Source organism: Lygodium microphyllum, chromosome 28, assembly GCF_053477565.2.
Source record: "Lygodium microphyllum isolate KBCC chromosome 28, Lygodium_microphyllum_v1.1.10, whole genome shotgun sequence".
NCBI classification, from domain to species: domain Eukaryota; kingdom Viridiplantae; phylum Streptophyta; class Polypodiopsida; order Schizaeales; family Lygodiaceae; genus Lygodium; species Lygodium microphyllum.
Window position 1 is genome coordinate 96,468,372 of NC_141162.1, and position 72,089 is coordinate 96,540,460.

The following is a 72,089-nucleotide window of genomic DNA, read 5'->3' on the forward strand; positions in this document are numbered from 1 at the left end:
TATTTCCTTGCCTCATTGTCTTCAAGAAGTGATAGATAGACACGAGTAGTGATATCGAGCTCGAACTGCAGAAAACACGCAAAAAACGCAAGAAAGCACAGGTTTGAAAAGAAAGCCACAACTTTTTTTAAATTTTTTCTATACTTGCATGGCGCGTCTGTCAGTGCGTGTAATTGCACGTGTATATGCGCAGATAATTCCTGTTACACGTGCTTACAGACGCGTAGGAACAATTTATGGAATCAATGCATGCATTTAGGGAATCAATTGACCTATGCGGTGACATATATAACAAAGCTTGAGGATAAGAGATAACACATTGGCAAGTCAATTGGCACATATGTAGTGACTTACTAGACCATCCCACTTACAATTGCATGCAAGCATCAATAGTGGATAAAGCACGAATGGTTTTTAGCTAGAGAGAGATAATGCAATGAAGGTGTATACGAAAGAGATAGAGAAAGGCATATTATCCATCAATCAATCAAAGATATGTACATGAAGTGACTTGATATAATAATTAAAGTATCGTCATTTTTAGGATGCTCCATTGACTTCTGCAAGTTCCTATAACCTTGAAGTAGAATATAGCGAACCACACTGTCCATGGAAAGAAAACTTGGCCTCATCAAATTAACCAAGTTAATTTACTTATACATTTTATAGATAAGAGATTTGTAGTTGGCTTGTTGGTATTAGTCACCAACAAGTGGACACATTGGCTAAAGATGATGAAAAGAGGACATGTGCACATTGGTTACATGTGGTCTACCTTATCTAAAATTATATGTGAGCTATAAGTGCACCTTGACATGATTGGAATAGCTTGCATATGCACAAGCCAACCGATTTACATCAATCTACTCATGCTATGAATTAGCATGCATGGCTAGGTTAAGTGCACAACATTAAATGAGACATGTGAGTGTATTGATCTGTTCTCTCTCTCTCTCTCTCTCTCTCTCTATATATATATATATATATATATATATATATATATATATATATATATATATATATATATATATATATATATATATATATATATATATATATATATATATATATATATATATATTGCAAATACACAAGTCAACCTTTGATTTATATATACATCCAATCACATTTGTATAGGGCATGATTGGATGTATATAGACGCATGAAATCACATATATGTAATTAGCTTTGAATGATTGGATGTATATTTGTAATACTCAGAAAGAAGTAAAGTTGGTAATGTATATCATGTCCTATGCATGTATATGCCCTATACATGTATATCATGTCCGTATGATCCTATACATGTATATCATATCCTAGCATATGATCCAGGTGTAATTATGTCGTATATACATTCAATCATGCCCTATTCAAAAAAATACTAGCTGTTAAGAGGTTTGGCCATATTCAGGGACTTTATAAGAAATGAAAAATATGTGCGTGTATTTTCACATCTATAAGTGCGTTTATCAGCGCGGATATATAGACGTGTTTTTTATACTAGCGTGAATAGACGCGCTGATACACGCGCTTATAAACGTGCCCGCTTTTTCACGTGTACAGTGCACGTCTATAGGGCCTTTCTCTTGTAGTGAGGGAGTCGACACCGTCTTTCACTGGCGGTGGTGGGCAGACGTCTACTGCTCCCACTTCTTCACGCACCCCACCGATCACTCCTAGGGCCGACAAGAAGTACACGAAACCCACTCCTCTAGGTATGTATTTTGGCATCCTTTTTTGCAGTAGCACTTATCAATTCAAGTTGTGTTTGACACATTTGTATTAATGTCATGAAAGTATGTGTTTGCAAAATCTTGCAGGTTACTCGTATCTCATAGATAAGACCACTGGCCATTTATACAGGAATGATGAGGGAAAAGCTATCATCTCTAGGATGCATGAGTTGTGCCAACAAGTATTTCGGCACAACATTACAGACAAGTGGAAGTAGATCCCAGATACCAGCAAGGAGTACATAATCGATATATTGTATCGAGAGTTTCCTCAGCCCTCTAGTAATGATAGATTTTTGAGAGGGTGGACGATGACGCGTATGTATGACTATCAGTCACATAGGCGGTCTGATGCACGTGAAGCAGTCAAGCAGGGCAAATCGAAGCCAGAGTGGCTGGATACAGAGGATTGGAGTAATCTCCAGGATGAGGCGACATCCACTCCAGATAAGTGGAAGCAGCAGAAGGACGCAGCAAAGGCGCGCCTGGACGCATGATCGATGCATCACCTTGATAGCAGCGGCCACACAAAATTCCTGGCAGATTTCGTAAGTATTAATAGGGTAGAGTACTCTAATTTAATGATATCCATGTTGATGTATATATTTCAAACATAAATCTCAAGTACGTTGTTTTTCAATGTTTGTGTGCCACAGCAAGGTTTTACGAATCACGACCCGATTGCACTAGAGGTAACATACGGGGAGAAGCATGGCTTGAGTACCCTGATCAAGAAGCTCTATGCTCGCGGAGGATTGGTAAGGAGTAATAAATATCATTCCTAATTTGAGAAATCTGTCATTATATGTCAGTTTGTATTTGGTACTCACAATTATATATGTATTTGCTGTTGCAGGCTCTCTTCGATATGCCACTACAGCGAGAGAAGTTGTCTGATGCGGATGAGTCGTAGAGAGCAGATTAGGCTACATAGGATTACTCCCCATCTTGTATTATGTAAGGCCTTATGGCCTCTATCCTCCATATGTAATAGCTAAGTGTATATGATTCAGACTTCTATGTTGTAGCATGACTCCATATACACATCTCCATGTTATTCACCACATATTGATGTACAGGTGTATACATATTTGCTTTGTCGTAGTAGCACTTCTCAATTTAAGTTCTGTTATTTTCTTTATCAATACAGTGTACATTTGTGTTAATTAATGTCATGAAAGTACTTGTTTGCAAAGTCTTGTCCTTATTTGGGATGGATTGTCTAACTTCTTTAACAGCAGGAATTGTCTCTTAGCCCTGTGTGGCTTGCCACAATTTTTTTTTCTTTGCAACCGTCGGTATTAGCGTCGCAAAATAATTCTGCAATCATCGGTATTAGTGTCGAAATTCCTCTGTTAACCGTCGCTAATTTCGTCGGTATTAGCGTCACTAAATACCGACGAAATTAGCGACGAAAATAGCGAGGCAAATAGCGACGGTTTTGTAGCGATGCTAATAGCGACGACGGGGATATTTTTCATATATAAAGAAAATGTCATTATAGCATGTATATGTTGTAGTGATATTGCTATCCCTAAGTCCTAAGTTCAAGCACAAAGCAAGTAAAGACAACCAGTAGTCGATATGCTTTCACGAGCGAGGTATGATGATATGGATTTTTCTTGCATCGATGATGCTGATGATGGGGCTGATCTTTCAGCCATGCATATTGATCATATTTCTCATATGTCTACTTTGGAAAGCTTTGATGAGACTTTGTATACAGTAGATTATTTGCAAATTGGTCATTATTTGAGTACTATGTCTAGACATGATAGATGGACTGATGTAAACGTCAAGAAGATTAGAAGAAAAGCTTATGGTTTCTTCTTGCGAAGTGGGCTACTTTGGAAGCATCCACGAAAGCGAGGAGGAGAGCCATTCACTGTTATTTGTGATAGAGTTTCACAGGTGCAGATCATGAAAGTCTTTGGGCTGGGCATCGAGCTGTTTGGGAAACCTATGAGAAGATCAAAGAGCGATACTGGTGGAGAGGCATGTATAGAGATATCTCACAATTTGTTGAGACCTGCCCTGATTGTCACTTGTTTTGAAGAGATGAGCTTCATCCTACCTACCCACTATGTATTCATTACAAGTGAGTTCTTGATTTGATTACTATGCCTATTGGTTTATGGCAGATGTGCTACATTGTTTTGGCATGAAAAGATCTCACAAATCAAGTGGAAAGAAGAGCATTACGAACAAAGTCTACTTCAGTTCCATTGGAGGATGTTATTTGCAGGTATGGATAAATTGGAAAAGTTACTACAGATAGAGATGAGTTGAATGTTGATGAGGCTAGAGAGCTTTTCTCCCACCTTGACATTAAACTTTCTTTGACTTCAGTGTGTAATCTAGAAGGCAACCGAAAGAGTGATAGACGTCATCCATCGATTGTGAAAGCCTTGGCCAAAGCATGTAGTGGATGGATTCGAGAGTGGCCTAGGTTGTTGCCTTATGCCTTATGGGCCAATCGCACTACTCATAGTGTGACTATCGGATATATGCCAGCTAAGTTGATGTATGGATAGAAGCCAGTCATACCTACAGAGACTTGCACATTTACTTGGAGTGCTTTACCATGGCAACAAGAAGAGATGTCTAGAGAATATCTTTTAGCTCTTTGTATTCGTCATTTGGAGAGAAGACATGAAGATATTGAGAGAGAAATTTAAAAGCTCAAAGAGGCCAGGATTCGCAACAAAGACCACTCTGATAGTAGAGCTATTCGCAACAAAGACCACTTTGATTAAAGAGGGAGATTGGGTATTGGTCTATGAGAGCAGTCTAGACAACCAATATATAGAGCTATTTGCAAGGTTTCCAGAAGATGGTTTGGGCATTATTTGGTGCAGCATGTCCATGACAATGGTACATATTCCTTAGCAAAACTTGATGGGACGGCCTTGCAGATTCCAATTGCAGAGAAGAGAATAAAACTATTGAAGAGAAGATATAATACATCCTATGCATTTGAGGATTTGGAAGATGTGATTTACGATGGACTTGAGCTTGGAGAGGATGAAGATAAAGATGTGAGCATTGAAGATGCTCTTGCAGAAGATGAAGAGATTGCATTAACCGTCGAGCTTGGGAGTGATGAGGATGGGTAGCTATGGCCCATACAGAGGATGTGCAGGTTTGGAGGGGGCGGATGTCGTGATGTTGCACGTCCACCTCTGCAAATCTAAGGGTGGAATTTTCTGCTAGTATTTTGAAGTCAATGTCATTATGAGTTTATTTTTCATTTTGTGTATCTTTTGTGTTTGCATTTGCATGATGCACGAGCACATGTAGTTAGGCTAGTCAAAAACTCTTCATTATATTCATAATTTTTTGTGTAAGAACATTGCTTAATTGATTGCATATCATGGATAGAAAATTTTGTATTTCCTTAAACCATGAGTGATTGGACATGAAGTTCTTTTTCAAAGCATGATCATTGATAGGGCACATTGCATGGAAAAACAAATTCATATGAAGAAATCCGTTTTGAAAACTCAGGCGGGTCATGTATGTCAAGTGTTCAAGCCTACAAGAAGCACATGAACAGTTTCAGATCATTGGATTGGTTATATGTACACTGACTTGGCCACAATTTATGAGTATGCAGGAAGAATCCAAGGAAGAAAATGATCCATTATACAAATTCCCATCTTGACTATGCCAAACGATGATACTACTCATCCAGTTCCTAATTTAACTGGATATAATACTGAATGTCAAATTTTGATTGATCAACAATAGATTTGACCTTCAACCAATGATTTTCTATTTCTTTTACGATTAATGAAGAGTGTTATTAGGAAGGGATCACAAGAAAGGATCATACGAATGTTTCAAGTCAATTCTATGCTAACTATGCAATTCGAAAGAGCATGCAAGTTAAAGCATGAGAACTGAAGATTATAACTTTTGGAAAGGAAGCAGAAGTGCATGGAGTGTTTCTTTTGGCAAACTTGAGTGGATAATGTGGTTGGCCTGCATCAAAGCACAAAGATAGAATCTCTGACATACATCAGAGATGAATTTATGAATGTTTTTTTAAAAGCTTTCGATTGGTGCCTTAAGGAAAAGAAGTCAAATGATATTTTGGCTGAAGTTGTTTCTTAGCTTTCGTGAGTCGCAACTTTTGTGGATCGCGAGAGAATGATGAGAACGGGGAATGGCACTGATTATATAAGAGAGGAGAAGTAGAAGTTGTAGACAACGGCGAAGGAGCTCGGAATGAAGATGAAGACGAGAACGATGCTGCAAGACGAATAGTGATGACGTTGCTAGGGAGCGTCGGTGATGACTACAACAAAGGGATCGAATGGAGCTCGTGACGAAGATAAGGACGAGGCTCGAGTGAAGAGGACAAAAAGAAGAATAAGAGGAAGAAGGTGACAGGGTGCTAAAAAAAGGGGCGAGACGAAGCTGATAGCAACAGAAGAGACAAGCCTTTCTGAAGTTGAAGGACGACGATGGCATTAGTGGTGGACGAGATATGGAGGATGAAGGCGAATACCTGTTGACCAAGATGGCGATTAATGGATGGTGGACGAAGGATGCGGAAGCTACTGTGACAGGGGGAGCTCGGAGAACACAAATGGTGAGAGACGAGAGAGGTAGCGGATCTACATGCGGGCATGGCATCGCTGGAATACCTTGACGACAACGGGGAGGAGAAGGCAGCTGTACTCTTCTATGCACAACTGCGATTCCTCCTACGCAGCTCATCACGACGTGGCCGATGGATGTGGCCAACAGCTTCCATCCTTGAAAGGCGAGCTTCAGCGTCTATTCGAAGCTGGTCCATCCTGACCTTTTCCAGAACCAATCAGTGGAGCAGGCCACTAACCAACACTCCTTTCAACTTCTCCAAGAGCATTTGAATGTTGTCAGAGAAGGTCTACACTCTCGGCACGATCCATTCCAATTTACATTCTATATAAGACACAAGGCAGATGCGGAAAACCTAAAGAAAGTAGAGGTTTCACTGCCACCTCCTCAAGTCCAACATGCCAATCAAGAGGGAAGAAGAGTGAGAATCGTACGCTCGATCGATATGCTAGAAACGGATGGCGGGCTCTTGGCAAGCTACAGGAGGACGAGGACGCTGTTGCGACAAAGGTGATGGAGGGACTTCCGCGAGCTCCGAGAAGATGAAGGAGTTTGGAAGAATTCTTACAAACGACAAAGTGAGAAGAAGGGGAAGGGCACGAACTTGGAGACCGTCATCTTCCAATTTTGATATTACCAAGAAAATTTGGCTGTGGCTAGAGAATCTAGCCATGAGAAGACTAATTTGAAGCAATCCTTCTTAAACATATCAAATTTCTAGTTTCACATCAACACTACCCTCTCTCAAGTTCATGCTTGAAGAAATATGACTTTTTGACAACATATGCTTTGAAGGAAACATATATGACTTCATCTTCTTATTCAAACAAAATTTTTCCTAGCTCATGAACTTTTTAGAGTTCTTATTGCATCTAAACTTCTTTTTCTCTGCAAATTTGACATGAGTTAAGAAGTCTTTATCATTTTTCCTCCCATCTCAAAGCATCCTTGTGACATGCAACATTCACGACCTCCCCCCCGGGCGCAAATTCCATGCGACAATGATTTGTTGTGCAGCACTTTCATCTCGTCATTTTGTACATGGTGTGCAGATTTAGTGATGTTATATTGTACGTATTCTCTTAGCCAGTTATGTCAAATTCAATAATGCTCAACGGATTTCCTTCTCAACAACATTCCATTCCTCACTTTCAAGGACAAGGATTCCTTGGGCAAAAAGTAAAAATGTTGCTAATTCTTGAAGTTGATGCCTTGCATGATATTATTCTTGGTAATTATTAATGTCCGCCTCAATCAATTGATCATGCTCATGATAATACCCTTGTAACTGAAAGACCTATCTTTGAAGAATGGCAAACTCTTTATAATGAGTGGGTCAGAAGCGACAAAGCAGCTCGTTGTTATATTCTTTCTACTCTTCAAGAATCTCTTATGCTTGATGCATGTAATCTTTTAGCCTCACAAGCTATATGGGAGTATTTGATAGCAAATTTTGAGAAGAAATATATTACAAAAATACTTTGTCTTCGTAGTCAACTCACTAAGTTACAATACATCGAAACTTCTATGACAACACATATCAAATCATTCAAGAACACTATCAAACAGCTTGCTGCTAGTGATGTTATTCCACGAAAGCAATTGTTAACACAACTTCTTGATACAATAAAGGATCCTGCTTCTGATAATGTTATTACCATATTATCTAACAAAGATGGTATCAATTTTGATCAAGCTTGTATACTTTGATTGAATATTCACAATGACATGAACATCAACATGCAAATGAAGAAATTGTTATAATCTCGCAAGAGGATACATAATCAGAATAAATCGACAAGCTTTACTTGCTCGAAGGCATCCCTTTCCACACTGTACATATAGGAGTCTTCATAGTGGTAACTTCTCTCGTCTCAAGCTTCCTAATAGACATTGTTCTTATTCCAATAGAAATGGTCAAACTACAGATGATTGCTGGGCAAAACAATATGATGAAGAACATGGTATTACAAATAAACAACAACGTTTATATAGAGATTATTCTCCTTGTGACTATTGGAAAAAGAGTGATCATCCAACCCATCTATGTTTCAAGAGGCGTTTTGATCCAGATCATAATAGAGCATATGCTGCTACACATGACAACACTACTGAAGAAGAAAATTGTTTGAGTTATTTTATCTCTCAAGAAAAGATACTTCATGTTCATGATGGATCTTATTTTATTATTGATTCTGGTGCTACGAGAAACGTGACATATCAATCCCAATGGTTACATAATTATCATTCTATTCCTGTCAAGAAATTGGTTTATCTTGTTGATGACACAACCTGCCATGTCAAAGCTATAGGTGATTTATATCTCGGTACTCTTTCTTCAACAAGAATTCTATGTGGAGTCTTACATGTCCTAGATCTACAAATGAATCTTCTTTCAGTTTTGCAAAACTTGTGGATCTTGGTCTCTTTGTCAGTTTTGACCATACCAAATGTTGCATTGAGAACGACCAACCATAGTTAATGCTCCTCGAAATGGTAATCTTTTTGAGTTATCTTAAAAAAAAGATATTGCAAATGTTGTTACAGCTCTCCTGGTGATCTTAACAGCAAAATATGGCATCATCGCTTTGTTCACTCTGATTTTTCAAAGCTTGTCAATCTTTATCGACGTGACCTTCTTCAAGGTATGGAATTCAAAGCTCGTCCTCATATGGCTATTTGTCATATTGTGCACTTGGAAAGCATTTTTGCAAACCATTTTCCATTTCCACCACAACTCATTCTAGAGTTTTGCTTGATCTTATTCACATTGATATTTGTGGACCTTTTCCTCCATCAAAATCTCAATATCAGTATTTCATGACTTTTATTGACGACTTCTCAAGATACACCATTGTTTTTCTCTTGTGACACAAATTAGAAGCTTTATTATCTTTTAAGCAATATTAGAAAGCTTCAGAACTTCATACTAGTCATAACATCAAGAAACTTCGCAGTGATAATGGTGGAGAATACATTTCAAATGATTTTGATGATTATTATAATAATCGGGGTATTCATCACATGAATATATGGTTCCCTACTCTCCTCAACAGAATGGTATTGCTAAACATAAAACTAGGACTATTCTCAATGTCATGCAATATATGCTCATTCATTCTGGCTTATCTCCATGTCGATCGTAACAGTAGTATTTGTGCAAAATCATCATCCTATCGATCGTCTCGATCGCTCTATCAGAACAAGGAGCTTAGCAATGCTTCTAGCCATGCGTGCACGTGAGCGTGGTACCTTGGATTCCAGATGAACCTCCTTCATGGGGTAATATTGACTACTCGAATCAAGATTTACAATCTACACCTATTATTGTTGATGATGACCTTGGCATTGATCTTTATGTTGATCTTCCATTTGGTAATGAGCATGGTACTTGTAATGTTTATGATGCTAATATTCTTAATAATGCTCTCAATATTTGTGAAGACCCTGTCTCTTATAGTGATGCCATGTCATCCCCACAAAAGGAACAATGGCAGGAGGCCATGGAAGCTGAGTATGAATCTCTTCTCTCTAAAGGCACAGGGGTTCTAACTAGGTTATCACCTGTACTACTATTCAATGCAAGTGGGTTTATAAGACTAAAACAAAATCAAATGGACCATTTGACAAATTCAAAGCAAGGTTAGTTGCCAAAGGTTTCTCACAAATTGCAGGAGTCAACTATCAAGAAACTTTCTCACCTGTTGTTCGTATTACTAGTATTCGGGTCTTGTTAGTTTTTACTGTTGAGTTTGATTTGGAGGTTCACCAAATGGATGTGAGAACTGATTTTCTTAATGGTGATTTAAAAAAAGATATATACATGGAGCAACTAGAGGGATTTGTAGTCAAACATAAGAAAAATCTTGCTTGCACACTTCATCAAGCACTCTATGGTCTCAAACAATCTTTAGGAGCTTGGTATCAAAAGATTGATCTCTTCCTTACAAAACAAGGTTTTATCTCTTGTTCTTCAGATGCTAACTTATATGTCAAGCGTTGCAATGATAGTTTTGTTATTCTTGCTCTATATGTGGATGATTCCATACTTGTTTCTAACAATCTCAACTTCCTTAAACAATAAAGAACATTTTATCTTTTGCATTTGACATGGTCAATCTTGGAGACATACACTCATGTCTTGGTATTCAAATTAAATGCTATTGAGAAACTGATGTTTTATTACTATGTCAAACAACATTCATTGAAGATATTCTTCAAAAGTTTGGTTTGGGTTCTACACATCCTGCTAGTTCTCTCTTTCTTGTGAGCTCTACCAAAAACTCTCACTTTCTGCAGAATGATGGACAATTAGCATTACATCAATCTTATGTTAATCTTGTTGGATATTTCAATTTTTTGGCTTAAATTCTCGCCCTGACATTATTTTTTTTGTAAATTTTATTGAATAACATCTTAGTTCTCCATGCCTTAAACATTGGATTGTAGCTAAATGAGTTTTGAAGTATTTGAAAGGCACTAAAGATTTTTGGTTGGTTTATCAACGCCAACAAAACAATTCTCTACATTCACTTCAACTTTTGGGTTATATAGATGTAGATTGGGCAAGCTCTCACTTATCTATGCGTTCTACAAGTGGAAATTGTTTCTTTATCAATGGTTGTCTTGTTTCTTGGACTAGCAACAAACAACATTGTGTAATTGTTTTCACTACAAAGACTGAACTTGTAGCTGCATCTTTAGCACGTCGAGAGTTAGTATGGCTTCCACCAATTATATTAGATATTGGACTAGCAACAAGTGAAAATTGTTTCTTTATCAATGGTTGTCTTGTTTCTTGGACTAGCAACAAACAACATTGTGTTGTTGTTTTCACTACAAAGGCTGAATATGTAGCTGCATCTTTAGCAGCTCGAGAGTTAGTATGGCTTCGACCAGTTATATTAGATATTGGAAATCCTCCTCTCTCCAACACATCACTTTGATGTGATAGTCAAAGTGCTATTAGTCTCGCTAAAAACTATGTCCAATATAACAAGTCTAAACAAATTGTAGTGCATTATCATTATGTTCGATATGAAATAAACAAAGGCACGATCATGATTGAACATTGTCCAAGTGATTAGATGATTGTAGAGATATTCACTAAAGGACTCAATGAAGTACGCTTCACTTTGATGTGCTCGAAAATTGGAGTTGTCTCAACTTTAATATTTGAGAATTAATCTACTATGACATTGTAGTGCCATTGTACATAATCCTTGTAGGCACCATACACTTCACATATACACATACACCTCAGACCTCTTGGTCATCTTTGTACATACATATTGAGTTTCACTTCACATGTTTTTCCCTTTTGCTCCAAAAGGGTCTTTTCATCCGCAACTAGAGACCTTTGTTTGAGTGGGGGTGTTAAAGCTATATATATCTCACGCTATCTAGACTAGGTCTCACCTATATATATGTAGATTGTGATCAATATGATATAGTCTTTGGGAGTATATATGGTGTGTCACTTCCCTCCCTATCATGTCTCTACATATCTTATCTCTCTACATCTCAACATTTACCTCATCTATCCCCAGTTAGGACTCTAGCTATATCTCGAGCTATACTAAGCCTCTTACTCATGATTCTTTATCTCATCTTCATTATGCATCATTGATTTCTCCCTTTTAGACATTCTCTTGAGCTCCTAATCCTTTACCTCATCTCTTTCCTATCGATCTTAGATCACATAAGTCTTCTCATTGTCTTTCCCAAGCTCCCCCTTCACTAGGAGGCTTTGGTTGGCCTTGTCTTGCTAGTGGAATGCCTCCTATGTGACATGATTCTTTTGGTCGTTGGGAAAGATAATGCATATCTTTTTCTATGTCCTTTCCTCTATATGAAGGAGCATAATTCAAACCATTATTTTCTTATACTTACGTAGATAGAGAAAATCATATATTTTTTAAGTGGTGTACTAAATAATAAACTAAGAATATCAATAGTTTTCGATTGTGCAAAATACTTCTATTGTTGATTTGTCAAATACCTTTGGGCATGAAAGGTTATAATGAGAAGAGACACTAAAGAGTATATTCTACATGCGTGATTATTTTCCAAACACACGAGGATGTGTTTCTTTTATATAGACACCACAATCTATTGGACCTTTGAGTCATAAATCTCACTACCTTAAAAAGAAAGAAGCAATAGTTGGTAAAATATTTTCTCATGATCTTTTCTTGTGATCCCTTCCTAATAACACTCTTCATTAATCGTGAAAGAAATAAAAAATCATTGGTTGAAGGAAAAATTTATTGTTGATCAATATAAATTTGACTCTCGCGATTATATCCAATCAAATTAGAAACTAGATGAGTAGTATCATCGTTTGCAATAGTCAAGATGGGAATTTGTATAATGGATCATTTTCTTCCTTGGATTCTTCCTACATACTCATAAATTGTGGCCAAGTCATTGTACATATAACCAATCCAATGATCTCAAACTATTCATGTGCTTCTTGTAGGCTTGAACACTTGACATACATGACCCTTCTGAGTTTTCAAAACGGATTTCTTCATCTAAACTTGTTTTTCCATGCAATCTGCCCCATCAATGATCATGCTTTGGAAAAGAACTTCGTGCCCAATCACTCATGCTTTAAGGAAATACAAAAATTTCGATCCATGATATGCAATCAATCGAGCGATGTTCCCACACAAAAAAATATGAAAGCAATGAATAATTTGTGCCTAGCCTAACTACATGTACTCATGCATCATGTGAATGCAAACACAAAAGATACACACAACGGAAAATGAGCTCATAATGATGCTGACCAAAGAGTTCAAAATCCTAGCAAAAAATTCCGCCCTTAGATTTGCAGAGGTGGACGTGCAGCACCACGACATCGTACACAGAAGCTATGCTGTAAGGAAAGACACTACAACAGAAACGAGGCATAGACGTGCATGTTAGACATGCAAAGTCGGGCGCGTCTATCATCGCGTCTGTATGTGCGTGTAAAAGAGCGTGTGAATAGACACGAATTTTACGTCTATATATCCGCGCAAATAGATGCGAATATAGACGCGTTTTCAAACGCGTCACTACAATAAGCAGCAGTTATAGACACGTGCACAGACGTGCACTAAAATTTTAAATTTTTTAAAAAAATATAGACACAATTGTGCGTCTATATTTGCGTTTAATTTGTAGGTGAAATGGCATCTATGTGTGCATGTATATGCGCATGTATTTGCGCATGTATATACGCATGTATAAGCGCATGTATAAGTGCGTGTATATGCGCATCTATATGTGTTTAACTGTGCATACATAAGCACGTCTATAAGCAATTCCTGAAGGAGAGGGAGGAGAAGGAGTTTGTAGCCCTGTCGCTGCCCATCACAACACCGATTCAAGGTGAGTCCTTCTTCTTGTCTCTCTCACTCACTCACTCACTCACTCTCTCTCTCTTTCTCTCTCTCTCCCTCTCCCTCCCTCCCTCCCTCTCTCCCTCTCTCTCTCTTTCTCTCTCTATCTTTGCTTTGAGTTGTATTTTTCTACCTTCTTAGATTTTGGTATGTTTGTTGCAACAAGGAGAACAGCCAAAGAGCAAGGAGATGGAGGAGAAGAAGGAGTTTGTAGTTGTGCCGCTGCCCATCACAAAAAATATTCAAGGTGAGTCCTTCTTCTCTTCTCTCTCTTTCTCTCTCTCTCTCTCTCCCCCTCTCTCTCTCTCTCTCTCTCTCTGTGGTTACTTTGAGTTGTATTTTGGTTCCTTCTTAGCTTTGGGTACGTTAGTCGTTGCTTGCTTTTCCTAGTTTTATTTTGTGCTTCACTGCTAATTCGCGCCTACAAGCACTTCTGATATACAGAGTAGATGCTCTCGTAGACGCGCAAGTGTTGAAGATCCATAAAACCTCCTAGGTTTTTTTGAGTTTTGTGGACCTGGTGCATGTAAGAGTGCGTCTGATCCACAGAGTAGACGCGCCTGTAGATGTGCTCACATTAAACAACCACATCTCCTTTGAGGTTTTTTTTTCATACACTATTTTCCGTGTCTATAATCGCATCTATGTGTGCATGTATATGCGTATGTATGTGCGCATGTATATGTGTGTGTATATGCGCATGTATGTGCGCATGCGCATGTATGTGCGCATGCGCATGTATGTGCGCATGCGCATGTATGTGCGCATGTATATGCGCATCTATAAGTGTGTCTATCTTCGGGTGTATATGCGCGTCTATATGCGCGTGTAGTTTTCACTATAAGTACTCTTGTAGACGCGAAATTGTAGACGCGCTAGTAGATGCGGTAATAAACACGCCCGACATTTTTAAACAAAATTCAAATATTGCGTATACAAGCTCGTCTTACTGAATTGGTGTCACCTCCTCCATCCTTTTGGATCAAATATAATCAGCATAGGTTTGCCCTGTACATCTCCTTAAGCAATGTGGATTCGGAACCTCTAGAGGATGGGTGGTCAAATCTTTGGTCTGCGGGTCTCTTGAGAGCAGTTTTTGACAGATTTGTGGATGAGTTGGTTTCCCATGAGGTTCAGTTATTATCTTTCATGTATCTTGTCGGACATCTGTAAATTCTTGATGAAGAGGACTTGAATGTTTATGTGGGGGATGTGATCTTACAGGCAGTCATGTATGTGCACTCAGTTGAGCTCCTGTTAGCAGAAAGTTTGAAGTATCATAATGAGTAGACGTCTTGGTGTAAGGGACATGCTTGGCATCCACCTTTGGAGGTTGTTGCTTTGGAACCTCGTCGTCTTTGGAGTGTTTTCCATAAATCTGATATCCAGCCATTACAATCTCAGTTGTTGAACTTTATTGCTGATCATCCGTTATTTACTGATTCCTTTTTTCAGGACCTTAATTTTCATTGTTCTATCTATCCTTTGGATCCTGGTGATCTCCTTTCTTATTCTTTATGGCATATCGTTTCCCTTTTTATATTTCCCTTCTTTCCTCAAGTCCTGATACCATTCCGCTTTTATCTTTTACTCCTTCTGGATTTCCTCATATCCCTGTTTTTACTACATGTCCTTTTATTCCTGATCCTACATCATCACCTACCCATTCTGACCCTCCACCTTCTGTTCCTCCTATTCCTTTTGTTTTCTTAGTGGATTCCCTTCGTACCTTTTTGTTGAATTCTCCATCTTTGCCATCTTCCTTATCCCTTCATTTGCCTTCCTTTTATGATTTATCTTATCCTCCTTTATAATGTTCTCCTCTCATTCCATTGCCCCCTTCATCTAATTATATCAATCTTCCTCCCTAGTCAGTCCTGGATACTCCAAGATATGACAGTGACATACTCCGTCGAAGACAATGGACGCTACATGATTGTGTGACAGGACCGGTATTTAACTGTGGCCTTTCATTCCAGGATCTTGGGATACATCTGCAGCATGTTCGAACTCTTACCTTCATTTTGCCAAAGTGCATGCTACTTTTGAGGATACCACTATTCGCCTTGCAGCTCATTTTTGTTGGTATCTTGCTTTCATGCATCAGCAGTCAAAGCTGAATACTCGAAAGAGTATCCCTCAGTTGCTCATCAATCCAAATGTAGATGTGACTGTTGCTCAGATGGATGTTCTATACTATTTTGCACAGGCCTTCCCTACCAGGTTCCTCATCTTACTGGAAAGGATGTGTTGCTTACAGTTCCTCCAGAATGTGCCTCAGCATTTTGTTGATGAGAGTAAAGCTTTGGAGTGTTTAAAGCTTAGTATGCAGTTTAAGAAGAAATACCTTCATCCTACTTAGCAATGGAGATTTTTTCCTCATTGTATCATTCCTCCTTTATTAATGGAAATTTTCTTTTTGCTCTCCAATTTTTGGGGATCCATGCCATTCAGACTATATTTGTCTATAGGTATTTTTTTGTATTGGGTGATGTTTTTTTTCCATTGTGTGGAGCTGATGAAAAAGATTGATGCAGTTGGTTATCATGTGGTTGCAGTTGCAGATGTGGATGCAGAACTCTTATATCCTTTAATAAGTTTGAGTTATTTTGGTTTTTATAATATTCGAATGGTTTTTTTTGTGTTATTGGTTTTCCTTTCATATGTGTTTCAGATCTAGGTTATGACGCTGATATGTTGGGGTTGTGATCAAAGTGGGTGATTTATGCTGAATTGAAGATTCTTTTTAGCAGATCATAGAGCTTTTATTCTTCCATTTTCATGAGGTCGCGAGGACGCTTCCTTATTAAGTGTGGGGATATGTTGAGTGTGGAAATGATTGGTTTTTGGGCAGATTTTTTGTTGTTTTTGTTACTGAATGGTTATTTTTGGTGGTTGATTGTTTGAGTTTGAAGATGTTTTGAAGTGTTTGAAGTGGTTTGAGTATGTTTGAAAGGGTTTATGTTGGTTTTTGATGAAATATGTTGTTCTGAGGAGTTTTGTAATTCTCTCTGTATGGTTCTGTAAGGCCTGATTTTCTTCTATTTTGGTTCTGTTTTGGTAGTTGAGATGGTTGAATAGACGTTTTGATCAAGTTTGTTAGAGATAAATCCATGGGAGATCTACATGATCAAGTTTGTTAGAGATAAATCCATGGGAGATCTACATGATGCTGCATGAAGATTTGTTGTGCTTGGTGTTCTTTTCTTCATTGTGATAATATAAAACCTAATAAAAAAGCTTGTTGATGTTACAAGATAGATTTTCTTGCAAGAGAATTCCCTTTTCCTTGGTGTTCCTCTTGGGGTTCCAAATTGCAGGCTTTAATATGTCATGCAACCTTTTCTAGATGCAACTTCGATAAATGAAGTTCGTGCATGATGAATATCATAAGACTATTGTTGACTTAATCCATTCTACAAGCATCTTCGCATACAACATGCAAGTCCATAGTTTCATTTTCATGCCATGCAATTCTTTGGACAACATCTAACGGATGTTAACGATTTTCTCATGTGAAACACAACAAGGAAGTTATTGCCTAAATGCAATATACACTTGTCTTTTCTGCTGCAAATCAAAGATGCATTTAAACAAATTCATATTTTAAACCTAAGCAATGCGTGCTTAGGATTTGCAACTTGGAAATGCAAGCAACCCAATTTGCATGACATGCACTAACTCTTGTAAATCTTTCAAGGAGACAATTTTCCAAATGTATTTTAACTAGGCTACGTGAATTAGAAACATGCGTAAATGCATTCTTCCCATGAAATTTAACGTGCCTAATGCATTGCTTAAATGCAAAATCATTCGTTTAAGAACGTGGGCTTGAGGGCTCGTAGGGATGTCCATGCGTATGCTCGGGTTGGAGACTTCCGCGCGTGCGCCTTGCATCTTTTGTTCTGGAGCCATTGTTGATGTTGTGGAATTTGGACTCCGCGGTTTGTCCTTGCCTCTATGCGATTTCTAAACTTCCTCCAAGCTTTGGCAAAACAGCCTCAAAATCTGCCTACTTTCCCCTCATGCAGGAATCCCCTTTACAGATGTGGGTTTTTAAAAGACCGGGGAAAAGGCTACGTGCACAAGGCTTATGGAAGCTTATCTTAAGAAGCTTCTGCTTCTTATAGAATGACATGGAGGGGGGGTAATGATTGGAGGAGAGGAAATTGACGACGAACAGGAGGGTGATGATGGCAATGGGGAGAGATGGCAACGGTGTGGCGTAGCAGGCATTTCAACGATGGCAGGTCTTGGTGTGGCGGCGATCTGGCGGCTGCAGCACGGTGTCAACAACACGGCGCTCTCCTCTTCTCTCTCATCCTACCTCCCCCCAAGCTCTAAGGGGGAGGTTATACAGTGTGTAAGGGGAGGGGCAAATCCACACATGTGGAGGGCTTCCATGCCTTCCCTCCCTCATGCATCCCCACACCACACTCCTCCCTCTCTCCACTTAACTCACTCCTCCACACACTCCCTCTCCCCCTGCCATGCATCGGCTGAGGGGAGGGGTAATTAATAAAAAAATTTGCACTAATTTAATCATTTATCCATTTTCCTTTATGTAAGGGGTGTTTCTTGTGCAGCTTGCGGTCTTCAAGCCCCGACCTTATTTGCACAAGGCAGATGGGGATTATTATCGCGCGTGCAGGGTAAGAGTTTAACTGCCAACATTTACAATGTGGGAGATCACTTTGGGGTGCCTTATTGCGCGAGGTTTAAGGTCATTTTAATATTTCGAGTGGGAATATTACATGATTGGACAAAAAACCAACCGTATGATAAAAATAGTATTTTTTTTTGTTAGTATTATTAGTCCTCCATTAGAACTACACATTTTTTTGGGTTTGGTAGTGTGAGGTTAGGGTTTAAATAACCCTAGTGCCCCCATAGGCTACGAACACAACTTGGCATGTGGAGGGAGTGGGTTCTCACTCCCCCCACTAGTGTTGCGTGCAACCTAGATCTTATCACCAAATGGGATTGGTTGGAGGAAGGAGAGAAAGAGAGGTAGAAAGAATCCTAGAGGTTGGGGTCTCACTCCCCCCCCTAATGTTGGGTGCAACCTAGATCTTATCACCAAATGGGATTAGGTCGGGGAAAAGAGAGAAAGAGAGGTAGAGAGAATCCTAGAGGTTGGGCCCTAGCTAACATGCAAGAGAGAAAAAAAAATTTGAAAACTTTAAAAATTCTGTATTAAAAAAGGAAAAAGATAATTAGATAGATTTGCATAGTTTTGAAGGGAATATCCTTGTTATGCCCTGAAAGGTTATAGAGGTTCACTTATTGAGATTTGAGCATAAGTAACTCTCTTGTAGAAGGCACTAGTGTATTGTATACATTGAAGAATACAAAAGGGTAGCATGAATGTTCAAATTGAGCACTAATATCACATGCATCCTTAGGGTTTTAAGTATCTATATGCTTCATGTTTGAATTAAAGGACTATTTAAAAACTCTATATGGATTTCTTATTGTATGTATATTTTTGTGAGCTACATTAAAATATTTTATCAACTATTACTTCATTATTTTTAAGATAGTGAGATTTATGACTCAAAGGTCCAATAGATTGTGGTCTCTATAGAAAAGTAACACATCCTCATGTGGTTGGGAAACAATCACGCATGTAGAATATACTCATTTGTGTCTCTTCTCATTGTAGCCTTTCATGTCCTGGGTATTGGACAAATCAACAATAGAAGTATTTTGCACAATTGAAAACTCTTGATATTATTATTTAGTTCACCACTTAGCAAATATACGATTGCCTCTATCTACACAAGTATAAGAAAATAATGGTTTCAATTATTCTCCTTCATATAGAGGAAAGGATAGAGAAAAGGATATGCAATATCTTTCCCAATGACCAAAAAAATCATGTGGGAAAGACAATGAGAAGAATTATGTGATCTAAGATTTGTAGGTTAGAGATGAGGTAAAGGATTAGGATCCCAAGAGAATGTCTACAAGGGAGAAAGTAATGGTGCATAATGAAGATGAGCTAAAGAATCATGAGTAAGAGGCTCAATATAGTTTGAGATATAGCTAGAGCCCCAACTGGGGATAGATGAGGTAAATATGTTTGTTAGTCCACCTTTGCCAAGTCTGTGGATCACGACCTCCATGTTGCGAAGCTATATATATATATAAACTACTAATGAAACAAGAAGTAACATCAGTCATCAAGTGTGAGCAACACTCCTAGCAACACCATACCTATAAGAAAGTATAAGATAAAGTTCAAGCAATAATAATAATTGTTACTACTCTTTAAGTAACAATTGACCTCACTAAGTGCTAGCAACACTCTTAACAACACCATACCTATGAGAAAGTATAAGATAGAGTTCAATAAAAACTAATAATTGTTATTATTATTTGTGTTGTCATCATTCTTCTTCTTCTTCTTCGTCTTCTCTTCTTGTTAATTTTGTTGCTATTGGTGGAAGCACCATTTTTGTTGTTGTTGGTGGTGGTGGTGTTGCTGGTCTGACTTGGAGATTTTTCATGATACACAAGAAAGAGATGGACTACTAGAATAAGGTCGGTGATAAGGATTATTTCAAAACAAGATCCTAAGAGGAAAAATTGCATGCGTTTATGAGTTTTTTCTAGTTGAAAAAGCACTAGGAAGATAGCTTGAAAGATGTTTCCAACTATTAGTGAAATATGCTTGTTAAATTGACTAGTTTGATGCTGAGTACATGTAGCTGGATTATCTACTTTCTTCAAAGGAGAAGGAACAATTTTGATCTGAGGACGAGAGTGATTGAGAATTGCATTAGTCTACTTTTTGCCCCCTACAATCAACTCTTTTGGTCAATAGCTATTAGGAATAGTTACGCAATGCTCACAAAAAAATCATCTTTAATGTATTCTTTTCAAGGCTAAAATTGAAAAACCCCAAACAAATTTTGCAGCAAACTTGAAGAAATGATTTTTATGTATTCTAGTGTGACCAAAACCAAAGGTTAATAGACTATATTGCAAATTTTTCCTTTTTCCATTAGTTGGAAAAAACATTTTTTGAAATCCTTGGCCCCTTGGATAATATCTTGTTTTGGATATGGGCAAAGCCCCTCTTGATGTAAATATTATCTTTTCATAGTATGAATCACAATACAACAAAAAAAATTAATTCATTTCAAAAAAGAAAAAGAAAAAAGAAACATGACACACTTTTGAGTCTTATTCTAATAGAACCATTCAGTATAGCGTCATCATTACTTTTTTTAATGCTACTTTGTTCACATGCTTATAGTTACATCATGAAAGTTATGCCCCTTGGCCTAAGCCAAAACACAGAGTTTCTTACAAATTAGTTTAAAGATCTAGTGTGAATCCTTGAGTTTCTTCAAAACTAGTAAAATCTCATCCTTTAGTGAACCTATAGCATCCTCAATGCTCTTGATAGTGCAAGATCTAAACACACATGTATTCCTCCATGACTAAATAAACTTCGAGGTGATGGCAGACAGGAGAATGATCAGCCTCCAAGTAGTATCATCTTCCACTGAGCCTTGATCACTAGATAGAACCACTCAAAAGCATAGCCCATCATTCAAATTAGCGTGTCTAATCCACTGTTTCACTTTCCTCCAAACAGGCCTCACTTGTACACAATCCTAAAAGAGATGTTTATCAGCCTCCACTACTCTCTTTCTCAAAGGACATAGAGGGGATATTTGTATTTTGTCAGCCAGACGACACTTGAGAGGGAGATTCTTAAGCAATAGAGGCCACCGAAATACATTCAGTCTAAGACACGTTGTAGCCTCCCAGTGTCTTTTTAGTCTATTCCTCCAAGTTCTAAAGCTAGCCACATAGGGGACTCATTTTTCCACTTACATTGCATAGAGAGGAATATGGCATTGGAGGGCATTGGTACATTGCATAGAGATTTGCAGTCAACCAACGATTTGCCCACAGGGCTAACAAGGTCCTTCAAAATTAGTCATCTTTTTTGAATAGTGAGGTCGGCCATGCTGACTTCAAATGATTCAAAATAGATCATAAGTCAAACTCCTTATTATTCAAATCATATGTGATCTATATCAAACCGGTTTGCATCCAAGAACCTTCAGTATTGTCCCACAAATTGTCCTAGATTCTACTTCCTTTATCGTGCAGTGCTTTTTCTATCATGTTTTTTCTATGTATCGGGGCAAAATCTGGATCATAAGCAAAAGGAGATAGCCACACACTTCTAGAAAGTGAACAATCACCATGCATAGCTCCCCTGGAAGACCAAGAGGAGTCGGTTATTTGCTGCCACTTAGCAACCAAGGCTGCTAGGGAATCGATACCCTGAGGTGAGGACAAGAAATCATATCTTGCCATTATATATTTAACCACACACTACTTTGAATCTTAACGCTCTCAATCCAAAACTTTAGTAGGATAGTCCAGGGTTGAGATGCATCCATCCTCTTGAGAAGAGCCAAAGATAGGCTAATGGATATATTCGCCAAACTCTCCAACCCAGTCCCCCCATTCTTCTTAGCTTTTGTGATTAGGTCCTAGCAAATTTGAGATTTAGATCCCTTCCCATTTCTAAACCATAAGAGATCCTACATCAACTTCTCAATTCTATCCCAAGCAATGTTGCTGAAAGCCATCAGTGAAGCAATGTATGCCACTACAGATGAGAGAAAGGTCTTAGTCACTTTGATTCTACCCACAAAGGAGATAGAGTTTGCCATCCAATTTTTTACCCTTTGCCTAAAATTTCATCAAAAACCATATGAATCTCTAGGTAAAAGATATGCCTACTCCTATGCCGGCACCTAAATACCTAACAATCTCACCTGGCTTGACTATTTCAAAGCTCACCTGCATCACCCAAGTCTTGGGGTCAGTCCAAGAAAGCCAAAAGAACTCAGACCTAGAAGAGTTGATTTTAGAGGCAGATAGCTCATAGAACTCCTTATAGATATTCATCAAGTTTTTAAAACAAACAATTGGTTAGCTTGCACAATTGATGCATTATCATCAGCAAAAACTGAAGTGCATTCATTGATCCATTCGGCACAGCGGTAAGGCTTGAATATCCCCTCTTTGAATAGCCTTATCAATTTTCCTGGGCAACATATCTGTGATGAGGGAAAAGAGGAAATGAGTCAAAGAACAGCCTTGTCCGATGGATCTCTCCAGCTGAAAAGGAGATTTGAAGGGGCCATTGATGTTAATGATTGTTGAGGCATTGCTAAAAAGAGATGCAACCATTCTCGAAAAAACAAAACCGAATTTCATTGCCAAAAGAACATGCAATACAAATGACTAGCTAACTTTGTCATAAGCCTTGTCCTAGTTCATGTTAATTAGTACAAAGTTAGTCTACAGGGAAGGAGAGTAATCCATTGAGAGAATCAAATGTAACGGGTTCGCCTACACAAAGGATTAAGGTATATAAATACCATTACAAACAATAAATTAGAGTTATCTATACTTTTCATGTAAAAAATAAAACATACCTCTTCTGGTGGTGGAATCCTCATGGCACGATTATATTTCTCCTCCGTGATGAGTCCCTCCTCGTAGAAATGCTGCCAAGTGGACGCCCGGTTATGACCTCGATGGTAGCCTACCTCTCTAGGAATAGGCATCCTACCAACGATATGATACTACAAAACAATTTGAACATACAACGTATTAAAACACACTACATAATGAAGTGAAACAAATTACAAAATTTAATTTAAAAAAAGAAATCAAATAATACTTACAAACTCAGCCTCCCATGACTCCCTGCCACCCGATCCATAATGCGACGATCCCATGGTTGCCATCTGGATACGTCGCGCCTCTACATGTTGGCGACTTGACATTTTCTCCGCTACTCTCTTCTTGGCCTCTTTCCACTCCTTACGGTGGCAATTGGGTGGTTGGCCATATCCAGGGCGCCCCTGCTCTTGTCTCCGCAATGACTCCTTGGCACGCGTCATAAGGTGAGAGCTCTTGTTTTGAAGCGCGTCTCTCACCTTTGACCGTCCCCAATCATCTGAGAATCGTGAATTGTCGGGATTAGGGTACCTTTTATGTACTGCCCGCAGCACCTCTTGCCACAAACCATTTTTTTGGTGCTTGAAGGGAATCATGCAATCTTTGTATGTGGCATGTGCGATACTCCTCAAGTAGGCTATTACTTCCCTCCCCTCAAAGTCATGCAAGATACCACCAACATCAGTGATAGAGTAGTACATTTGTGGAGGCTCACCTCTCTCATGTTCCGGTGAGGGTGATCGAGAGCCACCACCTAGGCAACCCCTACAAAGCCCTCGACCTCCTTGTCCTCCTGCACCACTCTCCCTCCTCCCTCGATGTGCACTACCCTCTACTTCACTCGATACACATGCTTCTGCAGATGCACGTGCTTCGGTCGATCCATGTACCTTAGCTAATCCCTATGTAGGCAAAGATGTGATAGGTGTCCCAGACATCACACTGAAAACCTCCTCTGTAGTAGGAGGGCGACCAAGATAATTGGTCATCCCCCCCATGAATTTCTCCTTGTTGAATGGGGTACTGGAGGATCCACGATTCCACATCTACACAAGAAAAATCATATTACCCCGTGCATATAAAACATATTACATACAACGTCTATACATGTGTCTCTGTGCGTGTCTACACCTGCATCTCTGTGAGCGTCTGTTAGCACATCTCTGTGGGCATCTGTCAGCGCGTCTATTTTCGCGTATATAGCTGCGTCTACACTGTCATTTGGACGCATTGACAGACGCGCATAGTCGCACCATTTCTTCTCAAACTTGCTTAAAAAACAAAGCTTAAAAAGCTCCATAGATGACAAGATCCAGCATGTGAAGAGAGAGAAGAGAGAGACAAACAAACAGAGAAAGCAAACAAGATTGAGAGAGAGAAGAAGAACTCACCTTCTTTGCTTGTTCCAACGGGTGGTGGCGGCTAGGTTGCAAGCTCCTTATCCTCCTTCTCCCTTCCCTTGGTAAGTTGCTTCAATCTTATTCTCTTCTTGCTGTTTGGCTCTTATTCTTTACTCTTTGGCTCTTCTTTCCTCCTATCCTCTTTTTACTCTTATTTCCTTGCCTCATTGTCTTCATGAAGTGATAGATAGACACGAGTAGTGATGTCGAGCTTGAACTGCAGAAAACGCGCAAAAAACGCAGGAAAGCACAGGTTTGAAAAGAAAGCCATAACATTTTTAAATTTTTTCTATACTTGCATGGCGTGCCTGTCAACGCGTGTATATGCGCAGATAATTCTTGTTACACGCGCTTACAGATGCGCAGGAACAATTTAAGGAATCAATGCATGCATTTAGGGAATCAATTGACCTATGTGGTGACATATTGCAAATGCACAAGTCAACCTTTGATTTATATATACATCCAATCATCATGCCCTATCCAATCACATTTATATAGGGCATGATTGGATGTATATAGGGCATGAAATCACATATATGTAATTAGCTTTGAATAACTGGATGTATATTTGTAATAGTCAGAAAGAAGTAAAGTTGGTAATGTATATCATGTCCTATGCATGTATATGCCCTATACATGTATATCATGTCGTATATACATGTATATAATGTCCATATGATCCTATACATGTATATCATGTCCTAGCATATGATCCAGGTGTAATTATGTCGTATATACATCCAATCATGCCCTATCCAATCATGCCTTATTCAAAAAAATACTAGCTGTTAAGAGGTTTGGTCATATTCAGGTAACCTCTTGCTTGCATGATATGTTTTAAACTACTCAAAATCTTGGGAAATTTAAAGAAAAGATAGGATTCTTTGCCACCCAAGCCTACCCTGATTACTCTATTGTTGCCCGAGAGATTGTTGTAGGGGCTTCCCCCAATGATGAGGTCAATCTTTCCCACTGCATACACAATCTTAGCCAACTTATCATCAGTAAGATCTCTAACATCATCCTCCATTTGAAATCGGCCTGTTTGTAAGGTTTTGTTCCACTAGCTGGCTATTATGTTTTTACATTTATCATTGATCTCCACAATAACAATAGCCTTCAAAATTATACCCAATTTGTGCAATGCCACTTCTTTTCCACCAAGGCTCGAGAATAAGGACAGAACTGTTAAACCTTGCGGATATAATTCTTTCAGTGGTGAAAGACTGTACACAATAGTATTGACCTGAAATGAGTTGCCCAATGCATCATACCGATCTGAAAGGGTAGAGCAGCCTCAAGTGTGGTCACGATCATATCCAAGCACCAACTCAATCTCAGGGGGTTCAAGTGGGGTAGCTTGGCCTGGGCTGACCCAAACCAAGTTCCATATTTTGCATGCCAGGACAATCTCATGTTGAAGATAAGAAGGTATCTTGCTTTCTTTTTGGGAAGAAAATATTTTTCTGATCAATCCACATATAGTGCTAGGGGCACCCCGTGTGTTTATGCAATTCAGCTTCTCTCTCGGATCCCATGGGGGCCAATACTTCTTTGTTTTTGAAAGCACCTCAAAGATTGTCATGGGAGCAGGGGGAAGAATCAACCTTCTTCCATCTACTGGAAGGTTATAAACATAACCACCTCAACCTAAAGCATGCTGAAAAATATCTAGAGTCTGTGAACTCTGGATCTATGCCATTAAAATGCCGTTTAATGGTCTCCCACTCTGAATTGGGAACGTTCTCACAAACTATTCAATGGTTTTGGCTTGCCTTTAAAAAAGCCAGGAATTCCAAACCCCATGCCCTTTTTGAACTTGAAGGGTGGGATAGAACCTAGATGTGGACGTGATGTTTTTCCATTCTTAGATTGAGTCTCGAGCCATACAACACTCGAGTCTTCACTGGCACTTTTATCCAAGTCTAGAGTAGGAGTAATGCTGATCTTTATTTTAAGGCCCAAGTAAGTGTACCATAGCTTAAGGGCTCTTTCATCTACCCAGTATATTTTGCTATAGACACCTCATGAGGGTCCAGCATGTCTAGTTATTTGAACACCTCATGAGGGTCCAACATGTCTAGTTTGATCTTTTATCTTTTACTACTAGTGCACATTATTCAATGCACTTTGGTGTGAGGGTAAACATCTTCGAACTCAATGTATAGATGAAAAGAGAAATACCCAAGATTGTGGTGTCCTTGCTCACTTCGAGGATGCCAATGGTACCATGGAAGGTTATTGTGGCTTGATCCAAGATATTCTAAAGCTTGACTTCACACGATTCTTTATATATGTACTGGATGTGAAGTGGTTTAAAGAAGTGGTAACAAATGGTGAGCATTGCACAATCAGACGTCATACAAGTGGTTTTGTAATCATTGACACTACAAAATTTCACCAAAACAAGAATGACACATTAGTACTACCTCAACAATGAGAGCAGGTATATATGCAAAGGCTAATTTTTTTATATGTATACATGTGATACATATACACAATATAATAAGTACGTAAGTTTTTTGCTTTTTTTTTTTCAAATACAGGTTGTGTATCATCCAATGGTAAACAATAACCGATGGTGGTATTTCATCCCTATATCTAATCGTTCAAAACCAATATATGGTAATATTATCGACATGGAGATAGCAGATGACAATCCAACAATTAATGATGATGTGCATGATGACACCATAATGGATGATATGTATGATATAGTACAAGATGAACCTCGCGAGGATGTTCAAGGAAATGTAGAAGAAGACAATAATGTGATTGTCGATGATATTGATGAAGTTATTGAGCAATATAGCAACACATTTGATAGTGGGATAGACTTATTTGTTTCGTTACCTCTTGGTAACATAGACCTAGAAGTAGATAGTTTAGCAAGGGCTGATCTCATTGAAGATGAGATGGATCATTCACTGTAACATACTTAATTTGCTTATTGATTCAATGTGTTTTCCTAATTCTATGGTTTTTATCATGCGCACACGTGCATACTCAAGAATCAATTTCAAGTGGTTAAATAATTATTAACTTTGGTTTTTTAATTATGTGAATTTTAATTTTAGGTGGTTAAATAATTGTGCGTCTGCTGGTGTGTTTATATTAGCGTCTATTTGCACGGATATATAGACGCACAATTCACGTCTATTTACACGCATGTTTACATGCACTTATAGACGCTATGATAGATACGCTCGACTTTGCGCATCTAACATGCGCGTCTATGCCTCGTTTCTATTGTAGTGTACCTCCGTCTCTGTGAGCGTCTCTGTGGGCGTCTGTCAGCGCATCTATTTCCGCATCTATAGCTGCGTCTACACGGTCATCTGGACGCGCTGACAGACGTGCACAGTCACACCATTTCTTCTCAAACTTGCTTTAAAAACAAAGCTAAAAAACCTCCATAGATGACAAGATCTAGCATGTGAAGAGAAAGAAGAGAGAGACAAACAAATAGAGAAAGCAAACAAGATTGAGAGAGAGAAGAAGAACTCACCTTCTTTACTTGTTCCAACGGGTGGCGGCTAGGTTGCAAGCTCCTTGTCCTCCTTCTCCCTTACCTTGGTAAGTTTCTTGAATCTTGTTCTCTTCCTTGCTGTTTGGCTCTTGTTCTTTACTCTTTGGCTCTTCTTTCCTCCTGTCCTCTTTTTACTCTTATTTCCTTGCCTCATTGTCTTCAAGAAGTGATAGATAGACACGAGTAGTGATATCGAGCTCGAACTGCAGAAAACACGCAAAAAACGCAAGAAAGCACAGGTTTGAAAAGAAAGCCACAACTTTTTTTAAAATTTTTCTATACTTGCATGGCGCGTCTGTGAGTGCGTGTAATTGCACGTGTATATGCACAGATAATTCCTGTTACACGTGCTTACAGACGTGTAGGAACAATTTATGGAATCAATGCATGCATTTAGGGAATCAATTGACCTATGTGGTGACATATATAACAAAGCTTGAGGATAAGAGATAACACATTGGCAAGTCAATTGGCACATATGTAGTGACTTACTAGACCATCCCACTTACAATTGCATGCAAGTATCAATAGTGGATAAAGCACGAATGGTTTTTAGCTAGAGAGAGATAATGCAATGAAGGTGTATACGAAAGAGATAGAGAAAGGCATATTATCCATCAATCAATCAAAGATATGTACATGAAGTGACTTGATATAATAATTAAAGTATCGTCATTTTTAGGATGCTCTATTGACTTCTGCAAGTTCCTATAACCTTGAAGTAGAATATAGCCAACCACACTGTCCATGGAAAGAAAACTTGGCCTCATCAAATTAACCAAGTTAATTTACTTATACATTTTATAGATAAGAGATTTGTAGTTGGCTTGTTGGTATTAGTCACCAACAAGTGGACACACAGGCTAAAGATGATGAAAAGAGGACATGTGCACATTGGTTACATGTGGTCTACCTTATCTAAAATTATATGTGAGCTATAAGTGCACCTTGACATGATTGGAATAGCTTGCATATGCACAAGCCAACCGATTTACATCAATCTACTCATGCTATGAATTAGCATGCATGGCTAGGTTAAGTGCACAACATTAAATGAGACATGTGAGTGTATTGATCTGTTCTCTCTCTCTCTCTATATATATATATATATATATATATATATATATATATATATATATATATATATATATATATTGCAAATACACAAGTCAACCTTTGATTTATATATACATCCAATCACATTTGTATAGGGCATGATTGGATGTATATAGACGCATGAAATCACATATATGTAATTAGCTTTGAATGATTGGATGTATATTTGTAATACTCAGAAAGAAGTAAAGTTGGTAATGTATATCATGTCCTATGCGTGTATATGCCCTATACATGTATATCATGTCCGTATGATCCTCTACATGTATATCATATCCTAGCGTATGATCCAGGTGTAATTATGTCGTATATACATCCAATCGTGCCCTATTCAAAAAAATACTAGCTGTTAAGAGGTTTGGCCATATTCAGGGACTTTATAAGAAATGAAAAATATGTGCGTGTATTTTCACATCTATAAGTGCGTTTATGAGTGCGGATATGTAGACGTGTTTTTTATACTAGCGTGAATAAACGCGCTGATACACGCGCTTATAAACGTGCTCGCTTTTTCACGTGTACAGTGCACGTCTATAGGGCCTTTCTCTTGTAGTGAGGGAGTCGACACCGTCTTTCACTGGCGGTGGTGGGCAGACGTCTACTGCTCCCACTTCTTCACGCACCCCACCGATCACTCCTAGGGCCGACAAGAAGTACACAAAACCCACTCCTCTAGGTATGTATTTTGGCATCCTTTTTCGCAGTAGCACTTATCAATTCAAGTTGTGTTTGACACATTTGTATTAATGTCATGAAAGTATGTGTTTGCAAAATCTTGCAGGTTACTCGTATCTCATAGATAAGACCACTGGCCATTTATACAGGAATGATGAGGGAAAAGCTATCATCTCTAGGATGCATGAGTTGTGCCAACAAGTATTTCGGCACAACATTACAGACAAGTGGAAGTAGATCCCAGATACCAACAAGGAGTACATAATCGATATATTGTATCGAGAGTTTCCTCAGTCCTCTAGTAATGATAGATTTTTGAGAGGGTGGATGATGATGCGTATGTATGACTATCAGTCACATAGGCGGTCTGATGCACGCGAAGCAGTCAAGCAGGGCAAATCGAAGCCAGAGTGGCTGGATACAGAGGATTGGAGTAATCTCCAGGATGAGGCGACATCCACTCCAGATAAGTGGAAGCAGCAGAAGGACGCAGCAAAGGCGCGCCTGGACGCAGGATCGATGCATCACCTTGATAGCAGCGGCCACACAAAATTCCTGGCAGATTTCGTAAGTATTAATAGGGTAGAGTACTCTAATTTAATGATATCCATGTTGATATATATATTTCAAACATAAATCTCAAGTACGTTGTTTTTCAATGTTTGTGTGCCACAGCAAGGTTTTACGAATCACGACCCGACTGCACTAGAGGTAACATACGGGGAGAAGCATGGCTTGAGTACCCTGATCAAGAAGCTCTATGCTCGCGGAGGACTGGTAAGGAGTAATAAATATCATTCCTAATTTGAGAAATCTGTCATTATATGTCAGTTTGTATTTGGTACTCACAATTATATATGTATTTGCTGTTGCAGGCTCTCTTCGATATGCCACTACAGCGAGAGAAGTTGTCTGATGCAGATGAGTCGTAGAGAGCAGATTAGGATACATAGGATTACTCCCCATCCTGTATTATGTAAGGCCTTATGGCCTCTATCCTCCATATGTAATAGCTAAGTGTATATGATTCAGACTTCTATGTTGTAGCATGACTCCATATACACATCTCCATGTTATTCACCACATATTGATGTACAGGTGTATACATATTTGCTTTGTCGTAGTAGCACTTCTCAATTTAAGTTCTGTTATTTTCTTTATCAATACAGTGTACATTTGTGTTAATTAATGTCATGAAAGTACTTGTTTGCAAAGTCTTGTCCTTATTTGGGATGGATTGTCTAACTTCTTTAACAGCAGGAATTGTCTCTTAGCCCTGTGTGGCTTGCCACAATTTTTTTTCTTTGCAACCGTCGGTATTAGCGTCGCAAAATAATTCTGCAATCGTCGGTATTAGTGTCGAAAATTCCTCTGTTAACCGTCGCTAATTTCGTCGGTATTAGCGTCACTAAATACCGACGAAATTAGCGACGAAAATAGCGAGGCAAATAGCGACGGTTTTGTAGCGATGCTAATAGCGACGACGGGGATATTTTTCATATATAAAGAAAATGTCGTTATAGCATGTATATGTTGTAGTGATATTGCTATCCCTAAGTCCTAAGTTCAAGCACAAAGCAAGTAAAGACAACCAGTAGTCGATATGCTTTCACGAGCGAGGTATGATGATATGGATTTTTCTTGCATTGATGATGCTGATGATGGGGCTAATCTTTCAGCCATGCATATTGATCATATTTCTCATATGTCTACTTTGGAAAGCTTTGATGAGACTTTGTATACAGTAGATTATTTGCAAATTGGTCATTATTTGAGTACTATGTCTAGACATGATAGATGGACTGATGTAAACGTCAAGAAGATTAGAAGAAAAGCTTATGGTTTCTTCTTGCGAAGTGGGCTACTTTGGAAGCATCCACGAAAGCGAGGAGGAGAGCCATTCACTGTTATTTGTGATAGAGTTTCACACGTGCAGATCATGAAAGTCTTTGGGCTGGGCATCGAGCTGTTTGGGAAACCTATGAGAAGATCAAAGAGCGGTACTGGTGGAGAGGCATGTATAGAGATATCTCACAATTTGTTGAGACCTGCCCTGATTGTCACTTGTTTTGAAGAGATGAGCTTCATCCTACCTACCCACTATGTATTCATTACAAGTGAGTTCTTGATTTGATTACTATGCCTATTGGTTTATGGCAGATGTGCTACATTGTTTTGGCATGAAAAGATCTCACAAATCAAGTGGAAAGAAGAGCATTACGAACAAAGTCTACTTCAGTTCCATTGGAGGATATTATTTGCAGGTATGGATAAATTGGAAAAGTTATTACAGATAGAGATGAGTTGAATGTTGATGAGGCTAGAGAGCTTTTCTCCCACCTTGACATTAAACTTTCTTTGACTTCAGTGTGTAATCTAGAAGGCAACCGAAAGAGTGATAGACGTCATCCATCGATTGTGAAAGCCTTGGCCAAAGCATGTAGTGGATGGATTCGAGAGTGGCCTAGGTTGTTGCCTTATGCCTTATGGGCCAATCGCACTACTCATAGTGTGACTATCGGATATATGCCAGCTAAGTTGATGTATGGATAGAAGCCAGTCATGCCTACAAAGACTTGCACATTTACTTGGAGTGCTTTACCATGGCAACAAGAAGAGATGTCTAGAGAAGATCTTTTAGCTCTTCGTATTCGTCATTTGGAGAGAAGACATGAAGATATTGAGAGAGAAATTTAAAAGCTCAAAGAGGCCAGGATTCGCAACAAAGACCACTCTGATAGTAGAGCTATTCGCAACAAAGACCACTTTGATTAAAGAGGGAGATTGGGTATTGGTCTATGAGAGCAGTCTAGACAACCAATATATAGAGCTATTTGCAAGGTTTCCAGACGATGGTTTGGGCATTATTTGGTGCAGCATGTCCATGACAATGGTACATATTCCTTAGCAAAACTTGATGGGACGGCCTTGCAGATTCCAATTGCAGAGAAGAGAATAAAACTATTGAAGAGAAGATATAATACATCCTATGCATTTGAGGATTTGGAAGATGTGATTTACGATGGACTTGAGCTTGGAGAGGATGAAGATAAAGATGCGAGCATTGAAGATGCTCTTGCAGAAGATGAAGAGATTGCATTAACCGTCGAGCTTGGGAGTGATGAGGATGGGTAGCTATGGCCCATACAGAGGATGTGCAGGTTTGGAGGGGGCGGATGTCGTGATGTTGCACGTCCACCTCTGCAAATCTAAGGGTGGAATTTTCTGCTAGTATTTTGAAGTCAATGTCATTATGAGTTTATTTTTCATTTTGTGTATCTTTTGTGTTTGCATTTGCATGATGCACGAGCACATGTAGTTAGGCTAGTCAAAAACTCTTCATTATATTCATAATTTTTTGTGTAAGAACATCGCTTAATTGATTGCATATCATGGATAGAAAATTTTGTATTTCCTTAAACCATGAGTGATTGGACGTGAAGTTCTTTTTCAAAGCATGATCATTGATAGGGCACATTGCATGGAAAAACAAATTCATATGAAGAAATCCGTTTTGAAAACTCAGGCGGGTCATGTATGTCAAGTGTTCAAGCCTACAAGAAGCACATGAACAGTTTCAGATCATTGGATTGGTTATATGTACACTGACTTGGCCACAATTTATGAGTATGCAGGAAGAATCCAAGGAAGAAAATGATCCATTATACAAATTCCCATCTTGACTATGCCAAACGATGATACTACTCATCCAGTTCCTAATTTAACTGGATATAATACTGAATGTCAAATTTTGATTGATCAACAATAGATTTGACCTTCAACCAATGATTTTCTATTTCTTTTACGATTAATGAAGAGTGTTATTAGGAAGGGATCACAAGAAAGGATCATACGAATGTTTCAAGTCAATTCTATGCTAACTATGCAATTCGAAAGAGCATGCAAGTTAAAGCATGAGAACTGAAGATTATAACTTTTGGAAAGGAAGCAGAAGTGCATGGAGTGTTTCTTTTGGCAAACTTGAGTGGATAATGTGGTTGGCCTGCATCAAAGCACAAAGATAGAATCTCTGACATACATCAGAGATGAATTTATGAATGTTTTTTTAAAAGCTTTCGATTGGTGCCTTAAGGAAAAGAAGTCAAATGATATTTTGGCTGAAGTTGTTTCTTAGCTTTCGTGAGTCGCAACTTTTGTGGATCGCGAGAGAATGATGAGAACGGGGAATGGCACTGATTATATAAGAGAGGAGAAGTAGAAGTTGTAGACAACGGCGAAGGAGCTCGGAATGAAGATGAAGACGAGAACGATGCTGCAAGACGAATAGTGATGACGTTGCTAGGGAGCGTCGGTGATGACTACAACAAAGGGATCGAATGGAGCTCGTGACGAAGATAAGGACGAGGCTCGAGTGAAGAGGACAAAAAGAAGAATAAGAGGAAGAAGGTGACAGGGTGCTAAAAAAAGGGGCGAGACGAAGCTGATAGCAACAGAAGAGACAAGCCTTTCTGAAGTTGAAGGACGACGATGGCATTAGTGGTGGACGAGATATGGAGGATGAAGGCGAATACCTGTTGACCAAGATGGCGATTAATGGATGGTGGACGAAGGATGCGGAAGCTACTGTGACAGGGGGAGCTCGGAGAACACAAATGGTGAGAGACGAGAGAGGTAGCGGATCTACATGCGGGCATGGCATCGCTGGAATACCTTGACGACAACGGGGAGGAGAAGGCAGCTGTACTCTTCTATGCACAACTGCGATTCCTCCTACGCAGCTCATCACGACGTGGCCGATGGATGTGGCCAACAGCTTCCATCCTTGAAAGGCGAGCTTCAGCGTCTATTCGAAGCTGGTCCATCCTGACCTTTTCCAGAACCAATCAGTGGAGCAGGCCACTAACCAACACTCCTTTCAACTTCTCCAAGAGCATTTGAATGTTGTCAGAGAAGGTCTACACTCTCGGCACGATCCATTCCAATTTACATTCTATATAAGACACAAGGCAGATGCGGAAAACCTAAAGAAAGTAGAGGTTTCACTGCCACCTCCTCAAGTCCAACATGCCAATCAAGAGGGAAGAAGAGTGAGAATCGTACGCTCGATCGATATGCTAGAAACGGATGGCGGGCTCTTGGCAAGCTACAGGAGGACGAGGACGCTGTTGCGACAAAGGTGATGGAGGGACTTCCGCGAGCTCCGAGAAGATGAAGGAGTTTGGAAGAATTCTTACAAACGACAAAGTGAGAAGAAGGGGAAGGGCACGAACTTGGAGACCGTCATCTTCCAATTTTGATATTACCAAGAAAATTTGGCTGTGGCTAGAGAATCTAGCCATGAGAAGACTAATTTGAAGCAATCCTTCTTAAACATATCAAATTTCTAGTTTCACATCAACACTACCCTCTCTCAAGTTCATGCTTGAAGAAATATGACTTTTTGACAACATATGCTTTGAAGGAAACATATATGACTTCATCTTCTTATTCAAACAAAATTTTTCCTAGCTCATGAACTTTTTAGAGTTCTTATTGCATCTAAACTTCTTTTTCTCTGCAAATTTGACATGAGTTAAGAAGTCTTTATCATTTTTCCTCCCATCTCAAAGCATCCTTGTGACATGCAACATTCACGACCTCCCCCCCGGGCGCAAATTCCATGCGACAATGATTTGTTGTGCAGCACTTTCATCTCGTCATTTTGTACATGGTGTGCAGATTTAGTGATGTTATATTGTACGTATTCTCTTAGCCAGTTATGTCAAATTCAATAATGCTCAACGGATTTCCTTCTCAACAACATTCCATTCCTCACTTTCAAGGACAAGGATTCCTTGGGCAAAAAGTAAAAATGTTGCTAATTCTTGAAGTTGATGCCTTGCATGATATTATTCTTGGTAATTATTAATGTCCGCCTCAATCAATTGATCATGCTCATGATAATACCCTTGTAACTGAAAGACCTATCTTTGAAGAATGGCAAACTCTTTATAATGAGTGGGTCAGAAGCGACAAAGCAGCTCGTTGTTATATTCTTTCTACTCTTCAAGAATCTCTTATGCTTGATGCATGTAATCTTTTAGCCTCACAAGCTATATGGGAGTATTTGATAGCAAATTTTGAGAAGAAATATATTACAAAAATACTTTGTCTTCGTAGTCAACTCACTAAGTTACAATACATCGAAACTTCTATGACAACACATATCAAATCATTCAAGAACACTATCAAACAGCTTGCTGCTAGTGATGTTATTCCACGAAAGCAATTGTTAACACAACTTCTTGATACAATAAAGGATCCTGCTTCTGATAATGTTATTACCATATTATCTAACAAAGATGGTATCAATTTTGATCAAGCTTGTATACTTTGATTGAATATTCACAATGACATGAACATCAACATGCAAATGAAGAAATTGTTATAATCTCGCAAGAGGATACATAATCAGAATAAATCGACAAGCTTTACTTGCTCGAAGGCATCCCTTTCCACACTGTACATATAGGAGTCTTCATAGTGGTAACTTCTCTCGTCTCAAGCTTCCTAATAGACATTGTTCTTATTCCAATAGAAATGGTCAAACTACAGATGATTGCTGGGCAAAACAATATGATGAAGAACATGGTATTACAAATAAACAACAACGTTTATATAGAGATTATTCTCCTTGTGACTATTGGAAAAAGAGTGATCATCCAACCCATCTATGTTTCAAGAGGCGTTTTGATCCAGATCATAATAGAGCATATGCTGCTACACATGACAACACTACTGAAGAAGAAAATTGTTTGAGTTATTTTATCTCTCAAGAAAAGATACTTCATGTTCATGATGGATCTTATTTTATTATTGATTCTGGTGCTACGAGAAACGTGACATATCAATCCCAATGGTTACATAATTATCATTCTATTCCTGTCAAGAAATTGGTTTATCTTGTTGATGACACAACCTGCCATGTCAAAGCTATAGGTGATTTATATCTCGGTACTCTTTCTTCAACAAGAATTCTATGTGGAGTCTTACATGTCCTAGATCTACAAATGAATCTTCTTTCAGTTTTGCAAAACTTGTGGATCTTGGTCTCTTTGTCAGTTTTGACCATACCAAATGTTGCATTGAGAACGACCAACCATAGTTAATGCTCCTCGAAATGGTAATCTTTTTGAGTTATCTTAAAAAAAAGATATTGCAAATGTTGTTACAGCTCTCCTGGTGATCTTAACAGCAAAATATGGCATCATCGCTTTGTTCACTCTGATTTTTCAAAGCTTGTCAATCTTTATCGACGTGACCTTCTTCAAGGTATGGAATTCAAAGCTCGTCCTCATATGGCTATTTGTCATATTGTGCACTTGGAAAGCATTTTTGCAAACCATTTTCCATTTCCACCACAACTCATTCTAGAGTTTTGCTTGATCTTATTCACATTGATATTTGTGGACCTTTTCCTCCATCAAAATCTCAATATCAGTATTTCATGACTTTTATTGACGACTTCTCAAGATACACCATTGTTTTTCTCTTGTGACACAAATTAGAAGCTTTATTATCTTTTAAGCAATATTAGAAAGCTTCAGAACTTCATACTAGTCATAACATCAAGAAACTTCGCAGTGATAATGGTGGAGAATACATTTCAAATGATTTTGATGATTATTATAATAATCGGGGTATTCATCACATGAATATATGGTTCCCTACTCTCCTCAACAGAATGGTATTGCTAAACATAAAACTAGGACTATTCTCAATGTCATGCAATATATGCTCATTCATTCTGGCTTATCTCCATGTCGATCGTAACAGTAGTATTTGTGCAAAATCATCATCCTATCGATCGTCTCGATCGCTCTATCAGAACAAGGAGCTTAGCAATGCTTCTAGCCATGCGTGCACGTGAGCGTGGTACCTTGGATTCCAGATGAACCTCCTTCATGGGGTAATATTGACTACTCGAATCAAGATTTACAATCTACACCTATTATTGTTGATGATGACCTTGGCATTGATCTTTATGTTGATCTTCCATTTGGTAATGAGCATGGTACTTGTAATGTTTATGATGCTAATATTCTTAATAATGCTCTCAATATTTGTGAAGACCCTGTCTCTTATAGTGATGCCATGTCATCCCCACAAAAGGAACAATGGCAGGAGGCCATGGAAGCTGAGTATGAATCTCTTCTCTCTAAAGGCACAGGGGTTCTAACTAGGTTATCACCTGTACTACTATTCAATGCAAGTGGGTTTATAAGACTAAAACAAAATCAAATGGACCATTTGACAAATTCAAAGCAAGGTTAGTTGCCAAAGGTTTCTCACAAATTGCAGGAGTCAACTATCAAGAAACTTTCTCACCTGTTGTTCGTATTACTAGTATTCGGGTCTTGTTAGTTTTTACTGTTGAGTTTGATTTGGAGGTTCACCAAATGGATGTGAGAACTGATTTTCTTAATGGTGATTTAAAAAAAGATATATACATGGAGCAACTAGAGGGATTTGTAGTCAAACATAAGAAAAATCTTGCTTGCACACTTCATCAAGCACTCTATGGTCTCAAACAATCTTTAGGAGCTTGGTATCAAAAGATTGATCTCTTCCTTACAAAACAAGGTTTTATCTCTTGTTCTTCAGATGCTAACTTATATGTCAAGCGTTGCAATGATAGTTTTGTTATTCTTGCTCTATATGTGGATGATTCCATACTTGTTTCTAACAATCTCAACTTCCTTAAACAATAAAGAACATTTTATCTTTTGCATTTGACATGGTCAATCTTGGAGACATACACTCATGTCTTGGTATTCAAATTAAATGCTATTGAGAAACTGATGTTTTATTACTATGTCAAACAACATTCATTGAAGATATTCTTCAAAAGTTTGGTTTGGGTTCTACACATCCTGCTAGTTCTCTCTTTCTTGTGAGCTCTACCAAAAACTCTCACTTTCTGCAGAATGATGGACAATTAGCATTACATCAATCTTATGTTAATCTTGTTGGATATTTCAATTTTTTGGCTTAAATTCTCGCCCTGACATTATTTTTTTTGTAAATTTTATTGAATAACATCTTAGTTCTCCATGCCTTAAACATTGGATTGTAGCTAAATGAGTTTTGAAGTATTTGAAAGGCACTAAAGATTTTTGGTTGGTTTATCAACGCCAACAAAACAATTCTCTACATTCACTTCAACTTTTGGGTTATATAGATGTAGATTGGGCAAGCTCTCACTTATCTATGCGTTCTACAAGTGGAAATTGTTTCTTTATCAATGGTTGTCTTGTTTCTTGGACTAGCAACAAACAACATTGTGTAATTGTTTTCACTACAAAGACTGAACTTGTAGCTGCATCTTTAGCACGTCGAGAGTTAGTATGGCTTCCACCAATTATATTAGATATTGGACTAGCAACAAGTGAAAATTGTTTCTTTATCAATGGTTGTCTTGTTTCTTGGACTAGCAACAAACAACATTGTGTTGTTGTTTTCACTACAAAGGCTGAATATGTAGCTGCATCTTTAGCAGCTCGAGAGTTAGTATGGCTTCGACCAGTTATATTAGATATTGGAAATCCTCCTCTCTCCAACACATCACTTTGATGTGATAGTCAAAGTGCTATTAGTCTCGCTAAAAACTATGTCCAATATAACAAGTCTAAACAAATTGTAGTGCATTATCATTATGTTCGATATGAAATAAACAAAGGCACGATCATGATTGAACATTGTCCAAGTGATTAGATGATTGTAGAGATATTCACTAAAGGACTCAATGAAGTACGCTTCACTTTGATGTGCTCGAAAATTGGAGTTGTCTCAACTTTAATATTTGAGAATTAATCTACTATGACATTGTAGTGCCATTGTACATAATCCTTGTAGGCACCATACACTTCACATATACACATACACCTCAGACCTCTTGGTCATCTTTGTACATACATATTGAGTTTCACTTCACATGTTTTTCCCTTTTGCTCCAAAAGGGTCTTTTCATCCGCAACTAGAGACCTTTGTTTGAGTGGGGGTGTTAAAGCTATATATATCTCACGCTATCTAGACTAGGTCTCACCTATATATATGTAGATTGTGATCAATATGATATAGTCTTTGGGAGTATATATGGTGTGTCACTTCCCTCCCTATCATGTCTCTACATATCTTATCTCTCTACATCTCAACATTTACCTCATCTATCCCCAGTTAGGACTCTAGCTATATCTCGAGCTATACTAAGCCTCTTACTCATGATTCTTTATCTCATCTTCATTATGCATCATTGATTTCTCCCTTTTAGACATTCTCTTGAGCTCCTAATCCTTTACCTCATCTCTTTCCTATCGATCTTAGATCACATAAGTCTTCTCATTGTCTTTCCCAAGCTCCCCCTTCACTAGGAGGCTTTGGTTGGCCTTGTCTTGCTAGTGGAATGCCTCCTATGTGACATGATTCTTTTGGTCGTTGGGAAAGATAATGCATATCTTTTTCTATGTCCTTTCCTCTATATGAAGGAGCATAATTCAAACCATTATTTTCTTATACTTACGTAGATAGAGAAAATCATATATTTTTTAAGTGGTGTACTAAATAATAAACTAAGAATATCAATAGTTTTCGATTGTGCAAAATACTTCTATTGTTGATTTGTCAAATACCTTTGGGCATGAAAGGTTATAATGAGAAGAGACACTAAAGAGTATATTCTACATGCGTGATTATTTTCCAAACACACGAGGATGTGTTTCTTTTATATAGACACCACAATCTATTGGACCTTTGAGTCATAAATCTCACTACCTTAAAAAGAAAGAAGCAATAGTTGGTAAAATATTTTCTCATGATCTTTTCTTGTGATCCCTTCCTAATAACACTCTTCATTAATCGTGAAAGAAATAAAAAATCATTGGTTGAAGGAAAAATTTATTGTTGATCAATATAAATTTGACTCTCGCGATTATATCCAATCAAATTAGAAACTAGATGAGTAGTATCATCGTTTGCAATAGTCAAGATGGGAATTTGTATAATGGATCATTTTCTTCCTTGGATTCTTCCTACATACTCATAAATTGTGGCCAAGTCATTGTACATATAACCAATCCAATGATCTCAAACTATTCATGTGCTTCTTGTAGGCTTGAACACTTGACATACATGACCCTTCTGAGTTTTCAAAACGGATTTCTTCATCTAAACTTGTTTTTCCATGCAATCTGCCCCATCAATGATCATGCTTTGGAAAAGAACTTCGTGCCCAATCACTCATGCTTTAAGGAAATACAAAAATTTCGATCCATGATATGCAATCAATCGAGCGATGTTCCCACACAAAAAAATATGAAAGCAATGAATAATTTGTGCCTAGCCTAACTACATGTACTCATGCATCATGTGAATGCAAACACAAAAGATACACACAACGGAAAATGAGCTCATAATGATGCTGACCAAAGAGTTCAAAATCCTAGCAAAAAATTCTGCCCTTAGATTTGCAGAGGTGGACGTGCAGCACCACGACATCGTACACAGAAGCTATGCTGTAAGGAAAGACACTACAACAGAAACGAGGCATAGACGTGCATGTTAGACATGCAAAGTCGGGCGCGTCTATCATCGCGTCTGTATGTGCGTGTAAAAGAGCGTGTGAATAGACACGAATTTTACGTCTATATATCCGCGCAAATAGATGCGAATATAGACGCGTTTTCAAACGCGTCACTACAATAAGCAGCAGTTATAGACACGTGCACAGACGTGCACTAAAATTTTAAATTTTTTAAAAAAATATAGACACAATTGTGCGTCTATATTTGCGTTTAATTTGTAGGTGAAATGGCATCTATGTGTGCATGTATATGCGCATGTATTTGCGCATGTATATACGCATGTATAAGCGCATGTATAAGTGCGTGTATATGCGCATCTATATGTGTTTAACTGTGCATACATAAGCACGTCTATAAGCAATTCCTGAAGGAGAGGGAGGAGAAGGAGTTTGTAGCCCTGTCGCTGCCCATCACAACACCGATTCAAGGTGAGTCCTTCTTCTTGTCTCTCTCACTCACTCACTCACTCACTCACTCTCTCTTTCTCTCTCTCTCCCTCTCCCTCCCTCCCTCCCTCTCTCCCTCTCTCTCTCTTTCTCTCTCTATCTTTGCTTTGAGTTGTATTTTTCTACCTTCTTAGATTTTGGTATGTTTGTTGCAACAAGGAGAACAGCCAAAGAGCAAGGAGATGGAGGAGAAGAAGGAGTTTGTAGTTGTGCCGCTGCCCATCACAAAAAATATTCAAGGTGAGTCCTTCTTCTCTTCTCTCTCTTTCTCTCTCTCTCTCTCCCCCCTCTCTCTCTCTCTCTCTCTCTCTCTGTGGTTACTTTGAGTTGTATTTTGGTTCCTTCTTAGCTTTGGGTACGTTAGTCGTTGCTTGCTTTTCCTAGTTTTATTTTGTGCTTCACTGCTAATTCGCGCCTACAAGCACTTCTGATATACAGAGTAGATGCTCTCGTAGACGCGCAAGTGTTGAAGATCCATAAAACCTCCTAGGTTTTTTTGAGTTTTGTGGACCTGGTGCATGTAAGAGTGCGTCTGATCCACAGAGTAGACGCGCCTGTAGATGTGCTCACATTAAACAACCACATCTCCTTTGAGGTTTTTTTTTCATACACTATTTTCCGTGTCTATAATCGCATCTATGTGTGCATGTATATGCGTATGTATGTGCGCATGTATATGTGTGTGTATATGCGCATGTATGTGCGCATGCGCATGTATGTGCGCATGCGCATGTATGTGCGCATGTATATGCGCATCTATAAGTGTGTCTATCTTCGGGTGTATATGCGCGTCTATATGCGCGTGTAGTTTTCACTATAAGTACTCTTGTAGACGCGAAATTGTAGACGCGCTAGTAGATGCGGTAATAAACACGCCCGACATTTTTAAACAAAATTCAAATATTGCGTATACAAGCTCGTCTTACTGAATTGGTGTCACCTCCTCCATCCTTTTGGATCAAATATAATCAGCATAGGTTTGCCCTGTACATCTCCTTAAGCAATGTGGATTCGGAACCTCTAGAGGATGGGTGGTCAAATCTTTGGTCTGCGGGTCTCTTGAGAGCAGTTTTTGACAGATTTGTGGATGAGTTGGTTTCCCATGAGGTTCAGTTATTATCTTTCATGTATCTTGTCGGACATCTGTAAATTCTTGATGAAGAGGACTTGAATGTTTATGTGGGGGATGTGATCTTACAGGCAGTCATGTATGTGCACTCAGTTGAGCTCCTGTTAGCAGAAAGTTTGAAGTATCATAATGAGTAGACGTCTTGGTGTAAGGGACATGCTTGGCATCCACCTTTGGAGGTTGTTGCTTTGGAACCTCGTCGTCTTTGGAGTGTTTTCCATAAATCTGATATCCAGCCATTACAATCTCAGTTGTTGAACTTTATTGCTGATCATCCGTTATTTACTGATTCCTTTTTTCAGGACCTTAATTTTCATTGTTCTATCTATCCTTTGGATCCTGGTGATCTCCTTTCTTATTCTTTATGGCATATCGTTTCCCTTTTTATATTTCCCTTCTTTCCTCAAGTCCTGATACCATTCCGCTTTTATCTTTTACTCCTTCTGGATTTCCTCATATCCCTGTTTTTACTACATGTCCTTTTATTCCTGATCCTACATCATCACCTACCCATTCTGACCCTCCACCTTCTGTTCCTCCTATTCCTTTTGTTTTCTTAGTGGATTCCCTTCGTACCTTTTTGTTGAATTCTCCATCTTTGCCATCTTCCTTATCCCTTCATTTGCCTTCCTTTTATGATTTATCTTATCCTCCTTTATAATGTTCTCCTCTCATTCCATTGCCCCCTTCATCTAATTATATCAATCTTCCTCCCTAGTCAGTCCTGGATACTCCAAGATATGACAGTGACATACTCCGTCGAAGACAATGGACGCTACATGATTGTGTGACAGGACCGGTATTTAACTGTGGCCTTTCATTCCAGGATCTTGGGATACATCTGCAGCATGTTCGAACTCTTACCTTCATTTTGCCAAAGTGCATGCTACTTTTGAGGATACCACTATTCGCCTTGCAGCTCATTTTTGTTGGTATCTTGCTTTCATGCATCAGCAGTCAAAGCTGAATACTCGAAAGAGTATCCCTCAGTTGCTCATCAATCCAAATGTAGATGTGACTGTTGCTCAGATGGATGTTCTATACTATTTTGCACAGGCCTTCCCTACCAGGTTCCTCATCTTACTGGAAAGGATGTGTTGCTTACAGTTCCTCCAGAATGTGCCTCAGCATTTTGTTGATGAGAGTAAAGCTTTGGAGTGTTTAAAGCTTAGTATGCAGTTTAAGAAGAAATACCTTCATCCTACTTAGCAATGGAGATTTTTTCCTCATTGTATCATTCCTCCTTTATTAATGGAAATTTTCTTTTTGCTCTCCAATTTTTGGGGATCCATGCCATTCAGACTATATTTGTCTATAGGTATTTTTTTGTATTGGGTGATGTTTTTTTTCCATTGTGTGGAGCTGATGAAAAAGATTGATGCAGTTGGTTATCATGTGGTTGCAGTTGCAGATGTGGATGCAGAACTCTTATATCCTTTAATAAGTTTGAGTTATTTTGGTTTTTATAATATTCGAATGGTTTTTTTTGTGTTATTGGTTTTCCTTTCATATGTGTTTCAGATCTAGGTTATGACGCTGATATGTTGGGGTTGTGATCAAAGTGGGTGATTTATGCTGAATTGAAGATTCTTTTTAGCAGATCATAGAGCTTTTATTCTTCCATTTTCATGAGGTCGCGAGGACGCTTCCTTATTAAGTGTGGGGATATGTTGAGTGTGGAAATGATTGGTTTTTGGGCAGATTTTTTGTTGTTTTTGTTACTGAATGGTTATTTTTGGTGGTTGATTGTTTGAGTTTGAAGATGTTTTGAAGTGTTTGAAGTGGTTTGAGTATGTTTGAAAGGGTTTATGTTGGTTTTTGATGAAATATGTTGTTCTGAGGAGTTTTGTAATTCTCTCTGTATGGTTCTGTAAGGCCTGATTTTCTTCTATTTTGGTTCTGTTTTGGTAGTTGAGATGGTTGAATAGACGTTTTGATCAAGTTTGTTAGAGATAAATCCATGGGAGATCTACATGATCAAGTTTGTTAGAGATAAATCCATGGGAGATCTACATGATGCTGCATGAAGATTTGTTGTGCTTGGTGTTCTTTTCTTCATTGTGATAATATAAAACCTAATAAAAAAGCTTGTTGATGTTACAAGATAGATTTTCTTGCAAGAGAATTCCCTTTTCCTTGGTGTTCCTCTTGGGGTTCCAAATTGCAGGCTTTAATATGTCATGCAACCTTTTCTAGATGCAACTTCGATAAATGAAGTTCGTGCATGATGAATATCATAAGACTATTGTTGACTTAATCCATTCTACAAGCATCTTCGCATACAACATGCAAGTCCATAGTTTCATTTTCATGCCATGCAATTCTTTGGACAACATCTAACGGATGTTAACGATTTTCTCATGTGAAACACAACAAGGAAGTTATTGCCTAAATGCAATATACACTTGTCTTTTCTGCTGCAAATCAAAGATGCATTTAAACAAATTCATATTTTAAACCTAAGCAATGCGTGCTTAGGATTTGCAACTTGGAAATGCAAGCAACCCAATTTGCATGACATGCACTAACTCTTGTAAATCTTTCAAGGAGACAATTTTCCAAATGTATTTTAACTAGGCTACGTGAATTAGAAACATGCGTAAATGCATTCTTCCCATGAAATTTAACGTGCCTAATGCATTGCTTAAATGCAAAATCATTCGTTTAAGAACGTGGGCTTGAGGGCTCGTAGGGATGTCCATGCGTATGCTCGGGTTGGAGACTTCCGCGCGTGCGCCTTGCATCTTTTGTTCTGGAGCCATTGTTGATGTTGTGGAATTTGGACTCCGCGGTTTGTCCTTGCCTCTATGCGATTTCTAAACTTCCTCCAAGCTTTGGCAAAACAGCCTCAAAATCTGCCTACTTTCCCCTCATGCAGGAATCCCCTTTACAGATGTGGGTTTTTAAAAGACCGGGGAAAAGGCTACGTGCACAAGGCTTATGGAAGCTTATCTTAAGAAGCTTCTGCTTCTTATAGAATGACATGGAGGGGGGGTAATGATTGGAGGAGAGGAAATTGACGACGAACAGGAGGGTGATGATGGCAATGGGGAGAGATGGCAACGGTGTGGCGTAGCAGGCATTTCAACGATGGCAGGTCTTGGTGTGGCGGCGATCTGGCGGCTGCAGCACGGTGTCAACAACACGGCGCTCTCCTCTTCTCTCTCATCCTACCTCCCCCCAAGCTCTAAGGGGGAGGTTATACAGTGTGTAAGGGGAGGGGCAAATCCACACATGTGGAGGGCTTCCATGCCTTCCCTCCCTCATGCATCCCCACACCACACTCCTCCCTCTCTCCACTTAACTCACTCCTCCACACACTCCCTCTCCCCCTGCCATGCATCGGCTGAGGGGAGGGGTAATTAATAAAAAAATTTGCACTAATTTAATCATTTATCCATTTTCCTTTATGTAAGGGGTGTTTCTTGTGCAGCTTGCGGTCTTCAAGCCCCGGCCTTATTTGCACAAGGCAGATGGGGATTATTATCGCGCGTGCAGGGTAAGAGTTTAACTGCCAACATTTACAATGTGGGAGATCACTTTGGGGTGCCTTATTGCGCGAGGTTTAAGGTCATTTTAATATTTCGAGTGGGAATATTACATGATTGGACAAAAAACCAACCGTATGATAAAAATAGTATTTTTTTTTGTTAGTATTATTAGTCCTCCATTAGAACTACACATTTTTTTGGGTTTGGTAGTGTGAGGTTAGGGTTTAAATAACCCTAGTGCCCCCATAGGCTACGAACACAACTTGGCATGTGGAGGGAGTGGGTTCTCACTCCCCCCACTAGTGTTGCGTGCAACCTAGATCTTATCACCAAATGGGATTGGTTGGAGGAAGGAGAGAAAGAGAGGTAGAAAGAATCCTAGAGGTTGGGGTCTCACTCCCCCCCCTAATGTTGGGTGCAACCTAGATCTTATCACCAAATGGGATTAGGTCGGGGAAAAGAGAGAAAGAGAGGTAGAGAGAATCCTAGAGGTTGGGCCCTAGCTAACATGCAAGAGAGAAAAAAAAATTTGAAAACTTTAAAAATTCTGTATTAAAAAAGGAAAAAGATAATTAGATAGATTTGCATAGTTTTGAAGGGAATATCCTTGTTATGCCCTGAAAGGTTATAGAGGTTCACTTATTGAGATTTGAGCATAAGTAACTCTCTTGTAGAAGGCACTAGTGTATTGTATACATTGAAGAATACAAAAGGGTAGCATGAATGTTCAAATTGAGCACTAATATCACATGCATCCTTAGGGTTTTAAGTATCTATATGCTTCATGTTTGAATTAAAGGACTATTTAAAAACTCTATATGGATTTCTTATTGTATGTATATTTTTGTGAGCTACATTAAAATATTTTATCAACTATTACTTCATTATTTTTAAGATAGTGAGATTTATGACTCAAAGGTCCAATAGATTGTGGTCTCTATAGAAAAGTAACACATCCTCATGTGGTTGGGAAACAATCACGCATGTAGAATATACTCATTTGTGTCTCTTCTCATTGTAGCCTTTCATGTCCTGGGTATTGGACAAATCAACAATAGAAGTATTTTGCACAATTGAAAACTCTTGATATTATTATTTAGTTCACCACTTAGCAAATATACGATTGCCTCTATCTACACAAGTATAAGAAAATAATGGTTTCAATTATTCTCCTTCATATAGAGGAAAGGATAGAGAAAAGGATATGCAATATCTTTCCCAATGACCAAAAAAATCATGTGGGAAAGACAATGAGAAGAATTATGTGATCTAAGATTTGTAGGTTAGAGATGAGGTAAAGGATTAGGATCCCAAGAGAATGTCTACAAGGGAGAAAGTAATGGTGCATAATGAAGATGAGCTAAAGAATCATGAGTAAGAGGCTCAATATAGTTTGAGATATAGCTAGAGCCCCAACTGGGGATAGATGAGGTAAATATGTTTGTTAGTCCACCTTTGCCAAGTCTGTGGATCACGACCTCCATGTTGCGAAGCTATATATATATATAAACTACTAATGAAACAAGAAGTAACATCAGTCATCAAGTGTGAGCAACACTCCTAGCAACACCATACCTATAAGAAAGTATAAGATAAAGTTCAAGCAATAATAATAATTGTTACTACTCTTTAAGTAACAATTGACCTCACTAAGTGCTAGCAACACTCTTAACAACACCATACCTATGAGAAAGTATAAGATAGAGTTCAATAAAAACTAATAATTGTTATTATTATTTGTGTTGTCATCATTCTTCTTCTTCTTCTTCGTCTTCTCTTCTTGTTAATTTTGTTGCTATTGGTGGAAGCACCATTTTTGTTGTTGTTGGTGGTGGTGGTGTTGCTGGTCTGACTTGGAGATTTTTCATGATACACAAGAAAGAGATGGACTACTAGAATAAGGTCGGTGATAAGGATTATTTCAAAACAAGATCCTAAGAGGAAAAATTGCATGCGTTTATGAGTTTTTTCTAGTTGAAAAAGCACTAGGAAGATAGCTTGAAAGATGTTTCCAACTATTAGTGAAATATGCTTGTTAAATTGACTAGTTTGATGCTGAGTACATGTAGCTGGATTATCTACTTTCTTCAAAGGAGAAGGAACAATTTTGATCTGAGGACGAGAGTGATTGAGAATTGCATTAGTCTACTTTTTGCCCCCTACAATCAACTCTTTTGGTCAATAGCTATTAGGAATAGTTACGCAATGCTCACAAAAAAATCATCTTTAATGTATTCTTTTCAAGGCTAAAATTGAAAAACCCCAAACAAATTTTGCAGCAAACTTGAAGAAATGATTTTTATGTATTCTAGTGTGACCAAAACCAAAGGTTAATAGACTATATTGCAAATTTTTCCTTTTTCCATTAGTTGGAAAAAACATTTTTTGAAATCCTTGGCCCCTTGGATAATATCTTGTTTTGGATATGGGCAAAGCCCCTCTTGATGTAAATATTATCTTTTCATAGTATGAATCACAATACAACAAAAAAAATTAATTCATTTCAAAAAAGAAAAAGAAAAAAGAAACATGACACACTTTTGAGTCTTATTCTAATAGAACCATTCAGTATAGCGTCATCATTACTTTTTTTAATGCTACTTTGTTCACATGCTTATAGTTACATCATGAAAGTTATGCCCCTTGGCCTAAGCCAAAACACAGAGTTTCTTACAAATTAGTTTAAAGATCTAGTGTGAATCCTTGAGTTTCTTCAAAACTAGTAAAATCTCATCCTTTAGTGAACCTATAGCATCCTCAATGCTCTTGATAGTGCAAGATCTAAACACACATGTATTCCTCCATGACTAAATAAACTTCGAGGTGATGGCAGACAGGAGAATGATCAGCCTCCAAGTAGTATCATCTTCCACTGAGCCTTGATCACTAGATAGAACCACTCAAAAGCATAGCCCATCATTCAAATTAGCGTGTCTAATCCACTGTTTCACTTTCCTCCAAACAGGCCTCACTTGTACACAATCCTAAAAGAGATGTTTATCAGCCTCCACTACTCTCTTTCTCAAAGGACATAGAGGGGATATTTGTATTTTGTCAGCCAGACGACACTTGAGAGGGAGATTCTTAAGCAATAGAGGCCACCGAAATACATTCAGTCTAAGACACGTTGTAGCCTCCCAGTGTCTTTTTAGTCTATTCCTCCAAGTTCTAAAGCTAGCCACATAGGGGACTCATTTTTCCACTTACATTGCATAGAGAGGAATATGGCATTGGAGGGCATTGGTACATTGCATAGAGATTTGCAGTCAACCAACGATTTGCCCACAGGGCTAACAAGGTCCTTCAAAATTAGTCATCTTTTTTGAATAGTGAGGTCGGCCATGCTGACTTCAAATGATTCAAAATAGATCATAAGTCAAACTCCTTATTATTCAAATCATATGTGATCTATATCAAACCGGTTTGCATCCAAGAACCTTCAGTATTGTCCCACAAATTGTCCTAGATTCTACTTCCTTTATCGTGCAGTGCTTTTTCTATCATGTTTTTTCTATGTATCGGGGCAAAATCTGGATCATAAGCAAAAGGAGATAGCCACACACTTCTAGAAAGTGAACAATCACCATGCATAGCTCCCCTGGAAGACCAAGAGGAGTCGGTTATTTGCTGCCACTTAGCAACCAAGGCTGCTAGGGAATCGATACCCTGAGGTGAGGACAAGAAATCATATCTTGCCATTATATATTTAACCACACACTACTTTGAATCTTAACGCTCTCAATCCAAAACTTTAGTAGGATAGTCCAGGGTTGAGATGCATCCATCCTCTTGAGAAGAGCCAAAGATAGGCTAGTGGATATATTCGCCAAACTCTCCAACCCAGTCCCCCCATTCTTCTTAGCTTTTGTGATTAGGTCCTAGCAAATTTGAGATTTAGATCCCTTCCCATTTCTAAACCATAAGAGATCCTACATCAACTTCTCAATTCTATCCCAAGCAATGTTGCTGAAAGCCATCAGTGAAGCAATGTATGCCACTACAGATGAGAGAAAGGTCTTAGTCACTTTGATTCTACCCACAAAGGAGATAGAGTTTGCCATCCAATTTTTTACCCTTTGCCTAAAATTTCATCAAAAACCATATGAATCTCTAGGTAAAAGATATGCCTACTCCTATGCCGGCACCTAAATACCTAACAATCTCACCTGGCTTGACTATTTCAAAGCTCACCTGCATCACCCAAGTCTTGGGGTCAGTCCAAGAAAGCCAAAAGAACTCAGACCTAGAAGAGTTGATTTTAGAGGCAGATAGCTCATAGAACTCCTTATAGATATTCATCAAGTTTTTAAAACAAACAATTGGTTAGCTTGCACAATTGATGCATTATCATCAGCAAAAACTGAAGTGCATTCATTGATCCATTCGGCACAGCGGTAAGGCTTGAATATCCCCTCTTTGAATAGCCTTATCAATTTTCCTGGGCAACATATCTGTGATGAGGGAAAAGAGGAAATGAGTCAAAGAACAGCCTTGTCCGATGGATCTCTCCAGCTGAAAAGGAGATTTGAAGGGGCCATTGATGTTAATGATTGTTGAGGCATTGCTAAAAAGAGATGCAACCATTCTCGAAAAAACAAAACCGAATTTCATTGCCAAAAGAACATGCAATACAAATGACTAGCTAACTTTGTCATAAGCCTTGTCCTAGTTCATGTTAATTAGTACAAAGTTAGTCTACAGGGAAGGAGAGTAATCCATTGAGAGAATCAAATGTAACGGGTTCGCCTACACAAAGGATTAAGGTATATAAATACCATTACAAACAATAAATTAGAGTTATCTATACTTTTCATGTAAAAAATAAAACATACCTCTTCTGGTGGTGGAATCCTCATGGCACGATTATATTTCTCCTCCGTGATGAGTCCCTCCTCGTAGAAATGCTGCCAAGTGGACGCCCGGTTATGACCTCGATGGTAGCCTACCTCTCTAGGAATAGGCATCCTACCAACGATATGATACTACAAAACAATTTGAACATACAACGTATTAAAACACACTACATAATGAAGTGAAACAAATTACAAAATTTAATTTAAAAAAAGAAATCAAATAATACTTACAAACTCAGCCTCCCATGACTCCCTGCCACCCGATCCATAATGCGACGATCCCATGGTTGCCATCTGGATACGTCGCGCCTCTACATGTTGGCGACTTGACATTTTCTCCGCTACTCTCTTCTTGGCCTCTTTCCACTCCTTACGGTGGCAATTGGGTGGTTGGCCATATCCAGGGCGCCCCTGCTCTTGTCTCCGCAATGACTCCTTGGCACGCGTCATAAGGTGAGAGCTCTTGTTTTGAAGCGCGTCTCTCACCTTTGACCGTCCCCAATCATCTGAGAATCGTGAATTGTCGGGATTAGGGTACCTTTTATGTACTGCCCGCAGCACCTCTTGCCACAAACCATTTTTTTGGTGCTTGAAGGGAATCATGCAATCTTTGTATGTGGCATGTGCGATACTCCTCAAGTAGGCTATTACTTCCCTCCCCTCAAAGTCATGCAAGATACCACCAACATCAGTGATAGAGTAGTACATTTGTGGAGGCTCACCTCTCTCATGTTCCGGTGAGGGTGATCGAGAGCCACCACCTAGGCAACCCCTACAAAGCCCTCGACCTCCTTGTCCTCCTGCACCACTCTCCCTCCTCCCTCGATGTGCACTACCCTCTACTTCACTCGATACACATGCTTCTGCAGATGCACGTGCTTCGGTCGATCCATGTACCTTAGCTAATCCCTATGTAGGCAAAGATGTGATAGGTGTCCCAGACATCACACTGAAAACCTCCTCTGTAGTAGGAGGGCGACCAAGATAATTGGTCATCCCCCCCATGAATTTCTCCTTGTTGAATGGGGTACTGGAGGATCCACGATTCCACATCTACACAAGAAAAATCATATTACCCCGTGCATATAAAACATATTACATACAACGTCTATACATGTGTCTCTGTGCGTGTCTACACCTGCATCTCTGTGAGCGTCTGTTAGCACATCTCTGTGGGCATCTGTCAGCGCGTCTATTTTCGCGTATATAGCTGCGTCTACACTGTCATTTGGACGCATTGACAGACGCGCATAGTCGCACCATTTCTTCTCAAACTTGCTTAAAAAACAAAGCTTAAAAAGCTCCATAGATGACAAGATCCAGCATGTGAAGAGAGAGAAGAGAGAGACAAACAAACAGAGAAAGCAAACAAGATTGAGAGAGAGAAGAAGAACTCACCTTCTTTGCTTGTTCCAACGGGTGGTGGCGGCTAGGTTGCAAGCTCCTTATCCTCCTTCTCCCTTCCCTTGGTAAGTTGCTTCAATCTTATTCTCTTCTTGCTGTTTGGCTCTTATTCTTTACTCTTTGGCTCTTCTTTCCTCCTATCCTCTTTTTACTCTTATTTCCTTGCCTCATTGTCTTCATGAAGTGATAGATAGACACGAGTAGTGATGTCGAGCTTGAACTGCAGAAAACGCGCAAAAAACGCAGGAAAGCACAGGTTTGAAAAGAAAGCCATAACATTTTTAAATTTTTTCTATACTTGCATGGCGTGCCTGTCAACGCGTGTATATGCGCAGATAATTCTTGTTACACGCGCTTACAGATGCGCAGGAACAATTTAAGGAATCAATGCATGCATTTAGGGAATCAATTGACCTATGTGGTGACATATTGCAAATGCACAAGTCAACCTTTGATTTATATATACATCCAATCATCATGCCCTATCCAATCACATTTATATAGGGCATGATTGGATGTATATAGGGCATGAAATCACATATATGTAATTAGCTTTGAATAACTGGATGTATATTTGTAATAGTCAGAAAGAAGTAAAGTTGGTAATGTATATCATGTCCTATGCATGTATATGCCCTATACATGTATATCATGTCGTATATACATGTATATAATGTCCATATGATCCTATACATGTATATCATGTCCTAGCATATGATCCAGGTGTAATTATGTCGTATATACATCCAATCATGCCCTATCCAATCATGCCTTATTCAAAAAAATACTAGCTGTTAAGAGGTTTGGTCATATTCAGGTAACCTCTTGCTTGCATGATATGTTTTAAACTACTCAAAATCTTGGGAAATTTAAAGAAAAGATAGGATTCTTTGCCACCCAAGCCTACCCTGATTACTCTATTGTTGCCCGAGAGATTGTTGTAGGGGCTTCCCCCAATGATGAGGTCAATCTTTCCCACTGCATACACAATCTTAGCCAACTTATCATCAGTAAGATCTCTAACATCATCCTCCATTTGAAATCGGCCTGTTTGTAAGGTTTTGTTCCACTAGCTGGCTATTATGTTTTTACATTTATCATTGATCTCCACAATAACAATAGCCTTCAAAATTATACCCAATTTGTGCAATGCCACTTCTTTTCCACCAAGGCTCGAGAATAAGGACAGAACTGTTAAACCTTGCGGATATAATTCTTTCAGTGGTGAAAGACTGTACACAATAGTATTGACCTGAAATGAGTTGCCCAATGCATCATACCGATCTGAAAGGGTAGAGCAGCCTCAAGTGTGGTCACGATCATATCCAAGCACCAACTCAATCTCAGGGGGTTCAAGTGGGGTAGCTTGGCCTGGGCTGACCCAAACCAAGTTCCATATTTTGCATGCCAGGACAATCTCATGTTGAAGATAAGAAGGTATCTTGCTTTCTTTTTGGGAAGAAAATATTTTTCTGATCAATCCACATATAGTGCTAGGGGCACCCCGTGTGTTTATGCAATTCAGCTTCTCTCTCGGATCCCATGGGGGCCAATACTTCTTTGTTTTTGAAAGCACCTCAAAGATTGTCATGGGAGCAGGGGGAAGAATCAACCTTCTTCCATCTACTGGAAGGTTATAAACATAACCACCTCAACCTAAAGCATGCTGAAAAATATCTAGAGTCTGTGAACTCTGGATCTATGCCATTAAAATGCCGTTTAATGGTCTCCCACTCTGAATTGGGAACGTTCTCACAAACTATTCAATGGTTTTGGCTTGCCTTTAAAAAAGCCAGGAATTCCAAACCCCATGCCCTTTTTGAACTTGAAGGGTGGGATAGAACCTAGATGTGGACGTGATGTTTTTCCATTCTTAGATTGAGTCTCGAGCCATACAACACTCGAGTCTTCACTGGCACTTTTATCCAAGTCTAGAGTAGGAGTAATGCTGATCTTTATTTTAAGGCCCAAGTAAGTGTACCATAGCTTAAGGGCTCTTTCATCTACCCAGTATATTTTGCTATAGACACCTCATGAGGGTCCAGCATGTCTAGTTATTTGAACACCTCATGAGGGTCCAACATGTCTAGTTTGATCTTTTATCTTTTACTACTAGTGCACATTATTCAATGCACTTTGGTGTGAGGGTAAACATCTTCGAACTCAATGTATAGATGAAAAGAGAAATACCCAAGATTGTGGTGTCCTTGCTCACTTCGAGGATGCCAATGGTACCATGGAAGGTTATTGTGGCTTGATCCAAGATATTCTAAAGCTTGACTTCACACGATTCTTTATATATGTACTGGATGTGAAGTGGTTTAAAGAAGTGGTAACAAATGGTGAGCATTGCACAATCAGACGTCATACAAGTGGTTTTGTAATCATTGACACTACAAAATTTCACCAAAACAAGAATGACACATTAGTACTACCTCAACAATGAGAGCAGGTATATATGCAAAGGCTAATTTTTTTATATGTATACATGTGATACATATACACAATATAATAAGTACGTAAGTTTTTTGCTTTTTTTTTTTCAAATACAGGTTGTGTATCATCCAATGGTAAACAATAACCGATGGTGGTATTTCATCCCTATATCTAATCGTTCAAAACCAATATATGGTAATATTATCGACATGGAGATAGCAGATGACAATCCAACAATTAATGATGATGTGCATGATGACACCATAATGGATGATATGTATGATATAGTACAAGATGAACCTCGCGAGGATGTTCAAGGAAATGTAGAAGAAGACAATAATGTGATTGTCGATGATATTGATGAAGTTATTGAGCAATATAGCAACACATTTGATAGTGGGATAGACTTATTTGTTTCGTTACCTCTTGGTAACATAGACCTAGAAGTAGATAGTTTAGCAAGGGCTGATCTCATTGAAGATGAGATGGATCATTCACTGTAACATACTTAATTTGCTTATTGATTCAATGTGTTTTCCTAATTCTATGGTTTTTATCATGCGCACACGTGCATACTCAAGAATCAATTTCAAGTGGTTAAATAATTATTAACTTTGGTTTTTTAATTATGTGAATTTTAATTTTAGGTGGTTAAATAATTGTGCGTCTGCTGGTGTGTTTATATTAGCGTCTATTTGCACGGATATATAGACGCACAATTCACGTCTATTTACACGCATGTTTACATGCACTTATAGACGCTATGATAGATACGCTCGACTTTGCGCATCTAACATGCGCGTCTATGCCTCGTTTCTATTGTAGTGTACCTCCGTCTCTGTGAGCGTCTCTGTGGGCGTCTGTCAGCGCATCTATTTCCGCATCTATAGCTGCGTCTACACGGTCATCTGGACGCGCTGACAGACGTGCACAGTCACACCATTTCTTCTCAAACTTGCTTTAAAAACAAAGCTAAAAAACCTCCATAGATGACAAGATCTAGCATGTGAAGAGAAAGAAGAGAGAGACAAACAAATAGAGAAAGCAAACAAGATTGAGAGAGAGAAGAAGAACTCACCTTCTTTACTTGTTCCAACGGGTGGCGGCTAGGTTGCAAGCTCCTTGTCCTCCTTCTCCCTTACCTTGGTAAGTTTCTTGAATCTTGTTCTCTTCCTTGCTGTTTGGCTCTTGTTCTTTACTCTTTGGCTCTTCTTTCCTCCTGTCCTCTTTTTACTCTTATTTCCTTGCCTCATTGTCTTCAAGAAGTGATAGATAGACACGAGTAGTGATATCGAGCTCGAACTGCAGAAAACACGCAAAAAACGCAAGAAAGCACAGGTTTGAAAAGAAAGCCACAACTTTTTTTAAAATTTTTCTATACTTGCATGGCGCGTCTGTGAGTGCGTGTAATTGCACGTGTATATGCACAGATAATTCCTGTTACACGTGCTTACAGACGTGTAGGAACAATTTATGGAATCAATGCATGCATTTAGGGAATCAATTGACCTATGTGGTGACATATATAACAAAGCTTGAGGATAAGAGATAACACATTGGCAAGTCAATTGGCACATATGTAGTGACTTACTAGACCATCCCACTTACAATTGCATGCAAGTATCAATAGTGGATAAAGCACGAATGGTTTTTAGCTAGAGAGAGATAATGCAATGAAGGTGTATACGAAAGAGATAGAGAAAGGCATATTATCCATCAATCAATCAAAGATATGTACATGAAGTGACTTGATATAATAATTAAAGTATCGTCATTTTTAGGATGCTCTATTGACTTCTGCAAGTTCCTATAACCTTGAAGTAGAATATAGCCAACCACACTGTCCATGGAAAGAAAACTTGGCCTCATCAAATTAACCAAGTTAATTTACTTATACATTTTATAGATAAGAGATTTGTAGTTGGCTTGTTGGTATTAGTCACCAACAAGTGGACACACAGGCTAAAGATGATGAAAAGAGGACATGTGCACATTGGTTACATGTGGTCTACCTTATCTAAAATTATATGTGAGCTATAAGTGCACCTTGACATGATTGGAATAGCTTGCATATGCACAAGCCAACCGATTTACATCAATCTACTCATGCTATGAATTAGCATGCATGGCTAGGTTAAGTGCACAACATTAAATGAGACATGTGAGTGTATTGATCTGTTCTCTCTCTCTCTCTATATATATATATATATATATATATATATATATATATATATATATATATATATATATATATTGCAAATACACAAGTCAACCTTTGATTTATATATACATCCAATCACATTTGTATAGGGCATGATTGGATGTATATAGACGCATGAAATCACATATATGTAATTAGCTTTGAATGATTGGATGTATATTTGTAATACTCAGAAAGAAGTAAAGTTGGTAATGTATATCATGTCCTATGCGTGTATATGCCCTATACATGTATATCATGTCCGTATGATCCTCTACATGTATATCATATCCTAGCGTATGATCCAGGTGTAATTATGTCGTATATACATCCAATCGTGCCCTATTCAAAAAAATACTAGCTGTTAAGAGGTTTGGCCATATTCAGGGACTTTATAAGAAATGAAAAATATGTGCGTGTATTTTCACATCTATAAGTGCGTTTATGAGTGCGGATATGTAGACGTGTTTTTTATACTAGCGTGAATAAACGCGCTGATACACGCGCTTATAAACGTGCTCGCTTTTTCACGTGTACAGTGCACGTCTATAGGGCCTTTCTCTTGTAGTGAGGGAGTCGACACCGTCTTTCACTGGCGGTGGTGGGCAGACGTCTACTGCTCCCACTTCTTCACGCACCCCACCGATCACTCCTAGGGCCGACAAGAAGTACACAAAACCCACTCCTCTAGGTATGTATTTTGGCATCCTTTTTCGCAGTAGCACTTATCAATTCAAGTTGTGTTTGACACATTTGTATTAATGTCATGAAAGTATGTGTTTGCAAAATCTTGCAGGTTACTCGTATCTCATAGATAAGACCACTGGCCATTTATACAGGAATGATGAGGGAAAAGCTATCATCTCTAGGATGCATGAGTTGTGCCAACAAGTATTTCGGCACAACATTACAGACAAGTGGAAGTAGATCCCAGATACCAACAAGGAGTACATAATCGATATATTGTATCGAGAGTTTCCTCAGTCCTCTAGTAATGATAGATTTTTGAGAGGGTGGATGATGATGCGTATGTATGACTATCAGTCACATAGGCGGTCTGATGCACGCGAAGCAGTCAAGCAGGGCAAATCGAAGCCAGAGTGGCTGGATACAGAGGATTGGAGTAATCTCCAGGATGAGGCGACATCCACTCCAGATAAGTGGAAGCAGCAGAAGGACGCAGCAAAGGCGCGCCTGGACGCAGGATCGATGCATCACCTTGATAGCAGCGGCCACACAAAATTCCTGGCAGATTTCGTAAGTATTAATAGGGTAGAGTACTCTAATTTAATGATATCCATGTTGATATATATATTTCAAACATAAATCTCAAGTACGTTGTTTTTCAATGTTTGTGTGCCACAGCAAGGTTTTACGAATCACGACCCGACTGCACTAGAGGTAACATACGGGGAGAAGCATGGCTTGAGTACCCTGATCAAGAAGCTCTATGCTCGCGGAGGACTGGTAAGGAGTAATAAATATCATTCCTAATTTGAGAAATCTGTCATTATATGTCAGTTTGTATTTGGTACTCACAATTATATATGTATTTGCTGTTGCAGGCTCTCTTCGATATGCCACTACAGCGAGAGAAGTTGTCTGATGCAGATGAGTCGTAGAGAGCAGATTAGGATACATAGGATTACTCCCCATCCTGTATTATGTAAGGCCTTATGGCCTCTATCCTCCATATGTAATAGCTAAGTGTATATGATTCAGACTTCTATGTTGTAGCATGACTCCATATACACATCTCCATGTTATTCACCACATATTGATGTACAGGTGTATACATATTTGCTTTGTCGTAGTAGCACTTCTCAATTTAAGTTCTGTTATTTTCTTTATCAATACAGTGTACATTTGTGTTAATTAATGTCATGAAAGTACTTGTTTGCAAAGTCTTGTCCTTATTTGGGATGGATTGTCTAACTTCTTTAACAGCAGGAATTGTCTCTTAGCCCTGTGTGGCTTGCCACAATTTTTTTTCTTTGCAACCGTCGGTATTAGCGTCGCAAAATAATTCTGCAATCGTCGGTATTAGTGTCGAAAATTCCTCTGTTAACCGTCGCTAATTTCGTCGGTATTAGCGTCACTAAATACCGACGAAATTAGCGACGAAAATAGCGAGGCAAATAGCGACGGTTTTGTAGCGATGCTAATAGCGACGACGGGGATATTTTTCATATATAAAGAAAATGTCGTTATAGCATGTATATGTTGTAGTGATATTGCTATCCCTAAGTCCTAAGTTCAAGCACAAAGCAAGTAAAGACAACCAGTAGTCGATATGCTTTCACGAGCGAGGTATGATGATATGGATTTTTCTTGCATTGATGATGCTGATGATGGGGCTAATCTTTCAGCCATGCATATTGATCATATTTCTCATATGTCTACTTTGGAAAGCTTTGATGAGACTTTGTATACAGTAGATTATTTGCAAATTGGTCATTATTTGAGTACTATGTCTAGACATGATAGATGGACTGATGTAAACGTCAAGAAGATTAGAAGAAAAGCTTATGGTTTCTTCTTGCGAAGTGGGCTACTTTGGAAGCATCCACGAAAGCGAGGAGGAGAGCCATTCACTGTTATTTGTGATAGAGTTTCACACGTGCAGATCATGAAAGTCTTTGGGCTGGGCATCGAGCTGTTTGGGAAACCTATGAGAAGATCAAAGAGCGGTACTGGTGGAGAGGCATGTATAGAGATATCTCACAATTTGTTGAGACCTGCCCTGATTGTCACTTGTTTTGAAGAGATGAGCTTCATCCTACCTACCCACTATGTATTCATTACAAGTGAGTTCTTGATTTGATTACTATGCCTATTGGTTTATGGCAGATGTGCTACATTGTTTTGGCATGAAAAGATCTCACAAATCAAGTGGAAAGAAGAGCATTACGAACAAAGTCTACTTCAGTTCCATTGGAGGATATTATTTGCAGGTATGGATAAATTGGAAAAGTTATTACAGATAGAGATGAGTTGAATGTTGATGAGGCTAGAGAGCTTTTCTCCCACCTTGACATTAAACTTTCTTTGACTTCAGTGTGTAATCTAGAAGGCAACCGAAAGAGTGATAGACGTCATCCATCGATTGTGAAAGCCTTGGCCAAAGCATGTAGTGGATGGATTCGAGAGTGGCCTAGGTTGTTGCCTTATGCCTTATGGGCCAATCGCACTACTCATAGTGTGACTATCGGATATATGCCAGCTAAGTTGATGTATGGATAGAAGCCAGTCATGCCTACAAAGACTTGCACATTTACTTGGAGTGCTTTACCATGGCAACAAGAAGAGATGTCTAGAGAAGATCTTTTAGCTCTTCGTATTCGTCATTTGGAGAGAAGACATGAAGATATTGAGAGAGAAATTTAAAAGCTCAAAGAGGCCAGGATTCGCAACAAAGACCACTCTGATAGTAGAGCTATTCGCAACAAAGACCACTTTGATTAAAGAGGGAGATTGGGTATTGGTCTATGAGAGCAGTCTAGACAACCAATATATAGAGCTATTTGCAAGGTTTCCAGACGATGGTTTGGGCATTATTTGGTGCAGCATGTCCATGACAATGGTACATATTCCTTAGCAAAACTTGATGGGACGGCCTTGCAGATTCCAATTGCAGAGAAGAGAATAAAACTATTGAAGAGAAGATATAATACATCCTATGCATTTGAGGATTTGGAAGATGTGATTTACGATGGACTTGAGCTTGGAGAGGATGAAGATAAAGATGCGAGCATTGAAGATGCTCTTGCAGAAGATGAAGAGATTGCATTAACCGTCGAGCTTGGGAGTGATGAGGATGGGTAGCTATGGCCCATACAGAGGATGTGCAGGTTTGGAGGGGGCGGATGTCGTGATGTTGCACGTCCACCTCTGCAAATCTAAGGGTGGAATTTTCTGCTAGTATTTTGAAGTCAATGTCATTATGAGTTTATTTTTCATTTTGTGTATCTTTTGTGTTTGCATTTGCATGATGCACGAGCACATGTAGTTAGGCTAGTCAAAAACTCTTCATTATATTCATAATTTTTTGTGTAAGAACATCGCTTAATTGATTGCATATCATGGATAGAAAATTTTGTATTTCCTTAAACCATGAGTGATTGGACGTGAAGTTCTTTTTCAAAGCATGATCATTGATAGGGCACATTGCATGGAAAAACAAATTCATATGAAGAAATCCGTTTTGAAAACTCAGGCGGGTCATGTATGTCAAGTGTTCAAGCCTACAAGAAGCACATGAACAGTTTCAGATCATTGGATTGGTTATATGTACACTGACTTGGCCACAATTTATGAGTATGCAGGAAGAATCCAAGGAAGAAAATGATCCATTATACAAATTCCCATCTTGACTATGCCAAACGATGATACTACTCATCCAGTTCCTAATTTAACTGGATATAATACTGAATGTCAAATTTTGATTGATCAACAATAGATTTGACCTTCAACCAATGATTTTCTATTTCTTTTACGATTAATGAAGAGTGTTATTAGGAAGGGATCACAAGAAAGGATCATACGAATGTTTCAAGTCAATTCTATGCTAACTATGCAATTCGAAAGAGCATGCAAGTTAAAGCATGAGAACTGAAGATTATAACTTTTGGAAAGGAAGCAGAAGTGCATGGAGTGTTTCTTTTGGCAAACTTGAGTGGATAATGTGGTTGGCCTGCATCAAAGCACAAAGATAGAATCTCTGACATACATCAGAGATGAATTTATGAATGTTTTTTTAAAAGCTTTCGATTGGTGCCTTAAGGAAAAGAAGTCAAATGATATTTTGGCTGAAGTTGTTTCTTAGCTTTCGTGAGTCGCAACTTTTGTGGATCGCGAGAGAATGATGAGAACGGGGAATGGCACTGATTATATAAGAGAGGAGAAGTAGAAGTTGTAGACAACGGCGAAGGAGCTCGGAATGAAGATGAAGACGAGAACGATGCTGCAAGACGAATAGTGATGACGTTGCTAGGGAGCGTCGGTGATGACTACAACAAAGGGATCGAATGGAGCTCGTGACGAAGATAAGGACGAGGCTCGAGTGAAGAGGACAAAAAGAAGAATAAGAGGAAGAAGGTGACAGGGTGCTAAAAAAAGGGGCGAGACGAAGCTGATAGCAACAGAAGAGACAAGCCTTTCTGAAGTTGAAGGACGACGATGGCATTAGTGGTGGACGAGATATGGAGGATGAAGGCGAATACCTGTTGACCAAGATGGCGATTAATGGATGGTGGACGAAGGATGCGGAAGCTACTGTGACAGGGGGAGCTCGGAGAACACAAATGGTGAGAGACGAGAGAGGTAGCGGATCTACATGCGGGCATGGCATCGCTGGAATACCTTGACGACAACGGGGAGGAGAAGGCAGCTGTACTCTTCTATGCACAACTGCGATTCCTCCTACGCAGCTCATCACGACGTGGCCGATGGATGTGGCCAACAGCTTCCATCCTTGAAAGGCGAGCTTCAGCGTCTATTCGAAGCTGGTCCATCCTGACCTTTTCCAGAACCAATCAGTGGAGCAGGCCACTAACCAACACTCCTTTCAACTTCTCCAAGAGCATTTGAATGTTGTCAGAGAAGGTCTACACTCTCGGCACGATCCATTCCAATTTACATTCTATATAAGACACAAGGCAGATGCGGAAAACCTAAAGAAAGTAGAGGTTTCACTGCCACCTCCTCAAGTCCAACATGCCAATCAAGAGGGAAGAAGAGTGAGAATCGTACGCTCGATCGATATGCTAGAAACGGATGGCGGGCTCTTGGCAAGCTACAGGAGGACGAGGACGCTGTTGCGACAAAGGTGATGGAGGGACTTCCGCGAGCTCCGAGAAGATGAAGGAGTTTGGAAGAATTCTTACAAACGACAAAGTGAGAAGAAGGGGAAGGGCACGAACTTGGAGACCGTCATCTTCCAATTTTGATATTACCAAGAAAATTTGGCTGTGGCTAGAGAATCTAGCCATGAGAAGACTAATTTGAAGCAATCCTTCTTAAACATATCAAATTTCTAGTTTCACATCAACACTACCCTCTCTCAAGTTCATGCTTGAAGAAATATGACTTTTTGACAACATATGCTTTGAAGGAAACATATATGACTTCATCTTCTTATTCAAACAAAATTTTTCCTAGCTCATGAACTTTTTAGAGTTCTTATTGCATCTAAACTTCTTTTTCTCTGCAAATTTGACATGAGTTAAGAAGTCTTTATCATTTTTCCTCCCATCTCAAAGCATCCTTGTGACATGCAACATTCACGACCTCCCCCCCGGGCGCAAATTCCATGCGACAATGATTTGTTGTGCAGCACTTTCATCTCGTCATTTTGTACATGGTGTGCAGATTTAGTGATGTTATATTGTACGTATTCTCTTAGCCAGTTATGTCAAATTCAATAATGCTCAACGGATTTCCTTCTCAACAACATTCCATTCCTCACTTTCAAGGACAAGGATTCCTTGGGCAAAAAGTAAAAATGTTGCTAATTCTTGAAGTTGATGCCTTGCATGATATTATTCTTGGTAATTATTAATGTCCGCCTCAATCAATTGATCATGCTCATGATAATACCCTTGTAACTGAAAGACCTATCTTTGAAGAATGGCAAACTCTTTATAATGAGTGGGTCAGAAGCGACAAAGCAGCTCGTTGTTATATTCTTTCTACTCTTCAAGAATCTCTTATGCTTGATGCATGTAATCTTTTAGCCTCACAAGCTATATGGGAGTATTTGATAGCAAATTTTGAGAAGAAATATATTACAAAAATACTTTGTCTTCGTAGTCAACTCACTAAGTTACAATACATCGAAACTTCTATGACAACACATATCAAATCATTCAAGAACACTATCAAACAGCTTGCTGCTAGTGATGTTATTCCACGAAAGCAATTGTTAACACAACTTCTTGATACAATAAAGGATCCTGCTTCTGATAATGTTATTACCATATTATCTAACAAAGATGGTATCAATTTTGATCAAGCTTGTATACTTTGATTGAATATTCACAATGACATGAACATCAACATGCAAATGAAGAAATTGTTATAATCTCGCAAGAGGATACATAATCAGAATAAATCGACAAGCTTTACTTGCTCGAAGGCATCCCTTTCCACACTGTACATATAGGAGTCTTCATAGTGGTAACTTCTCTCGTCTCAAGCTTCCTAATAGACATTGTTCTTATTCCAATAGAAATGGTCAAACTACAGATGATTGCTGGGCAAAACAATATGATGAAGAACATGGTATTACAAATAAACAACAACGTTTATATAGAGATTATTCTCCTTGTGACTATTGGAAAAAGAGTGATCATCCAACCCATCTATGTTTCAAGAGGCGTTTTGATCCAGATCATAATAGAGCATATGCTGCTACACATGACAACACTACTGAAGAAGAAAATTGTTTGAGTTATTTTATCTCTCAAGAAAAGATACTTCATGTTCATGATGGATCTTATTTTATTATTGATTCTGGTGCTACGAGAAACGTGACATATCAATCCCAATGGTTACATAATTATCATTCTATTCCTGTCAAGAAATTGGTTTATCTTGTTGATGACACAACCTGCCATGTCAAAGCTATAGGTGATTTATATCTCGGTACTCTTTCTTCAACAAGAATTCTATGTGGAGTCTTACATGTCCTAGATCTACAAATGAATCTTCTTTCAGTTTTGCAAAACTTGTGGATCTTGGTCTCTTTGTCAGTTTTGACCATACCAAATGTTGCATTGAGAACGACCAACCATAGTTAATGCTCCTCGAAATGGTAATCTTTTTGAGTTATCTTAAAAAAAAGATATTGCAAATGTTGTTACAGCTCTCCTGGTGATCTTAACAGCAAAATATGGCATCATCGCTTTGTTCACTCTGATTTTTCAAAGCTTGTCAATCTTTATCGACGTGACCTTCTTCAAGGTATGGAATTCAAAGCTCGTCCTCATATGGCTATTTGTCATATTGTGCACTTGGAAAGCATTTTTGCAAACCATTTTCCATTTCCACCACAACTCATTCTAGAGTTTTGCTTGATCTTATTCACATTGATATTTGTGGACCTTTTCCTCCATCAAAATCTCAATATCAGTATTTCATGACTTTTATTGACGACTTCTCAAGATACACCATTGTTTTTCTCTTGTGACACAAATTAGAAGCTTTATTATCTTTTAAGCAATATTAGAAAGCTTCAGAACTTCATACTAGTCATAACATCAAGAAACTTCGCAGTGATAATGGTGGAGAATACATTTCAAATGATTTTGATGATTATTATAATAATCGGGGTATTCATCACATGAATATATGGTTCCCTACTCTCCTCAACAGAATGGTATTGCTAAACATAAAACTAGGACTATTCTCAATGTCATGCAATATATGCTCATTCATTCTGGCTTATCTCCATGTCGATCGTAACAGTAGTATTTGTGCAAAATCATCATCCTATCGATCGTCTCGATCGCTCTATCAGAACAAGGAGCTTAGCAATGCTTCTAGCCATGCGTGCACGTGAGCGTGGTACCTTGGATTCCAGATGAACCTCCTTCATGGGGTAATATTGACTACTCGAATCAAGATTTACAATCTACACCTATTATTGTTGATGATGACCTTGGCATTGATCTTTATGTTGATCTTCCATTTGGTAATGAGCATGGTACTTGTAATGTTTATGATGCTAATATTCTTAATAATGCTCTCAATATTTGTGAAGACCCTGTCTCTTATAGTGATGCCATGTCATCCCCACAAAAGGAACAATGGCAGGAGGCCATGGAAGCTGAGTATGAATCTCTTCTCTCTAAAGGCACAGGGGTTCTAACTAGGTTATCACCTGTACTACTATTCAATGCAAGTGGGTTTATAAGACTAAAACAAAATCAAATGGACCATTTGACAAATTCAAAGCAAGGTTAGTTGCCAAAGGTTTCTCACAAATTGCAGGAGTCAACTATCAAGAAACTTTCTCACCTGTTGTTCGTATTACTAGTATTCGGGTCTTGTTAGTTTTTACTGTTGAGTTTGATTTGGAGGTTCACCAAATGGATGTGAGAACTGATTTTCTTAATGGTGATTTAAAAAAAGATATATACATGGAGCAACTAGAGGGATTTGTAGTCAAACATAAGAAAAATCTTGCTTGCACACTTCATCAAGCACTCTATGGTCTCAAACAATCTTTAGGAGCTTGGTATCAAAAGATTGATCTCTTCCTTACAAAACAAGGTTTTATCTCTTGTTCTTCAGATGCTAACTTATATGTCAAGCGTTGCAATGATAGTTTTGTTATTCTTGCTCTATATGTGGATGATTCCATACTTGTTTCTAACAATCTCAACTTCCTTAAACAATAAAGAACATTTTATCTTTTGCATTTGACATGGTCAATCTTGGAGACATACACTCATGTCTTGGTATTCAAATTAAATGCTATTGAGAAACTGATGTTTTATTACTATGTCAAACAACATTCATTGAAGATATTCTTCAAAAGTTTGGTTTGGGTTCTACACATCCTGCTAGTTCTCTCTTTCTTGTGAGCTCTACCAAAAACTCTCACTTTCTGCAGAATGATGGACAATTAGCATTACATCAATCTTATGTTAATCTTGTTGGATATTTCAATTTTTTGGCTTAAATTCTCGCCCTGACATTATTTTTTTTGTAAATTTTATTGAATAACATCTTAGTTCTCCATGCCTTAAACATTGGATTGTAGCTAAATGAGTTTTGAAGTATTTGAAAGGCACTAAAGATTTTTGGTTGGTTTATCAACGCCAACAAAACAATTCTCTACATTCACTTCAACTTTTGGGTTATATAGATGTAGATTGGGCAAGCTCTCACTTATCTATGCGTTCTACAAGTGGAAATTGTTTCTTTATCAATGGTTGTCTTGTTTCTTGGACTAGCAACAAACAACATTGTGTAATTGTTTTCACTACAAAGACTGAACTTGTAGCTGCATCTTTAGCACGTCGAGAGTTAGTATGGCTTCCACCAATTATATTAGATATTGGACTAGCAACAAGTGAAAATTGTTTCTTTATCAATGGTTGTCTTGTTTCTTGGACTAGCAACAAACAACATTGTGTTGTTGTTTTCACTACAAAGGCTGAATATGTAGCTGCATCTTTAGCAGCTCGAGAGTTAGTATGGCTTCGACCAGTTATATTAGATATTGGAAATCCTCCTCTCTCCAACACATCACTTTGATGTGATAGTCAAAGTGCTATTAGTCTCGCTAAAAACTATGTCCAATATAACAAGTCTAAACAAATTGTAGTGCATTATCATTATGTTCGATATGAAATAAACAAAGGCACGATCATGATTGAACATTGTCCAAGTGATTAGATGATTGTAGAGATATTCACTAAAGGACTCAATGAAGTACGCTTCACTTTGATGTGCTCGAAAATTGGAGTTGTCTCAACTTTAATATTTGAGAATTAATCTACTATGACATTGTAGTGCCATTGTACATAATCCTTGTAGGCACCATACACTTCACATATACACATACACCTCAGACCTCTTGGTCATCTTTGTACATACATATTGAGTTTCACTTCACATGTTTTTCCCTTTTGCTCCAAAAGGGTCTTTTCATCCGCAACTAGAGACCTTTGTTTGAGTGGGGGTGTTAAAGCTATATATATCTCACGCTATCTAGACTAGGTCTCACCTATATATATGTAGATTGTGATCAATATGATATAGTCTTTGGGAGTATATATGGTGTGTCACTTCCCTCCCTATCATGTCTCTACATATCTTATCTCTCTACATCTCAACATTTACCTCATCTATCCCCAGTTAGGACTCTAGCTATATCTCGAGCTATACTAAGCCTCTTACTCATGATTCTTTATCTCATCTTCATTATGCATCATTGATTTCTCCCTTTTAGACATTCTCTTGAGCTCCTAATCCTTTACCTCATCTCTTTCCTATCGATCTTAGATCACATAAGTCTTCTCATTGTCTTTCCCAAGCTCCCCCTTCACTAGGAGGCTTTGGTTGGCCTTGTCTTGCTAGTGGAATGCCTCCTATGTGACATGATTCTTTTGGTCGTTGGGAAAGATAATGCATATCTTTTTCTATGTCCTTTCCTCTATATGAAGGAGCATAATTCAAACCATTATTTTCTTATACTTACGTAGATAGAGAAAATCATATATTTTTTAAGTGGTGTACTAAATAATAAACTAAGAATATCAATAGTTTTCGATTGTGCAAAATACTTCTATTGTTGATTTGTCAAATACCTTTGGGCATGAAAGGTTATAATGAGAAGAGACACTAAAGAGTATATTCTACATGCGTGATTATTTTCCAAACACACGAGGATGTGTTTCTTTTATATAGACACCACAATCTATTGGACCTTTGAGTCATAAATCTCACTACCTTAAAAAGAAAGAAGCAATAGTTGGTAAAATATTTTCTCATGATCTTTTCTTGTGATCCCTTCCTAATAACACTCTTCATTAATCGTGAAAGAAATAAAAAATCATTGGTTGAAGGAAAAATTTATTGTTGATCAATATAAATTTGACTCTCGCGATTATATCCAATCAAATTAGAAACTAGATGAGTAGTATCATCGTTTGCAATAGTCAAGATGGGAATTTGTATAATGGATCATTTTCTTCCTTGGATTCTTCCTACATACTCATAAATTGTGGCCAAGTCATTGTACATATAACCAATCCAATGATCTCAAACTATTCATGTGCTTCTTGTAGGCTTGAACACTTGACATACATGACCCTTCTGAGTTTTCAAAACGGATTTCTTCATCTAAACTTGTTTTTCCATGCAATCTGCCCCATCAATGATCATGCTTTGGAAAAGAACTTCGTGCCCAATCACTCATGCTTTAAGGAAATACAAAAATTTCGATCCATGATATGCAATCAATCGAGCGATGTTCCCACACAAAAAAATATGAAAGCAATGAATAATTTGTGCCTAGCCTAACTACATGTACTCATGCATCATGTGAATGCAAACACAAAAGATACACACAACGGAAAATGAGCTCATAATGATGCTGACCAAAGAGTTCAAAATCCTAGCAAAAAATTCCGCCCTTAGATTTGCAGAGGTGGACGTGCAGCACCACGACATCGTACACAGAAGCTATGCTGTAAGGAAAGACACTACAACAGAAACGAGGCATAGACGTGCATGTTAGACATGCAAAGTCGGGCGCGTCTATCATCGCGTCTGTATGTGCGTGTAAAAGAGCGTGTGAATAGACACGAATTTTACGTCTATATATCCGCGCAAATAGATGCGAATATAGACGCGTTTTCAAACGCGTCACTACAATAAGCAGCAGTTATAGACACGTGCACAGACGTGCACTAAAATTTTAAATTTTTTAAAAAAATATAGACACAATTGTGCGTCTATATTTGCGTTTAATTTGTAGGTGAAATGGCATCTATGTGTGCATGTATATGCGCATGTATTTGCGCATGTATATACGCATGTATAAGCGCATGTATAAGTGCGTGTATATGCGCATCTATATGTGTTTAACTGTGCATACATAAGCACGTCTATAAGCAATTCCTGAAGGAGAGGGAGGAGAAGGAGTTTGTAGCCCTGTCGCTGCCCATCACAACACCGATTCAAGGTGAGTCCTTCTTCTTGTCTCTCTCACTCACTCACTCACTCACTCACTCTCTCTTTCTCTCTCTCTCCCTCTCCCTCCCTCCCTCCCTCTCTCCCTCTCTCTCTCTTTCTCTCTCTATCTTTGCTTTGAGTTGTATTTTTCTACCTTCTTAGATTTTGGTATGTTTGTTGCAACAAGGAGAACAGCCAAAGAGCAAGGAGATGGAGGAGAAGAAGGAGTTTGTAGTTGTGCCGCTGCCCATCACAAAAAATATTCAAGGTGAGTCCTTCTTCTCTTCTCTCTCTTTCTCTCTCTCTCTCTCCCCCCTCTCTCTCTCTCTCTCTCTCTCTCTGTGGTTACTTTGAGTTGTATTTTGGTTCCTTCTTAGCTTTGGGTACGTTAGTCGTTGCTTGCTTTTCCTAGTTTTATTTTGTGCTTCACTGCTAATTCGCGCCTACAAGCACTTCTGATATACAGAGTAGATGCTCTCGTAGACGCGCAAGTGTTGAAGATCCATAAAACCTCCTAGGTTTTTTTGAGTTTTGTGGACCTGGTGCATGTAAGAGTGCGTCTGATCCACAGAGTAGACGCGCCTGTAGATGTGCTCACATTAAACAACCACATCTCCTTTGAGGTTTTTTTTTCATACACTATTTTCCGTGTCTATAATCGCATCTATGTGTGCATGTATATGCGTATGTATGTGCGCATGTATATGTGTGTGTATATGCGCATGTATGTGCGCATGCGCATGTATGTGCGCATGCGCATGTATGTGCGCATGTATATGCGCATCTATAAGTGTGTCTATCTTCGGGTGTATATGCGCGTCTATATGCGCGTGTAGTTTTCACTATAAGTACTCTTGTAGACGCGAAATTGTAGACGCGCTAGTAGATGCGGTAATAAACACGCCCGACATTTTTAAACAAAATTCAAATATTGCGTATACAAGCTCGTCTTACTGAATTGGTGTCACCTCCTCCATCCTTTTGGATCAAATATAATCAGCATAGGTTTGCCCTGTACATCTCCTTAAGCAATGTGGATTCGGAACCTCTAGAGGATGGGTGGTCAAATCTTTGGTCTGCGGGTCTCTTGAGAGCAGTTTTTGACAGATTTGTGGATGAGTTGGTTTCCCATGAGGTTCAGTTATTATCTTTCATGTATCTTGTCGGACATCTGTAAATTCTTGATGAAGAGGACTTGAATGTTTATGTGGGGGATGTGATCTTACAGGCAGTCATGTATGTGCACTCAGTTGAGCTCCTGTTAGCAGAAAGTTTGAAGTATCATAATGAGTAGACGTCTTGGTGTAAGGGACATGCTTGGCATCCACCTTTGGAGGTTGTTGCTTTGGAACCTCGTCGTCTTTGGAGTGTTTTCCATAAATCTGATATCCAGCCATTACAATCTCAGTTGTTGAACTTTATTGCTGATCATCCGTTATTTACTGATTCCTTTTTTCAGGACCTTAATTTTCATTGTTCTATCTATCCTTTGGATCCTGGTGATCTCCTTTCTTATTCTTTATGGCATATCGTTTCCCTTTTTATATTTCCCTTCTTTCCTCAAGTCCTGATACCATTCCGCTTTTATCTTTTACTCCTTCTGGATTTCCTCATATCCCTGTTTTTACTACATGTCCTTTTATTCCTGATCCTACATCATCACCTACCCATTCTGACCCTCCACCTTCTGTTCCTCCTATTCCTTTTGTTTTCTTAGTGGATTCCCTTCGTACCTTTTTGTTGAATTCTCCATCTTTGCCATCTTCCTTATCCCTTCATTTGCCTTCCTTTTATGATTTATCTTATCCTCCTTTATAATGTTCTCCTCTCATTCCATTGCCCCCTTCATCTAATTATATCAATCTTCCTCCCTAGTCAGTCCTGGATACTCCAAGATATGAC